The 72,089-nt window shown below is 43.2% G+C and overlaps 2 protein-coding genes across 2 annotated transcripts in view; both read left to right on the top strand.

Annotated features, from left to right (window-relative positions):
* LOC311132970 (uncharacterized protein) overlaps positions 1-25,504 on the top strand; it is a gene marked incomplete at its 5' end in the record, with an annotated part of 26,778 nt that extends 1,274 nt beyond the window's left edge. Inside the window, 6 exons of the mRNA XM_084166372.1 lie at positions 4,098-4,325; positions 4,623-5,262; positions 5,659-5,848; positions 22,269-22,342; positions 22,718-22,843; positions 22,985-25,504. Coding sequence (XP_084022498.1) covers positions 4,098-4,325; positions 4,623-5,262; positions 5,659-5,848; positions 22,269-22,342; positions 22,718-22,843; positions 22,985-23,103 — 1,377 coding nt within the window. The 3' untranslated portion in view covers positions 23,104-25,504. The remainder of the gene's footprint in view (positions 1-4,097; positions 4,326-4,622; positions 5,263-5,658; positions 5,849-22,268; positions 22,343-22,717; positions 22,844-22,984) is intronic.
* Positions 25,505-30,739: 5,235 nt separating this feature from the next.
* LOC311108115 (pyridine nucleotide-disulfide oxidoreductase domain-containing protein 2-like) lies at positions 30,740-71,828 on the top strand. Its single transcript, XM_084150752.1, has 16 exons — positions 30,740-30,923; positions 42,696-42,715; positions 42,840-42,933; positions 43,152-43,225; positions 44,849-45,004; positions 45,392-45,545; positions 45,704-45,765; positions 62,852-62,949; positions 63,146-63,287; positions 63,578-63,712; positions 64,041-64,113; positions 69,004-69,157; positions 69,288-69,442; positions 69,651-69,757; positions 70,762-70,882; positions 71,697-71,828. The coding sequence occupies exons 1-16, from the start codon at positions 30,806-30,808 to the stop codon at positions 71,765-71,767; spliced, it is 1,734 nt and encodes a 577-aa protein (XP_084006878.1). The 5' UTR covers positions 30,740-30,805; the 3' UTR covers positions 71,768-71,828.
* Positions 71,829-72,089: the final 261 nt, after the last annotated feature.

Below are 72,089 nucleotides of genomic sequence, written 5' to 3'. Positions count from 1 at the left end.
GCGCTACAGAGGGTAGTGCATACGGCCCAATACATCACTGGGGCCGGCCTACCTGTCATCCAGGACCTCTATACCAGGCAGTGTCAGAGGAAGGCCCTAAAAATGGTCAAAGACTCCAGCCACCCAATTCACAGTCTGTTCAATCAATCAATATAATCTATTTATAGAGTCCTTTTTAAAACAGCAGTTGTTCTCGCTGCTACTGCACGGCAAGCGGTACCGGAGTGCCAAGTCTGGGAACAAAAGGCTCCTGAACAGCTTCTACCCCAAAGTCATGAGCCTTAAAATAATATTTGTTGGTCCGTGGTGTGTAATGAGGAGCAAACAGACACTGCATTTGACACATTTATGAAATGGCTTATTCCAGTTACTAATAAGGATGCACCCATTACAAAAATGACTGTAAAAACTGTTAAATCCCTGTGGATTGATGAGGAATTGAAAAATTGTATGGTTGAGAGGGATGAGGCAAAAGGAATGGCAAATAAGTCTGGCTGCACAACCGATTGGCAAACGTATTGCAAATTGAGAAATCAAGTGACTAAGCTGAATAAAAAGAAGAAACTACACTATGAAACAAAGATAAATTACATAAAGAATGATAGTAAAAAGCTTTGGAGCACCTTAAATGAAATTTTGGGAAAAAAGCTCCATCATTCATTGAATCAGATGGCTCATTCATCACAAAAACAACTGATATTGCCAACTACTTTCATGGTTTTTTCATTGGCAAGATTAGCAAACTTAGGCATGACATACCAGCAACAATTGCTGACACTACACGTCCAAGTATATCTGACCAAATTATGAAAGACAAGCGTTATAATTTTGAATTCCGTAAAGTGAGTGTGGAAGAGGTGAAAAAAGTATTGTTGTCTATCAACAATGACAAGCCACCGGGGTCTGACAACTTGGATGGAAAATTACTGAGGAAAATAGCGGACGATATTGCCACTCCTATTTGCCATATTTTCAATTTAAGCCTACTAGAATGTGTGTGCCCCCAGGCTTGGAGGGAAGCAAAAGTCATTCCGCTACCTAAGAATAGTAAAGCCCCCTTTACTGGCTCAAATAGCCAACCAATTAGCCTGTTACCAACACTTAGTAAACTATTGGGGGAAAAATTGTTTGAGCAGATACAATGCTATTTTACAGTAAACAAATTGACAACAAACTTTCAGCATGCTTATAGAGAAGGACATTCAACAAGCACAGCACTTACACAAATGACTGATGATTGGCTGAGAGAAATTGATGATAAAAAGATTGTGGGGGCTGTTTTGTTAGACTTCAGTGGGGCTTTTGACATTATCAATCATAGTCTGCTGCTGGAAAAACGTACAGTGAGGGAAAAAAGTATTTGATCCCCTGCTGATTTTGTGCGTTTGCCCACTGACAAAGAAATTATCAGTCTATAATTTTAATGGTAGGTTTATTTGAACAGTGAGAGACAGAATAACAACAACAAAAATCCAGAAAAGCGCATGTCAAAAATGTTATAAATTGAGGGAAATAAGTATTTGACCCCCTCTCAATCAGAAAGATTTCTGGCTCCCAGGTGTCTTTTATACAGGTAACGAGCTGAGATTAGGAGCACACTCTTAAAGGGAGTGCTCCTAATCTCAGCTTGTTACCTGTTTAAAATACACCTGTCCACAGAAGCAATCAATCAATCAGATTCCAAACTCTCCACCATGGCCAAGACCAAAGAGCTCTCCAAGGATGTCAGGGACAAGATTGTAGACCTACACAAGGCTGGAATGGGCTACAAGACCATCGCCAAGCAGCTTGGTGAGAAGGTGACAACAGTTGGTGCGATCATTCACAAATGGAAGAAACACAAAAGAACTGTCAATCTCCCTCGGCCTGGGGCTCCATGTAAGATCTCACCTCGTGGAGTTGCAATGATCATGAGAACGGTGAGGAATCAGTCCAGAACTACACAGGACCATAGTCACCAAGAAAACAATTGGACTGAAATCCTGCAGCGCCCGCAAGGTCCCCCTGCTCAAGAAAGCACATATACAGGCCCGTCTGAAGTTTGCCAATTAACTTCTGAATGATTCAGAGGAGAACTGGGTGAAAGTGTTGTGGTCAGATGAGACCAAAGTCGAGCTCTTTGGCATCAACTCAACTCGCCGTGTTTGGAGGAGGAGGAATGCTTCCTATGACCCCAAGAACACCATCCCCACCGTCAAACATGGAGGTGGAAACATTATGCTTTGGGGGTGTTTTTCTGCTAAGGGGACAGGACAACTTCACCGCATCAAAGGGACGATGGACGGCGCCATGTACTGTCAAATCTTGGGTGAGAACCTCCCCTCAGCCAGGGCATTGAAAATGGGTCGTGGATGGGTATTCCAGCATGACAATGACCCAAAACACACGGCCAAGGCAACAAAGGAGTGGCTCAAGAAGAAGCACATTAAGGTCCTGGAGTGGCCTAGCCAGTCTCCAGACCTTAATCCCATAGAAAATCTGTGGAGGGAGCTGAAGGTTCGAGTTTCCAAACGTCAGCCTCGAAACCTTAATGACTTGGAGAAGATCTGCAAAGAGGAGTGGGACAAAATCCCTCCTGAGATGTGTGCAAACCTGGTGGCCAACTACAAGAAACGTCTGACCTCTGTGATTGCCAACAAGGGTTTTGACACCAAGTACTAGGTCATGTTTTGCAGAGGGGTCAAATATTTATTTCCCTCATTAAAATGCAAATCAATTCATAACATTTTTGACATGCATTTTTCTGGATTTTTGTTGTTGTTATTCTGTCTCTCACTGTTCAAATAAACCTATCATTAAAATTATAGACAGATCATGTCTTTGTCAGTGGGCAAATGTACAAAATCAGCAGGGGATCAAATACTTTTTTCCCTCACTGTATGTGTTATGGCTTTACTCCACCTGCTGTATTGTGGATACAGAGTTACCTGTCTAACAGAACACAGAGTGTGTTCTTTAATGGAAGCCTCTCCAACATAAGGTAGAATCAGGTAGAATCATGAATTCCCCAGGGCAGCTGTGTAGGCCCATTACTTTTTTCAATCTTTACTAATGACATGCCACTGGCTTTGAGTAAAGCCAGAGTGTCTATGTATGCGGATGACTCAACACTATACATGCCAGCTACTACAGCGACTGAAATAACTGCAACACTTAACAAAGAGTTGCAGTTAGTTTCAGAGTGGGTGGCAAGGAATAAGTTAGTCCTAAATATTTCTAAAACTAAAAGCATTGTATTTGGGACAAATCATTCAACTAAATCTTGTAATAAATAATGTGAAAATTTAGCAAGTTGAGGTGACTTAACTGCTTGGAGTAACCCTGGATTGTAAACTGTCATGGTCAAAGCATATTGATACAACAGTAGCTAAGATTGGGAGAAGTGTGTCCATAATAAAGCGCTGCTCTACCTTCTTAACAGCACTATCAATAAGGTAGGTCCTACAGGCCCTAGTTTTGTCACACCTGGACTACTGTTAAATAGTGTGGTCAGGTGCCACAAAAAAGGACTTAGGAAAATTGCAATTGGCTCAGAACAGGGCAGCACGGCTGGCCCTTGGATGGACACAGAGAGCTAAAATTAATAATATGCATGTCAATCTCTCCTGGCTCAAATTGGAGGAGAGATTGACTTCATCACTACTTGTATTTATGAGAGGTATTGACCTGTTGAATGCACGAGCTCTCTGTTTGAACTACTGGTGCACAGCTCGGACACCCATGCATACTCCACAAGACATGTTTGTCGAGATCGGTGTGGAAGAACTTGACTGGCCTGCACAGAGCCCTGACCTCAACCCTATCGAACACCTTTGGGATAAATTGGAACGCAGACCTGGAGCCAGGCCTAATCCCCCAACATCAGTGCCCGACCTCACTAATGCTCTTGTGGCTGAATGGAAGCAAGTCCCTGCAGCAATTTTCCAACATCTAGTGAAAAGCCTTCCCAGAAGGGTGGAGGCTGTTAGAGCAGCAAAGGGGGAACCAACTCCATATTAATGACCATGATTTTGGAATGAGATGTTCGACGAGCAGGTGTCTGCATACTTTTGGTCATGTAGTGTAGATAGTGTATGTGTTTTGTCTCTGTGCTGTAGTGTGTGGTAGTGATGTTGGGGCCCCCAGCCCTGTCCCTGTCCCTGTGTCGAGGCCAGCAGCGTGGATGTGAGCTACTCAGTGATCTCCTAGAGGATGCGACCACTGACGACACACACACCTCCGAGCGTCGCTGGGACGTCTCGGCCCTGGATGACATCACACGCTATACCAAAGGCAGCCCAGAGGGGGCGCCACCGAGCTGCGAGCGCTCTTCTGTCTCACCTGAGGTAGGGGTTACTCATAATCGCAGATTACCCAGATTAACATAATCACTGACCTTAACCATTAGATCCCAGTAAGTCACTCCTTAGGAACGCTGCATTTGGGGAATGTAAATCTAAATCACCCTGGTTTAAAGCTTGCACACATCACAACGAAAGTAAAGCGCGCTGTGTTTTAGGGACCACCCGGTGTAGGTGCGCGGTCTCTCGGTTCGCAAATAACGTTCAGAGATGCTAAGTACTCTGTTGTTGTGTCTGAGCCCTTAGAGCGAACTTCTACCTACTCTGTTTTACTCTCCACAGGGAAGCAGAGAAGAACCATGGTTATCCCAGAGACCAGGGGGCAGGCAGCTGGGGAACCCTACAGACCTTACAAACTGTGTGGGGTTAGGATCTGGACACCTCCCCCTGGCTGGGAGAGAGCCAAGGCCCTGGAGCCAAGAGGCTGGAGGGCGGGAGAGTGGAGCTAGGGAAGGGATGCATCAGGTGGGGCAGGAGGGGAGGGTATCACCTCCCGTAGCTCTGGAGGTCCACAGTGAAGAACATAACTACTCTCTACAGAGTGAGTTAGACACTGAGTCTAGTCAAGGAACAGACTGCGATATTGGAGAGGAAGAGGAGGAGAAGGAGGAAGAAGATGGGAAAGAGGAGGAGGGGAGAGAAGCCATGGAGGAAGAGGAAGTGAAGGAAGAGGAGGAGCTTCAGCCACATGTGAGACCAAAGAAACGCTGGTGTTACTGGGAATGTAGCCTCTACAGTGAGGCAGACCTGGGGAGAGATGGAGAGAGAGATAGCAGGAGAGCCAAAGGGCAAGATGGAGAGAGAGATAGCGGGAGGGCCAAAGGGAGAGATGAAAAGGATGAAGAGAAAGATGGAGGGATAATCTGGGGCCCTAGCACCCTACCCAGCACCATGTGCCTGATAGAGGGGACCTCCACCAATGGTGAGACCTCAACCCGAACATTTTACATTTGATATGTTCTTAATATCTCAATTTATGTCCACATGTTGGAGACCCAACACTCCGGCAGTGTTAATTTATCAACACTCATTCGGTGGGTCACATATACACACTAGGAAAGTGTTGATTTTATCACTGAAGGTGTTAAAATTCAGATGTAAAATGTACTGCTTCAACCTTGCCATCTCTCATTTATATTGTGAAACACAAATAATTTGTTTGTGGAGTCTAAAGCATAGCTGCATTAGCTGGACTGTCAGTTGCGTATTGAGTAAAGCGTACAATTACATTTAGTCATTTAGCAGATGCTCTTATCCAGAGTGACTTACAGACAGTGCAACTAAGTAAAAACATCCACAAACCCTGTGTGTTCCCTAGGTAAGCAAGGCCAGAGGAAGGCCCGTCGTACAGACGCCAGTGACCTGACCCCCAGCCCTGGGAAGCTACAGAGCCTGGGGGAGCAGCTCCACACACTCAGCTCCGCTCTGGAGGACATGACTCCTGTCAGTGACCTGCCTGTTACTGCCAGGGCCCCAACACGAAAGGAGAGGAACAAACTGGCCTCCAGGTACACATACATACTGGGACACATGCACACGCACACGCACCCACACACACACACATATACACACATACACACACACACACACACACACACACACACACACACACACACACACACACACTGACTTACCTGTCTAACTATAGAGACATCATTAGCTGGTGGCTTTCCCACACTGCACTTTCAGAAGTGCATTTGATTTGCACAACAGGGTGTGTTGTGTTAAATTGAACCTGTGTCTAGCTACAGTAGGTATTTGTATTTGTATTTCTTTTGGATCCCCATTAGCAGCAGCTACTCTTCCTGGGGTCCAGCAAAATTAAGGCAGTTATACATTTTAAAAACAATACATTCCTATAACACAAAATCCATGTGTACATGTGTGTATAGTGCGTATGTTATTGTGTGTTTGTATGCATGTGTTTATGTTTGTGTTGCTTCACAGTCCCCACTGTTCTATAAGGTGTATCTGTTTTTAAATCAAATTTTACTGCTGGCATGAGTTACTTGATGTGGAATAAAGTTCCATGTAGTCATGGCTCTATGTAGTACTGTGCACCTCCCATAGTCTGTTCTTGACTTGGGGACTGTGAAGAGACCGCTAGTGGCATGTCTTGTGGGGTATGCATGGGTGTCCGAGCTGTGTGCCAAACAGACAGCTCGGTGCATTCAACATGCCAATACCTCACACAAATACAAGTAGTGATGAAGTCAATCTCTCCTCCACTTTGAGCCAGGGGAGATTGACATGCATATTATTAATGTATATAACTCAGCAAAAAAAGAAATGTCCCTTTTTCAGGACCCTGTCTTTCAAAGATAATTTGTGAAAATCCAAATAACTTCACAGATCTTCAAAGGGTTTAAACACTGTTTCCCATGCTTGTTCAATGAACCATAAACAATTAATGAACATGCACCTGTGGAACGGTCGTTAAGACACTAACAGCTGACAGACGGTAGGCAATTAAGGTCACAGTTATTAAAGCTTAGGACACTAAAGAGGCCTTTCTACTGACTCTGAAAAACACCAAAAGAAAGATGCCCAGGGTCTCTGCTCATCTGCTTGAACGTGCCTTAGGCATGCTGCAAGGAGGCATGAGGACTACAGATGTGGCCAGGAGATGTGGCCAGGGCAATAAATTGCAATGTCCGTACTGTGAGACGCCTAAGACAGCGCTACAGGGAGAAAGGACAGACAGCTGATCGTCCTCGCAGTGGCAGACCATGTGTAACAACACCTGCACAGGATCGGTACATCTGAACATCACACCTGCGGGACAGGTACAGGATGGCAACAACAACTGCCCGAGTTACACCAGGAATGCACAATCCCTCCATAATTGCTCAGACTGTCCACAATAGGCTGAGAGAGGCTGGACTGAGGGCTTGTAGGCTTGTTGTAAGGCAGGTCCTCACCAGACATCACCGGCAACAACGTCCCCTATGGGCACAAACCCACCGTCACTGGACCAGTCAGGACTGGCAAAATGTGCTCTTCACAGACGAGTCTCGGTTTTGTCTCACCAGGGGTGATGGTCGGATTTGCGTTTATCGTCGAAGGAATGAGCGTTACACCGAGGCCTGTACTCTGGAGCGGGACCGATTTGAATCGTACTACACCGGCTCTGACGCTCGTCGGATGTGTCAGGGCTTGAAAACTATTACAGACTACAAAGGGAAGCACAGCCGCGAGCTTCCCAGTGACACAAGCCAACCAGACGAGCTAAACCACTTCTATGCTCGCTTCGAGGCAAGCAACACTGAAGCATGCATGAGAGCACCAGCTGTTCCGGATGACTATGTGATCACGCTCTCCGTAGCCGATGTGAGTAAGACTTTTAAGCAGGTCAACATTCACAAGGCCGCAGGGCCAGACGGATTACTAGGACGTGTACTCCGATCATGTGCTGACCAACTGGCAAGTGTCTTCACCGACATTTTCAACATGTCCCTGACTGAGTCTGTAATACCAACATGTTTCAAGCAGACCACCATAGTCCCCATGCCCAAGGACACTAAGATAACCTGTCTAAATGACTACCGACCCGTTGCACTGACGTCTGTAGCCATGAAGTGCTTTGAAAGGCTGGTCATGGCTCACATCAACACCATTATTCCAGAAACCCTAGACCCACTCCAATTTGCATATCGCCCCAACAGATCCACAGATGATGCAATCTCTATTGTACTGTGATTGCCAACAAGGGTTTTGCCACCAAGTACTAAGTCATGTTTTGCAGAGGGGTCAAATACTGCCCTTTCCCACCTGGACAAGAAGAACACCTACGTGAGAATGCTATTCATTGACTATAGCTCAGCGTTCAACACCATAGTGCCCTCAAAGCTCATCACTAAGCTAAGGATCCTGGGACTAAACACCTCCCTCTGCAACTGGATCCTGGACTTCCTGACGGGCCGCCCCCAGGTGGTAAGGGTAGGTAACAACACATCTGCCACGCTGATCCTCAACACGGAGGCCCCTCAGGGGTGCGTGCTCAGTCCGCTCCTGTTCTCCCTGTTCACCCATGACTGCATGGCCAGGCACGACTCCAACACCATCATTAAGTTTGCCAACGACACAACAGTGGTAGGCCTGATCACCGACAACGATGAGACAGCCTATAGGGAGGAGGTCAGAGACCTGGCCGTGTGGTGCCAGGATAACAACCTCTCCCTCAACGTGACCAAGACAAAGGAGATGATTGTGGACTACAGGAAAAAAAAGAGGACTGAGCACGCCCCCATTCTCATCGACGGGGCTGTAGTGGAACAGGTTGAGAGCTTCAAGTTCCTCGGTGTCCACATCACCAACAAACTATCATGGTCCAAACACACCAAGACAGTCGTGAAGAGGGCACGACAAAGCCTATTCCCCCTCAGGAGACTGAAAAGATTTGGCATGGGTCCTCAGATCCTCAAAATGTTCTACAGCTGCACCATCAAGAGTATCCTGACTTGCATCACCGCCTGGTATGGCAACTGCTCGGCCTCTGACCGCAAGGCACTACAGAGGGTAGTGCGTACGGCCCAGTACAACACTGGGGCCAAGCTTCCTGCCATCCAGGACCTCTATACCAGGCGGTGTCAGAGGAAGGCCATCAAAATTGTCGAATACTCCAGCCACCCTAGTCATAGACTGTTCTCTCTGCTACCGCACGGCAAGCGGTACCGGAGCGCCAAGTCTAGGTCCAAAAGGCTTCTCAACAGCTTCTACCCCCAAGCCATAAGACTCCTGAACAGCTAATCATGGCTACCCGGACTATTTGCACCCCCACCCCATATTTTTACGCTGCTGCTACGCTGTAAATTATTTATGCATAGTCACTTTAACTCTACCCACATGTACATATTACTTCAACTACCTCAACTAGCCGGTGCCCCCGCACATTGACTCTGCACCGGTACCCCCCTGTATATATAGCCTCCCTACTGTTATTTTATTTTACTTCTGATCTTTTTTTCTCAATACTTTTTTGTTGTTGTTGTTTTATTTTACTTTTTTATTAAGAAATAAATGCATTGTTGGGTAAGGGCTGTAAGTAAGCATTTCACTGTAATGTCTGCACCTGTTGTATTCGGCGCATGTGGCCAATAAAATTTGATTTGATTTGACTTAGGTTGGAGTCATTAAAACTATAGTTTTGGCAATCTACTTTGTGCATGACACAAATAATTTTTCCAACAATTGTTTACACTTTATTTAACTTACAATTCACTGTATCACAATTCCAGTGGGTCAGAAGTTTACATACACTAAGTTGACTGTGCCTTTAAACAGCTTGGAAAATTCCAGAAAATAATGTCATGGCTTTAGAAGCTTCTGATAGGCTAATTGACATCATTTGAGTCAATTGGAGGTGTACCTGTGGATGTATTTCAAGGCCTACCTTCAAACTCAGTGCCTCTTTGCTTGACATCATGGGAAAATCAAAATAAATCTTCCAAGACCTCAGAAAAAAAATTATAGACCTCCACAAGTCTGGTTCATCCTTCCAAACGCCTGAAGGTACCACGTTCATCTGTACAAACAATAGGATGCAAGTATAAACACCATGCGACCATGCAGCCGTCATACCGCTCAGGAAGGAGATGCATTCTGTCTCCTAGAGATTAACGTACTTTGGTGCGAAAAGTGCATATCAATCCCAGAACAACAGCAAAGGACCTTGTGAAGATGCTGGAGGAAACAGGTACAAAAGTATCTATATCCACAGTAAAATGAGTCCTATATCGACATAACCTGAAAGGCCACTCAGCAAGGAAGAAGCCACTGCTCTAAAACCGCCATAAAAAGCCAGACTACGGTTTGCAACTGCACATGGGGACAAAGATCGTACTTTTTGGAGAAATGTCCTCTGGTCTGATGAAACAAAAATAGAACTGTTTGGCCATAATTACCTTAATTATGTTTGGAGGAAAAAGGGGGATGCTTGCAAGCCAAAGAACACCATCCCAACCGTGAAGCACGGGGGTGGCAGCATCATGCTGTGGGGGTGCTTTGCTGCAGGAGGTACTGGTGCACTTCACAAAATAGATGGCATCATGAGGAAGGAAAATTATGTGGATATATTGAAGCAACATCTCAAGACATCAGTCAGGAAGTTAAAGCTTGGTCGCAAATGGTTCTTCCAAATGGACAATGACCCCAAGCATACTTCCAAAGTTGTGGCAAAATGGCTTAAGGACAACAAAGTCAAGGTATTGGAGTGGCCAGCACAAAGCCCTGACCTCAATCCTATAGAAAATGTGTGGGCAGAACTGAAAAAGCATGTGCGAGCAAGGAGGTCTACAAACCTGACTCATTTACAACAGCTCTGTCAGGAGGAATGGGCCAAAATTCACCCAAAGTATTGTTGGAAGCTTGTGGAAGGCTACCCGAAATGTTTGACCCAAGTTAAACAATTTAAAGGCAATGCTACCAAATACTAATTGAGTGTATGTAGACTTCTGACCCACTGGGAATGTGATGAAAGAAGTAAAAGCTAAAATAAATCATTCTCTCTACTATTATTCTGACATTTCACATTCTTAAAATAAAGTGGTGATCCTAACTGATCTAAGACAGGGAATTCTTACTAGGATTAAATGTCAGGAATTGTGAAAAACTGAGTTTAAATGTATTTGGCTAAGGTGTATGTAAACTTCCGACTTCAACTGTACATATATACATATCCTTTTTAAAAATATATTTCCCTTCATTACTTTCCAACCCCACCACCCCTCTCCTAATTGGAGTAAACTAGTGAACAACAACGCTTAGGCCTCTACTTCCTATATACATTTTATGGACACAGTCAATTTTACAATAATTATATTTAGGTTGTTTTTACTCCTGAACTTCCTCTACCCTCAACCTCTCCGATCATTTTCATGATGTCCATCCGGTTTGCTTCTATATACCATATCTTTCTAACTCTGCTCTTTCACAAAAGCTCTCAACCTATAACCTATATACTTATTATGGACACAGTATGTGTAAGGCTCTGTATTTATTTTCTTAGTCAACCTTGTGTGCTTGAACGTAGCCCTGTTTCTTTGTGTTCTTGAACGTAGCCCTGTCTTTCATCTTTGTTCATTGATTTCACCTGTGTTAGTTACTCACCTGGTCTCATTAGCTCCTTATTTAGTTCAGTTCATTCTGTTTGTGCCTTGTGAGGTATTGTTCGTTTTGACTATACTAAGCCTTTTCCTAGCTCGTTTGTGAGAACCAGTTATAGCCTTCAGTCCTAGTTTTGATTCATCTGCCTGTTTGCCTACCTGTGTATGACCATTGCCTGCCTGTGACCACGATTCCTGCCTTCTACGAAGGCGAAAAAAACAGTGCGTGAATCTACACCTTTTTCTCCCTGAGTATTCATTACAAGCTCCAAGCTATTTGATAAAATATACGCTTACACAAGCCATGCAGGTAGGCGTGTCCTTATTGCTAAATATCTCCCAGAAGCAATTCCCCATCCCAGTATTCATAACCATGAAGGGGGTTACTAAGTACGTAGAGGGCTTGATAGATTCGGGAGCAGCAGGTCATTGTATCTATCACCAGCTAGTACAAGAGCTTGACATTGATCTAACACCTGTCACCCCTCCCTTAAGGATTAACACCCTGGACGGGTAGCCATTGTGCTCGGGCTTCATTACGCACCTGACACAGAGCGACACCTTCCAGATTGGAGTCTTCCACACCGAAACCATTCAACTCATGGAACTCTCATTCCCCAAACAGCCACTCATCCTCAGACACCCTTGGCTTTGTCGTCACGACCCTGCCATCTCGTGGCGACAATGTGAACTACTGTCCTGGTCTTCTACCTGCTTCACCAGTTGTCTCAGCCTACCCTGCAGAGCCACCACCATTGAGGACTCTGCCTCTGCAGTGCCACCCACCATACCATCTGAATACGCCCAGTACAGCAATGTCTTCAGCAAAATCAAGGCCTCCACTCTGCCACCACATCGCCCAGGGGACTGTGCTATTGACTTACTCCCTGGAGTGTCCCCACCGAAGGGCCGTGTTTACCCCCTATCTATCTCGGAAAATGAGGCAATGGAGAACTACATTGATGAAGCACTCAAACGGTTTCATTCGTCCTTCTTCCCCGGCTGCGTCCAGCTTCTTCTTCGTTGGAAAAAAGGACGGTGGTCTCCGTCCATGTATTGATTACCGTTCCCTGAATGACGTCACGGTCAAGAACCGTTTCCCTCTTCCTCTGATCCCAGCGACCCTTGATCAAGTGGGCCGCGCCAACATCTATACAAAACTCGACCTGCGGAGTGCTTATAACCTTGTCCGTATACGTGAAGGTGACGAATGGAAGACGGCCTTTATCACAGCACGAGGACACTATGAATACCTGGTCATGCCCTACGGCCTTACTAACGCCCCCACCGTCTTCCAATCCTTTATGAACAAGGTTTTCCAGGATATGATTAATCGCTTTCTCATCGTCTACATTGATGACATCCTGATTTACTCCCACTCCCTGAAGGAACACATACAGCATGTACAAAAGGTTCTTCAACGGCTCCTTGACCATAACCTTTATGTGAAGACTGAAAAGAGCACCTTCCATGTAACCTCGGTAAACTTCCTCGGTTTCCGCATCCCCTGCAAAAAGTTCTGTCCTCGCCTCATTGGTCCCTTCAAGATAACCCATCGCATCAACCCTGTCACATACCGCCTCCAGTTACCCCGTCCGTATAAAATCTCCTCGTCCTTCCATGTGTCTCTGTTAAAACCGGTCACCTACAGTCCTCTTCATCCTCCAGTCTCAACCCGCAGTGCGCCCCCACCGTTGGACGTCGGAGGGGAACCTGCCTACGCCATTCAGGCCATCCTTGATTCCAAACGCCTGAGAGGTTGCATCCACTATCTAGTGGACTGGGAAGGTTATGTCGCCTGAAGACCGGTCCTGGGTCCCCGACCAGGATATCCTCGACCCAGAGATGATTCAGGCATTCCACCGCAACCGTCCGGATCGTCCCGCAAAAGTTTCACAAAAGTTCTGAACCCTTCGATTCTCATTGTTTCTACAGATTGAAAATAAACATTTTTGCTAAAGGTATTATGTTATTGATCGATTAACTATGACTTTTCAGATCACCCAGTAGTGCTATCTGCAGGGTTAGCTCCAGGTATATATTGCAATCCTTCAGCCATTCCTGGACCTGTGACCAAAAACAAGCTACAAATGGACAGTACCAAAACAAATCATCTAATGATTCTGTCTCTTCGCATACAAAATCTGCAGAGCTGGGAAGATTGTATCCCCCATATAAATAACATTATATTGGTAGCAATAATTTTGTATAATTTAAATTGAAAAATTCAACGTTTTTCCCCGTTTTGATTCCGGCGTCGTTTTGTATATCAGTTTATAAACAATTTGCCATGGGATCGGTACGTCAAATCTCTTCCCAACTATTTTGCAATCTATATGGGATGGCTGTCAATCCTTTGGAAATGAAACTGGTATACTTTTTTTATTTATCACAATTTTCTTTAACCAATTATGGTCTTTAATGCAGGGCCGACAGACAAGTTCCTTACTTTTTCCCCCTTCCACTTTCCTCTTCCATTTTTGTGGCAATGCTGCAATTATTTGGTTGTAATTTTGGGTAGAGCAGACATTTCCATATGTTTTTGTTAGCTGCATGTGCGACATAACTCCACCAGTCCTACCTATGATATCATTTACGAAGATTATATATATATATATTTTTATATTTATATTTGAGTTTAACCACAATATTTGTTGCATTATTTGTTCTGTCGTTTCTGGAGGATTAAATTGCAACCAACTTTCTATGGCTTGTTTTAGAAATAGTGATATTTGGGAGATGATTTCCTTTTCAAATAACTGGAAACTGAAAGGTTGTAATCTGAATAAAGGGAAAAAGGCCATTCTTGAACATTGGGTGAGACAATCTTACTAATTTGCTAGAGAACCAGTTTGGATTTAAGGATAACTTGTGTATGACTGAGGCTTTTAGTGTTAGGTCTAATGCTTTCATATTTAATCATTTCTGTCCTCCGAATTCATATTCATTATATAAATAGGACCGTTTAATTTTGTCTGGCTTGCCATTCCAAATAAAATGAAATATTTTTTTCTCATATAATTTAAAAAACTGTTCGCTAGGCGTAGGCAAGACCATAAGCAAATAGGTAAACTGGGATAATACTAAAGAATTAAGGTGATTTTTCCACAAATAGACAGGTATTTACCTTTTCCATGGTAGCAAGATCTATTTTTGCAAACTTTCTATTAACATTTATTGGAGTGAGAATTTATTTCATTTGGGATATGTATTCCGAGTATATCCACATCACCATCAGACAATTTTATTGGTAAACTACATGGTAATGTAAAAATTGTATTTTTTAGTGATCCAATACGTAATATAGTACATTTATCATAATTTGGTTGTAATCCAGAGAGGTTAGAAAATGTATCTAGATCCTCTATGAGGCTGTGGAGGGATTCAAGTTGTGGATTTAAAAGAAAACATGAATCATCAGCGTACAATGACACCTTTGTTTTTAAGCCCTGGATTTCTAATCCCTTTATTATTGTTGGATCTGAATTTAATAGCTAACATTTCGATGGCCATAATAAATAGATATGCCAATAGTGGACAACCTTGTTTTACTCCTCTTGACAGTTTAAAACTTTCGGAGAAATAGCCATTATTTGCTATTTTACACCTAGGGTTACTATACATGATTTTTACCCATTTTTATAAGAGATTCTCCAAAATTGAAATGCTCCAGTTATTAATATGTAAACTCCAGTTGTACTTTATCAAATGCCTTTTCAAAGTCAGCTATGAATAGCAGGCCTGATTTCCCAGATTTGTCATAGTGTTCTATTGTTTCCAGTACTTGCCTTATATTATCTCCAATGTATCGTCCATGTAAATAAACCTGTCTGATTAGAATGAATAATGTCCGACAATACCTTTTTAATTCTATGCGCTAAACATTTTGCTAGAATTTTTGCATCACAACACTGAAGTGTAAGGGGCCTCCAATTCTTTTAATGGACTGGATCTTTATATTTCCCACTTGTATCCTGTTTCAGTAATAATGAAATCAGACCTTCTTCATGAGTGTCTGATAATCTTCCATTTACATACGAGTGGTTAAAACATGCTAATGATGGTCCTCTGAGTATATCAAAAAAGGTTTGGTATACCTCGACTGGTATGCCATCCAACCCTGGAGTTTTCCCGGACTTAGTCTTTAATTGCATCCAGAAGTTCCTCCTCTGTAATTTCACCTTCACATGAGTCTTTCTGTATGGCTGTTAATTTTACATTATCATTAGAAGAAAAAAATCCCTACGATTAGCTTCAGGTAGAGGAGATGGAGGCGACTGAAATGAAAACATATGCTTAAAGTACTTTGCTTCCTCCTTCAAAATATAATTTGGTGAATCATGGGTGACTCCGTCATTTGTAACCAGTTTCAGTAAATGATTTTTGGTAGGGTTTCTATGTTGAAGATTTAAAAAGAGCATGTTTCCCCATGTTCCATCCAGTTTTCTTTATTTTTATAATATATTACATTTGATCTTTCTTGAATAAGTTTCTCCATTTCTTTTTGTTTTTCCTGTAATTTATTCTGAGCCTCTATTTTACAGATTTTTTTTCTATCTATCTGTTCTGTTAGCCCTTCTATTTCCTTTGTTAGTATGGACTCTTTTAACCTAAATTGCTTTTGTTTTCGAGATTAGCACTGAATTGCATGGCCTCTAAAGGCACATTTAAAAGTGTCCCATACAATAAGGGGATTTGCTGTACCTATGTTATGTCGGAAAAATTCAGTCATAAATTCCTCTGTCCTAGTTAAAAATAAGTTATCATCCAATAGGCTTTGATTACATTTCCAATATCCTTGCCCATGTGGAAATTCAGTAAGAGTAATGTATATGCCAATTATGTGACGGTCCGACCGCATTCTGTCCCCTTTCAACACTGTTTAAACTTTTGGTGTCAACGAGAATGACATAAGAAAGAAATCAAGACGACTAGCTTGATTGAGTCTCCGCCATGTACAGTGCCTTGCAAAAGTATTAATCCCCCTTGGCGTTTTTCCTATTTTGTTGCATTACAACCTGTAATTTAAATTGATTTTTTATTTGGATTTCATTTAATGGACATAGTCCAAATTGGTGAAGTGAAATGGAAAAAATAACTTATTTCAGAAATTTAAAAAAATAAATAATGGAAAAGTGGTGTGTGCATATGTATTCACCCCCTTTGCTATGAAGCCCCTAAATAAGATCTGGTGCAACCAATTACCTTCAGAAGTCACATAATTCGTTAAATAAAGTGCACCTGTGTGCAATCTAAGTGTCACATGATCTCAGTATATATACACCTGTTCTGAAAGAGTTTGCAACACCACTAATCAAGGGCCACCACCAAGCAAGTGGCACCATGAAGACCAAGGAGCTCTCCAAGCAGGTCAGGGACAAAGTTGTGGAGAAGTACAGATCAGGGTTGGGTTATAAAAAAATATCAGAAACTTTGAACATCCCACGGAGCACCATTAAATCCATTATTAACAAACGGAAAGAATATGGCACCACAACAAACCTGTCAAGAGATGGCCGCCCACCAAAACTCATGGACCAGGCAAAAAGGGCATTAATCAGAGAGGCAACAAAGAGACCAAAGATAACCCTGAAGGAGCTGCAAAGCTCCACAGCGGAGATTGGAGTATCCATAGGACCACTTTAAGCCGTACACTCCACAGAGCTGAGCTGTACGGAAGAGTGGCCAGAAAAAAGCCATTGCTTCAAGATAAAAATAAGCAACCAGTTTGGTGTTCGCCAAAAGGCATGTGGGAGACTCCCCAAACATATGGAAGAAGGTACTCTGGTCAGATGAGACTAAAATTGAGCTTTTTGGCCATCAAGGAAAACGCTATGTCTGGCGCAAACCCAACACCTCTCATCACCCCGAGAACACCATCCCCACAGTGAAGCATAGTGGTGGCAGCATCATGCTGTGGGGATGTTTTTCATCCGCAGGGACTGGGAAACTGGTCAGAATTGAAGGAAGGATGGATGGCGCTAAATACAGAGAAATTCTTGAGGGAAACCTGTTTCAGTCTTCCAGAGATTTGAGACTCGGATGGAGGTTCACCTTCCCAGCAGGAAAATAACACTAAGCATACTGCTAAAGCAACACTCAAGTGGTTTAAGGCGAAACATTTAAATGTCTTGGAATGGCCTAGTCAAAGCCCAGACCTCAATCCAATTGAGAATCTGTGGTATGACTTAAAGATTGCTGTACACCAGCGGAACCCATCCAACTTGAAGAAGCTGGAGCGGTTTTGCCTTGAAGAATGGGGAGAAATCCCAGTGGGTAGATGTGCCAAGCTTATAGAGACATACCCCAAGAGACTTGCAGCTGTAATTACTGCAAAAGGTGGCTCTACAAAGTATTGACTTTGGGGGGGTGAATAGTTATGCACGCTCAAGTTTTCTGTTTTTTTTGTCTTATTTCTTGTTTGTTTCACAATAAAACATATTTTGCATCTTCAAAGTGGTAGGCATGTTGTGTAGATCAAATGATACAAACAAATTTAATTCCAGGTTGTAAGTCAACAAAATAGGAAAAATGCCAAGGGGGGTGAGTACTTTTTCAAGCCACTAGTTCAGGATATTTAAGCCTCTATATATCCACTAGTTCTAATGTATCCATGACATTCATGTTTCCTTAAAAGCATGAGGGTGTTTAGTTTGTAGTGTGATTTCCTTTACGGTCCATTGAGCTATTTAAAACAGTATTATAATCTCCCACCATAATAATAGAGTATTGTATTGCTTGCAGGGTTGATTATGTATTATATATATTGTCAAAAGAAGTGTGGATCATCATTATTTGGTCTGTAAAGGTTAATGAGCCATATCTGTTTATGGTCCAATAACATATTTAATTTAATTAATTTAATATTTAAAATCATCCATCTACCTTGCAGATCTGTTTGGACAATTTGCACATTCGGATCAAAATTACTGTTAATTAATATCATCACCCCTTTTGAGTTTCTTTGCCCATGGGAGAAGCATATTTGCCCCACCCCAGTCCTTTTTCCACCCAACTTCATCTAGAATTGTTGAATGAGTTTCCTGTAAACAATAGATATTATATTCCTTCTCTTGGAGCCATGTAAATATTGTTCTTCTTTTGTTATCTGCTAAGCCATTACAGTTATAACTGGCTATACTTATTTCACCACTTACCATAATGAGATACAAGTTTCAAATCTATTTATCATAATATATGTTTGTAAATTTACCATAGTGATTGAGTGTCCATATAGCTGTACCATGATATTTACGTTGCTACTAAGTAACCCTCCAATTGTTATCCACTATTCCCCCCGCTAAAGCCCCTCCCCATCCCAAGTTGGGTTGTCTTCCCAGTGATCGGCATACCACCCCCATCCCCCTGGATCCCTAGGCCCCCCGAGAGGCCAGGACTGATTCTTCAAAAACAGCACACAGTGCCACCCACAAAACAGAAGCAGGTCAACCGCCAAAAGCATTTCCAATGCTCTCACCTCAATTTGCTTTATTTATATATATATATATATATATATATATATATATATATATATATATATATATATATATATATATATATATAGCTATTAAATATATATATATATATTCAAATATCTTGCATATCTTAATTTCCATCATTATCAATTAATATGCATAATAATGTCGGCAGTTTATGCGAAGAATTGTTACCTATAACCCGGATTGCCATTGCATTACATTACATTTTTATCAAGCAATTATTATTTTTGCAAACAATTATTGTGGTTCATCCTATATTCTCCCTAACATCCTTACCCCCTTGCAACAGATGTGGGATACATACACACAAACACACACACACACACATACTGTTACACACTCAACCCCTTTCCTCCACAATCAACCATAATGTCAGATGCTCAACGGTTGTTACATCCCAGAGCCCAACTCAAGAATGGACCTGATTTACGAATGCATATACAGTTACAGCTGTTTGAGAAAGCATGCAAGATTGAGCAAAAATTGACAAAAATGTGAGATTTGATTAACCTATGTCAAGTCCTAGGTGATGGAGATCAGATCCACCCTCTTCCCCTGAAACACAAACACTCTGGTACCCCGTTGTAACCATTTTCCCAAGCATCTCCGTGCAGTCAGACCTTTGATTATTTTGTGCCACCAGGGCCACAATAATATACCCCCTCTTTGATTGTCCGAGTGTGACCCACTCTCCATGGGTTACTGCAGCCAGTGTTGCCAGCACTGCCACTACCTGGGTGGGGGTACCCCACCGGCATCCCCACTGGCTAGGTACAAGGTCGTCAAGGTTCTCATTAGCAGCTTTGAGAATTTCCTTGTCTATTATGCTTTCCCATCAGGGGGCTCTGGCTTTGTAGGACCAACCCGCCAGGCAGGCTCAGAATCTTGAGGGGGCGGTGCTGCTCTAGTAGGTCTCTGACCGCATTTATCTTTCTGTTTTAGCTGCATATAGGCAACTTACAGCAGGGCCATAAAACAGATGGGGACTTCTCTTTGGTGTATGGGTCACTGAGGTGGGTGTCTAGGATATAGGGTTGGGACCGTTCCATCATGATAGGACAATAAAAAATTAATTAGATGTATACTATATTTTAAAATGTATATCCTTCATCTGCACAAAATGGAAAGCTCTCTCTCACAACCCCTGCTCACAGACACACATTGGTTCTGGGATATGCAACCATTTCCTTTCTCACTCACTTAATGCCACACTTTTCCAAACACAAAAACGCACACCACACCTTCCATCACAATACATCCACACATACCCACATACTGTGCCTTCTATGTCTTCTGTTTGCTATGTTTTTATCTCCACTATGTTGATTGAGTACCTTTGTGTTGTAATTAGTTATATTTGAAGATGTATTATTTCGCTAGTTATCCTTTCTTGTAATGCCGTCTTATCCCTTTATAAAATACTATAAATGTGTTTTATTATTACAATCCCTACCATGGCTAGTATTGGGTGTTCCATTATTCGACTCCTCTATTAGAACTTTCAGAATAGCCATGGAGTAGTCTTTGTGTCGCGGAACATTTTGTTGTCAATATACAGTTTATCGACAACAAGAGCAACACGCTTCCCTTTTAATCTATTTTACTTGAAGCTTGGGTACAGAACTTTGCGCCGTTCTGCAATCTCCCTCGGGAACTGATCATTCATGCCTATTTTCATGCCAGCAAGTCTTTTACCTAGGCTTTTAACCATTACTTTATCCTTAAAGAAAGCAAATTTGGCAACGATTGGACGCTCATATCTCTGTCCTCTTTGTCCGAAACGGTGTACACGTTCGAGTTGGATTTTATCGACAGCATCGAGTGGGATTTGAAGCGCCGTAAGAAAGAAGTCCACAATTTTTTCGGTAACCTCTCCTTCTTTTTCTTGGATACCCGTAAGTACTAGATTTTGTCTCATCGATCTAGTCTGTATGTCTAGTAAGGCTTCTCTCAGAAAGTTGTTCTCCTTTTTAAGTTCATTAACGTCAGTTTCTATCTTAGTGACTTTCCCCATTATCACAGCCTTTTCGTCACTCATTTCAAGGCTTGCCTTCAACTCCTTTACATCCTTACTGCCTAATTCTAGTATGCCCAGTTTGTCATTTATCGACTTCAACAGGTCGCTTTCCACACTTACCAGTCCCAGTGAAAAGCATAAATCATCTGTATCTGTCGAGGAGTCGCGTTTTCTCTTGGAGATTGATTCTCCTAGTTTTTCCTCTGTCATGTTTGAGTGTTGCTTGTTGTTGTAATATTTGTCGATTAAATTCTCTAGCCTTATGATTTGTTTTGTGTTATTATCCAGATTGAATGTTATTACCCACGAGTATATGAAGTGCTAATATTTAGTCTGACTTACTGATATTGAATATTACGTTTTTACCTTGAGGTGATTCGCACCGCTGTGTGTTCAATACGTCATCTTATTAATGTTAGCTCTTTGTGTACATCCAAGGGCCAGCCGTGCTGCCCTGTTTTGAGCCAATTGCAATTTTCCTGAGTCCCTCTTTGTGGCACCTGACCACACGACTGAGCAGTAGTCCAGGTGCGACAAAACTAGGGCCTGTAGGACCTGCCGTGTTGATAGTGCTGTTAAGAATGCAGAGCAGCGCTTTATTATAGACAGACTTCTCCCTATCCTAGCTACTGTTGTATCAATATGTTTTGACCATGACAGTTTACAATCCAGGGTTACTCCAAGCTATTTAGTCTCCTCAACTTGCTCAATTTCCACATTATTCATTACACGATTTAGTTGAGGTTTATGGTTTAGTAAATGATTTGTCCAAAATATAATGCTTTTAATTTTTGAAATATTTACGACTAATTTATTCCATGCCACCCATTCTGAAACTAACTGCAGCTCTTTATTAATTGTTGCTGTCATTTCAGTCGCTGTGGTAGTTAACATGTATATTGTTGTGTCATCAGCATAGTCAAAGCCAGTGGCATGTCGTTAGTAAAGATTTTAAAAAGCAAGGGGCCTAGACAGCTGCCCTGGGGAATTCCTGATTCTACCTGGATTTTGTTGGAGAGGCTTCCATTAAAGAACACCCTCTGTGTTCTGTTAGACAGGTAACGCTTCATCCACAATATAGCAGGGTGTGTAAAGCCATAACACATATGTTTTTCCAGCAATGATCGGTATGATCGATAATGTCAAAAGCCGCACTGAAGTCTAACAAGTGCTAGTGAGGGTGAGTGTAGTGGAGCATAAGTCCTGGCTATAGGTTGGAAAACTGTGTCCTCTCTCTCTCTCTCTCTCTCTCTCTCTCTCTCTCTGTTACTTTCTCTCTCTATGTCTCTCTCTCTCTCTCTCTCCACAGAGCTTGTCGGCTGAAAAAGAAAGCCCAGCATGAGGCCAACAAAATCAAACTGTGGGGGCTGAACCAGGAGTATGGTGAGTCATTTCTGCCTATCATAATCTGTGACCCACCTAAAGCTGTTGTTATGGGGTCTATTAGCCCGGACCCTGTCTCAAGTTAACTAACATGCTAAGTAGCTGCAAAGTAGCTAAAAAGTAGTAAGTAGTTGAGAAGTTGCTAATTAGCTCAAATGCTAAAGTTGTCCGTGATGAGATTTGAACTCACAACTTTTGGATTGCTAGACGTTTGCGTTAAGTAATGTGTATGTAACCATACCAAACGTAACATATCATACTAATTTGAGTGGCCAGGATTTACGTTTACTATGTTACGTCTAGTCTATGAGACCAGGCTGCCATTTTAGCTCCTTCAGTCAATCCTTTGTGTCTCTGATGGTGTAATTCCTTCAGATTGCCTGTTGGGGGCAGTGCTGCAGATAAAGGAGCTGATCCGCCAGAGAGTGGAGAGCAGAGAGGAAGACACAGAGAGAGGCGCTCTGAGAGAGAAACTGGAGGATATTCTGAAGGAATCAACTGGTGAGTAGTGAGTATGTAGATTGTTTGGACTTTCATGGGACCCTGTTAGTGTGAGTGTATTTTAATCTAAGTATGTCAATTATGTGGATGTGGTTGTTTGTGTGCGTCCGTGTCTGTGCGTGCGTGCATGTGTGTGTGCAGGGCCACGTGTAGCAGGTCGAGGCAAAGTGTTTGTGGAGAGGATCTTGAAGAACCATGCCGTGGAAAAAAGCACCAGAGAGACTCAGAGAGAAGGAGGGTCATCAGACCCTAGCCACTGACCTCTTTTCCCCACCAGAGTCACTATCCTGTCCGCTTCTCGCTTCACTTTGCACTTTCTGACATGGAGAGAAGGTAGGACAGATAGATAGACACGCACGCACGCACACACACACACACACACACACACACACACACACACACACACACACACACACACACACACTCTTAGGTAGAGAGGATCTGGGCAAACTATCTAGTTAAGCTTGCACTGTGTCTTGGTCTCTAGCTGCTACAGTATAGTTGATGAGTGTCTCAGAACGGTAACGTATGGTATGTATGTATGTGTGTGTGTTTGTGTTTGTGTATAAGGGAGTGTGCATGATTCCAGTGTATCTATTGCATTATGTACTGTAGTATACCCCATTGTGCCTAAAGGAAGACACTGTGTGCTGCTAGCTAGTCGTAGTTATACTCTATGTATTCTCTGAGAACAGGGAGAGGAGTGACAGTGAATATGGTGCTTGTAACAGTGGACATGATGAGTAAGCTGTTTAGCTTGACGTCCATTTTGAATTGTACTGTAAACCAAAAGTGCATGGATAAACAGACAGACGAGGAAAGACTTTGGCATCATGTGAATGTTGCACAATGGTTCTCAAAGATGCTGAAAGCTGCTTGCATGGTCGTTTTATATGTCTCTGCTATCCTTTAAGGTAAATGCTATTTTGTCTATCTCTACAGATCCTCTTTAAAACTGATATCATAATGTACTGTACTGCTCTACAGATGAACCTGTGTAGGGAGGATAATAATAACCTTAAACCAGGGATGGGCAACTCCGGTCCTCAGGAAGGAAATGTGTTTGCTGGTTTTAGTTTTTTCCTGCAAATCAGTGACTGACTTCTACCTGGGAAACCTGGGCCCATGTTCACAAAGAGTCTCAGAGTAGGAGTGCTGATATAGGCTCAATTTTTCATTTGAGATCATAATGAATATGATTACATGGACAGGGGGGATCCTAGACCAGCACTCCTACTCTAAGACTATTTTTGAACATGGGCCCGGGCGTGTGTTCTCTCAGCAATGAGTGATAATTATTGATAAATTAAGTGCCACAGGAAGATAAGACAACCAGCGGACACTGCTGCACCCCTGAGTACCAGAGTTGTCCATCCCTGTCCTAAACCCACATTACTGTAACTGTTAGAGAGATCCAAATCTATGAATCTATCTAGGTCTATGGTACTTTGTGTAGCCTGTGCCTTTGAATGCTCTTTGAGAGCAAATACTAACACGCACACCACCACATCTCTCTTTGCCTCTCTTTGTGCTACTAATATTTCTATATAATATAATATAGAAAACACAACATCATCAGTGGTAAAAAAAAAAAAAAAAGTATGAATAACCTCCCCTACAAACCTGAACGTTTACTATTCTTTACTATTCTCTCTTTTGCTAAATGGAAATGAGTACATCTGTCCTGCAGTGATTTCTGAGAGGAAAAGTATAGTGTACCCATTTGGAGTGTAGTCTTTATAACCCCAGGGCCCGTGTTCATAAAGCGTCTCAGAGTGCTGATCTAGGATCAGTTTTTCCTTTTAGATCATAATGAATAAGATTACAAGGACAGGGAGGACCTGATACTAGACCAGCACTCCTACTCTGAGACACTTTATGGATATGGACCTAGATCTTTCCTGCACTCCTAGTCCTGTCATTGCACTTAATGTACTTTAACGTAGGAGCACAGTAGTCTATTTACTTGAAAGAAGGAGCACAGCGAGAAAGACAAGGTCCTGCTATTTCTTTACTAAGACTGCAGTTGTCATGAACTGCCCTGCCACAGATCTTGGCAATAATCTTGAATTGGATGGACGCTTGATTATATCCTCAATTAATCCCAAACAATAATTCCAAATAATTTATGGAACATTTTATAACTGCCCACAAGAGTATTATGTCTTAACATGCATGCACAAACACACATGAAAAGAAGTGACATGTTTGTTAACATGTCACAGCACAGGAACCATATAAAGGATCATAACAAAACATTTAGAATTTTGCACATTTATTGAAGTTATTGATGTTCAAAGAAGTACTGTATATCGTGATCAAGGGGAAATATTGATCAGGAATGGATTTGTCTGGGAAATGAACATGTATGGAGTTACAGGCCTTAACAGACCAGAGGCAGTCGTTTCAGAAAGCTGTGTATTGTCCAGTTATCTGCTAGGATAGTTAATCCCAGTCTTTTTCAAGCTTTAGCCTATTCATCTGAGCTTGCAGTAGTTCTTATGTAACAAGCCATTTTGTTATGTGTTATAACCCCTTTATGGACCATTTATTAGCTCTGTGACTGTGCATGAAAAAGATAAACAAACTAAAAAGAAAGTGTTGTAGAAATAGAACACATTATTGTTTTGTTCAGTCTGTGTAAATGTATATTTTACTATGTTGAAGCTGCTGCTACGGTATGTCAATAAAAATCTATATTCTTAAAATGCCAAGTGTTGTTTTATGAGTTGATTATATGATGTTTGCGCATTTCATGCTATTTACACTGAATTGGAAGAAACAATGGGCTATGACCATATTCAACCGGGACAACAATGTAAAATATATCTGGAGTCTGTCTGTATGCTGTATCGTGTGAACTGTAAATGAGATATGATTCTGCACGCTCAGCAAAACCATACACACACACACACACATGCACATAGAGGTACAACTGGTTCTCGCAGACATCGACCAGGTCATCAATGAAGATGGAGAAGACAAGTGGATGGAGAATTGATCCTAGTGGTACAGAGGCATTAATGGGAGAAAGTTCTGAGGCCTGGACGGACAATACAACTCTGCTAGATCTGTTGGAGAGGTAACTGCAGCCATGTCAGAAGCTGTCCAGATACCCCCTTGGAGCGGAGTTTGGTACATAGAAGGCCTAACCTCTGCACTGTGGTGTTGAGTACATAGAGTGGTGGTATATGCAGTTTGAGCCAGTTCAAGGTTGAATTGTAGTGGTCTTGAGACTTCTGCTAGACTTTATTTCTGAGTCCACATGATATTTGGTACACGGGGTGATGGAAAGCAGATACTGGAAAAAAAATTGTTTAGGTTAGCAAATTCAGTTAGGTTAGTAACTTCAGTAAGGTTGGCAAATTCAGATAGGTTGGCAAATAAATTCCAGTGCAGGGGGTGATACTGTGTAAGAAAATGTGTTCCAGTTCATCTCTGATTTATCCCGACCTGTCTGCGGTGACATCTTTAAGGATCCTGTCCTCCTGTCGTGTAGCCACAGCGTCTGTAAAGTCTCTCTGCAGCAATAGTAATGGCATCTTTTTGTAGGCACTAACAGTGGCTAACTCCGCCATGGCTTGTTGGGCAAGCCTATGGTGAATCTTTTTGTGGGGGGGTGGTTTGGATTAAAGCTGAAAATAAAGTCTGTGGTAAACACAGGTTTATGAGATCTTATACGTTTTGTTCTATGAGATAATCTTCATCAGCTAACATCACTTTTTGTGCATTTTTTGCCGTACATCCCAAAACTCCATTATTTTCCCAACTCATTTCCCGCATGGGAAAGCCCAATGAACCAGAGGTAGAAAATACTAATGCATTTCCGTTTTTCAGGACTACAAGCTGGAAAGCTCTATTGAGCTTGCTTCTTAGTCCAGGACTAGGCTTAATCAGTGTCTGGGAAACCGCACCTTGAAGTAATTTTGTTGTCTGAATGAGTCTGGTAGGTTTAAAATCAATTTTGGCTACGTTCATTTCCATCACTTGCAATTTTTGGGCAGCGCAAGGTTTTATTTAAATAAATAGGAGTCTCACGCTCTTCAAAGGTTACATGTTTAGTGTAGCCAGCCAGTGAGTGTACACCTGGGTGTTACTGACACTGAGATTTGCGGAAAGGAGTTCAAACAATTCTCTCCTGTAAAGTCCAGAGATTGTCTCCTCAGTGACATTCTGTCTCATTTCAGGAGGAACTCCAGACTGCCCTGGAGCTCTTACAGGAGAAGCTGAAGGTCTTCAATGAAGTTAAACAAACCTGTGATCAAACAGAAGAGCATATTAAGGTAAGTATTGCATAGGTCATCAAGGTGTTGTGTTCAGTAATGTGATATTCCCTGTCCAGTATTAGATACTGTTGCTTTAACAAAGGTGTGATACATCAAGTGTCTGTGCATAACACAAGGTTGGAACAGTACATCATATTCACTAGCAGTTTATTAACTAACAGTTTTACTGATAGTTAATAATAATAACCCTATGTTAATGAGATATTTAATATATTCCTCTCTCTGTCTCCAGAGCCAGGCCCAGCACACAGAGAAGCAGATTAAGGAGGAGTTTGAGAAGCTTAACCAGTTTCTATGAGAGGAAGAGGAGGTCAAGAGAGCTGCACTGAAGGAGGAAGAGGCACAGAAGAGTCAGATGATGAAGGAGAAGATTCAAAGGATGAGACATACAGTACCAGCCAAAAGTTTGGACACATCTACTCAATCAAGGATTTTTGTTTATTTTTACATTGTAGACTCATTGCACACTCTTGGCATTGTCTCAACCAGCTTCATGAGGAATGCTTTTCCAACAGTCTTGAAGGAGTTCCCACATATGCTGAGCACTTGTTGGCTGCTTTTCCTTCACTCTGCGGTCCAACTCATCCCAAACCATCTCAATTGGGTTGAGGTCGGGTGATTGTGGAGGCCAGGTCATCTGATGCAGCACTCCATCACTCTCCTTGGTCAAATAGCCCTTACACAGCCTGGAGGTGTGTTTTGGGTCATTGTCCTGTTGAAAAACAAACGATAGTCCCACTAAGCGCAAACCAGATGGGATGGCGTATCGCTGCAGAATGCTGTGGTAGCCATGCTGGTTAAGTGTGCCTTGAGTTCACTAATTTACTCCAAGTAGGGAAAGGATGGTGGGGTTGAAAAGTAATAAAGGCGAGTATATATATATATATATATAAAAATAAATAAAAAACATGGGGGATTGGAAGTGATGCAGACAATTACATTGATAGAAGATACAATCTATCTGCAATATTAAGCTGATCCATTCCCCCCGAAAAAAATAAAAATAAAAAAATATTTAAAAAATAAAAAATATTTATAAAAAAATAAAAAAATATTTATAAAAAAATAAAAATATATTTATAAAAAAAATAAAAAAATAAAATAAAGTGTGCCTTGAATTCTAAATAAATCACAGACAGTGTCACCAGCAAAGCACCCCCACACCATCACACCTCCTCCTCCATGCTTCACGGTGGGAACCACACATGCGGAGATCATCCATTCACACAAAGACATGGCGGTTGGAACCAAAAATCTTACATTTGGACTCATCAGACCAAAGGATAGATTTTCACCGGTCTAAAGTTCATTGCTCGTGTTTCTTGGCCCAACAAGTCTCTTCTTCTTATTGGTGGCCTTTAGTAGTGGTTTCTTTGCAGCAATTCGACCATGAAGGCCTGATTCACGCAGTCTCCTCTGAACAGTTGATGTTGAGATGTGTCTGTTACTTGAACTCTGTGAAGCATTCATTTGGGTTACCTTCTGACGTGCAATTAACTCTAATGAACTTTTCCTCTGCAGCAGAGGTAACTCTGGGTCTTGAGAGCAAGTTTCATCATAGCACTTGATGGTTTTTGCAACTGCACTTGAACAAACTTTCAAAGTTCTTGAAATGTTCCGTATTGACTGACCTTCATGTCTTAAAGTAATGATGGACTGTCGTTTCTCTTTGCTTATTTGAGCTGTTCTTGCCATAATATGGACTTGGTCTTTTACCAAATAGGGCTATCTTCTGTATACCACCCCTACCTTGTCACAACACAACTGATTGGTTCAAACGCATTAAGAAGGAAAGAAATTCCACAAATGAACTTTTAACAAGGCACACCTGTTAATTGAAATGCATTCCAGTTTACTACCTCATGAAGCTGGTTGAGAGAATGCCAAGAGTGTCCCATCAAGGCAAAGGGTGGCTACTTTGAAGAACCTCAAATATAAAATATATTTTGATTTGTTTAACACTTTTTTGGTTACTACATGATTACATATGTGTTATTTCATAGTTTTGATGTCATCAACATTATTCTACAATGTAGAAAATAGTAAAAATTAAGAAAAATCCTGGAATGAGTAGGTGTGTCCAAACTTTTGACTGGTACTGTATATCTCACTAGGTCAGGGTGTTTTAGTCTCCAAATATCCACTATATCTAATGTGTGCATATTTGTGATTTCCTTAAGGGCACGGTGATGATAGTTTGTAGAGTGATTTCCTTTACGGTGCATTGAGGTACTTAACACTGTGTTATAGTCTCCCACCATAATGGTTTGATTGTTTGCTCAATAAATTGGTATAAATATTTTTGAAGAAGTATGGATCATCCTGATTTGGACCATATAGATTAATGACCCAAATCTGTTTTTCATCCACTTTCATATTCAAAAAGATCCACATTCCTTGCGAATCATTCCTGACTATTTGCACATTCAGATCGACATTATTATTTTTGTTAATTTATATCATCACACCTTTTGAGTTCCTTTGTCCATGACCGAAAATTATTTCACCACCCCATTCCTTTTTCCACACAACTTCATCTAAGGATGTAGAGTGAGTTTCTTGTAACCAGTATATGTTATAGTCCTTTTCTTTTAGCCACGTAAAGACTGATCTTCTTTTTTTATAATCTGCTAAACCATTACAATTATAACAGGTTATACTTATTTCACCCCTTACCATAACTAGATACTATTCTCAGTCTAAATTGACCATAATTAGCTACAAGGGACTTGTACATGCTGTGCCTACCACACGCTACGACCACTGCCATTGAAGCTGCTAGCGCGGTCTGGCCCACACTCCAGCACAGTAGGTGGCAGTAATGCACCAATGTTGGATGTCAACCACCGAAAAACCCCATAGAAGAAGAATAAGGCTGCTGGCGTTGGAATTAGTATAGAAATTCAAAATGAAAATGGTACACAGAAAATGGCAAATGCAATGTGAAATTGTCCGTTTAAATTTCCAACTGCCCAATTTAGCATTTTCTCTTTTCATTTTTAAAGTGCATGCAAATTGCTTCCTGGAGGCTTGAACCAGGAGGGCAACACATCACCACCATGCAGTGGTACATCCTAGCCATGTCACGCTCTCTGTGCATTGATTTTACACTAGTGTATCCGACTACTGGGTTCGAACCTGGTTTCCTGTACCCCCAATTAACCATTTTGTATTTTCATTTTAACTTTGCAATTTAATTGTGTCATGAATCATGCACGCTGATTTGAAAATAAAAATGCATTTATCATTTTTACATTCCTATTTTGCGTTTAAGCATTGTATTTTCGAACGGGCACTGATCACCCGCAATATGATTTCACTGATGTAACAGTGGATAAAGGATTGGTCACACACTATTGTAGGTGAATGTATAAATACAATCTGGTTTAAATACAGTATAGTAATAGAAAATCAAAATTAGATTAGTAGAACTATATGAAAATCAGTTCAGTCAGTTCAACAAAACGACGTTTCCCCTAGACGCTGATCAGTTTATAAGCTTTTTCACAAACGGTTGGGATCTGGATTGGGCAATGATAAACTGATCCTGGATCTGTGCCTACGGGCAACTATGCTCAAGTAGGTGGAGTTTATACGAGTTCAGTTCGGGCTACAGAGTTGCGTGGAGCAACGAAGAAAAACAAGTAATACAGGAAAAGTTACGTCCAAGTTTGTCATGGCTGCGACGGTGTGGACAGGCCGAACTCGGCAGGCAGTGACAGCCCTGGGGACCGTGACAAGAGCCAGTCACTCCGCTGTCAAGTCCCACTACGACGCGGTGATCATCGGAGGAGGTAGGGGGAGAAGGGGGACTGGCAAAAGCCAGCATAGTGCATGAAGTGGGCTTTCCGATTCTACTTTGTTTCACGCCGCTAGTGCAACTTTATTGACACAAATTTGCAAGAGCGCTATAATTGTTCCAATGTTGCTGACAATTTGCATGTTTTGTTTAACGGCTTCCTTAACGGTACCCAAACGTTATTTTATGAAAATTGAAGATAGGTAGGCTACAGTGACACAATAACACTTATAGGTTACTTTGAACTCGTTGGCCTCCCTCTACACGCTTTTATTTTTTTTTTTTTATGCTTGGTTAAAAACAACCCAATTTTGGTTATTTGGTAACCCAGCGCTGGGTAAATATTGGACAGAACACATGCTGGGTTATTTTGACATAGCCAGTTGAGTTGCGTGAATAACCCCAAATGTTCACTGTAAAAAAAAAACATCTAGTTGTTTCAACTAATTATTATTAAGTAACTGCTTCAGAAGGCTTTTTTTGTTTACTCAACTTTTCAGTCCAAGTGTTACCTGAACTAAAAAAATTGTTGGCCCAAACTTAGCTCCAACTTAAGAAAACATAGGCAAAAATTCAGTCAACCTTTTTTTCTTTCAACACACACACACAGTGCTTTTAACATACAGTGCCTTCAAAAAGTATTTATACCCCTTGACTTATTCCACATTTTGATGTGTTACAGCCTGCATTCAAAATGGATGAAATCTTTTTTTTCTTCACACCCATCTACACACAATACCCCATAATGACAAAGTGAAAACATGTTTTTACACATTTTTGCAAACTTATTGAAAATGAAATACAGAAATATCTTATTTACATAAGTGTTCACACCCCTGAGTCAATACTTTGTAGAAGCACATTTTGCAGTGATTACAGCTGTAAGTCTTTCTGGGTAAGTCTCTAAGAGCTTTCCACACCTGGCTTGTGCAACTTTTCCCCAGTATCTTTTTCAAAATTCTTCAAGCTCTGTCAAATTGGTTGTTGATAATTTCTAAACACAAATTTTCAGGTCTTGCCATAGATTTTAAAGTAGATTTAAGTCAAAACTAACTTCACTGTCTTACATTTACATTTACGTCATTTAGCAGACGCTCTTATCCAGAGCGACTTACAAATTGGGTCTTCTTGGAAAGCAACTCCAGTGTAGATTTGGCCTTGTGTTTTAGTTTATTGTCCTGCTGAAAGGTAAATTAATCTCCCAGTGTCTGGTGGACAGCAGACTGAACTAGGTTTTCGTCTAGGATTTTGCCTGTGCTTAGCTCCATTCCATTTCTTTTTTATCCTGAAAAACTCCCCAGTCCTTAACGATTACAAGCATACCCATAACATGATGCAGCCACCACTAATGCTTTGTATTCAGGGCAAAAAGTTCATTGCTTTGCCAACTTTTGTTTTTGCAATATTACTTTAGTGCCTTGTTGCAAACAGGATGCATGTTTTGGAATATTTTTTATTCTGTACAGGCTTTCTTCTTTTCACTCTGTCAATTACGTTAGTATTGTGGAGTAACTACAATAATGTTGATCCATCCTCAGTTTTCTCCTATCACAGCCATTAAACTCTGTAACTGTTTTAAAGTCACCCGTGGCATCATGGTGAAATCCCTGAGCATTTTCCATCCTCTCTGGCAACTAAGTTAGGAAGGGCGCCTGTAACTTTGTAGTGACTGGGTGTATTGATACACCATCCAAAGTGTATTTAAGAACTTTACAATACTCAAAGGGATATTCAATGTCTGCTTTTTAAAATATTTATCCATCTACCAATAGGTGCTCTTTGCGAGGCATTGGAAACCCTCCCTGTTCTTTGTGGTTGAATCTGTGTTTGAAATTCACTGCTCAACTGAGAGACCTTACAGATAATTGTATGTGTGGGGTACAGAGATGAGGTACTCATAAAAAAATAATGTTAAACACTATTATTGCACACAGAGTGAGTCCATGCAACTTATTATGTGGCTTGTTAAGCACATTTAGGCTTGCCATAACAAAGGGGTTGAATACTTATTGACTCAAGACATTTCAGCTTTTAATTTTTTATTAATTTGTAAAAATGTCAATAAACATAATTCCATTTGATATTATTGTGTGTAGGCCAGTGACAGAAAAATCTCAATTTAATCAATTCAAAATTCTGGCTGTAACACAACAAAATATGGAGGAAGTAAAGCGGTGTGAATACTTAAGGCACTGTACAATGTTTTCAACTTACATATTTGACATACATGATTACATTGCACATGTTCATTTTTACAGTAATTAATTATTATTCAACATGTCCTCACCTGGGATTTGAACTCACAACCTCTTGGTTCATGGCATTCCAATCTTCCTACTACACCACCATGTCCTGAATACACAGCGTGTTTGGGGCAAATCCAACACAACACATGACTGAGTACCACTCTTCATATTTTAAAGCATGGTGGTGGCAGCATCATGTTTTGGGAGGGAGTTTTTTTAAATAAAAAGAAACAGAATACAGAGTTCAATGGCTGTGATGGGAGAAAACTGAGGATGGATCAACAACATTGTAGTGAGTCCACAATAATGACCTAAATAACAGAGTGAAAATAATAAAAAATATACAGAATAAAAATATTCCAAAACATATATCCTGTATGCAACAAGGCACTAAAGTCATACGGCAAAAAAACATGGCAAAGGATTACACTTTTTGGCCTAAATGCAAAGCCTTATGTTTGGGGCAAATCCAATACAACACATCACCGATTAACTGCCTTCTTATTTTCAAGCATTGTGGTGGTTGCATCATGGTATAGGTATGCTTGACATAGGCAAAGACTGTAGAGTTTTTCAGGATAAAAAGAAACGGGATGGAGCTAAGCACAGGCAAAATCCTAGAGGAAAATGTGCTTCAGTCTGCTTTCCAACAGACACTGGGAGACAAATGTACCTTTCAGCAGGACAATAATCTAAAATATAAGGCCAAATATACACTGGAGTTGCTTACCAAGATGGCAATGAATGTTCCTTAGTAGCCTAGTTACAGTTTTGACTTAAATCGTCTTGAGAATTGTCAGCAACCAACTTGACAGAGCATCAGTGGCGACCTGTCATTCAGGGCAGTTGAGGCAGACAATCTAAAGCATTTTTTATTTAATTAATAAAGCCGCATACAAACATGGTCTCTTTCTTGAGTATGGCAGCTCCAAAATGCAGGTGTTTCAGCCTAGCTCAGTGCTTTGGTAATCTTCTCTAGTTGCGCTGTGATTGGCTCAGTGTTCTGTCACTCATGGGGATATTACGTCACCGCAGAATCTACGGGGAGAGCTTGGCAGTTCAAGCCCCCTTGGGAGCTGCCATAGATTTACATTAGAAGTGCCCATCCAAGAAGGCTCAAGGTCATTGGCCACAAATAAAATGACGTCAAATCAAGTTATATCTATCATCGTTTTGATTGGACTGATCATGTTACTTTCAAAATCTTATCTAGACAAGCAGTCATCATCATCATCATGAATCACATCGACAATCTACTGGCAAATCCTTTTCAATCCTTGTCATATGAAGATAAATTATAGATGAAAGGTATCTGTGCTCATTGGCTATAAACATTACACAATAAGTCGGAAATCGCAAATTCAACAGTCAGTGGTTTGGAGGGAATCAGTGGCTAACTGCAAGCGTTACAAAGCAATCGCTATTTTGCTTCCCCTGCCTGCTATTTGGTGGGGAGGGTGTGTGGTCCAAGTCTGGGTTTAAGATTTTAAAACATCTGTCTGAAATAGTCTATTTTCCAAGCTTAAAAGGCTAAACATTCACTCCCAACACCATGGGCCAGAAAATATATAATAAATTGGCCATGCTGTCAATCCAGCATGACTTCTGCTGCGTTCAAAACAACTGGAAACTCGGAACTGGGAAATCTCAGACTTCAGTAAGTTCATGACAACTGGGAACTCTGGAAAAAACTAGCTCAGACTGGGAAAATAAATGTTGAACAGTCATCCAACTCGGAATTCCAAGCCGGGAACTCGGGCCTCTTGAAAGCACCCAGTGTTGCCAACTTAGCGACTTTGGCGCTATATTTAGCGAGTTTTCAGACCCCTCTAGCGACACATTTTTTAAAAAGCTACTAGTGACAAATCGAGCGACTTTTTCTGGTGTTATTGGAGACTTTTGGAGACTCTGACGTGAAAGCACGTATCGTTCTTACTCTTCTCAACGAGCAGCGGGTGCTGCCGTGGGCCCCACCCCTCGTCCCAAAGCACTCACAGGCGGCCCAGTTCTCGCGCAGCAGTCCCTCCCAGCTGCAGTCAGAGCAGGAGATGTTCACCCCTCCGTGTCCAGACTGCAAATGAATCGCGCATGCGGGAAGCCGCTGCTGGCTGATCGGATGTAAATGTAGGGTGTTTTTTACTCACTTTTTGTCTCTCCCACGACGTTATTCCTCTCTCCTACAGCATCCATCACAATTACATGCACATAGCAATTATGCAAATTAGGTGATGACGTCATTTAGCGACTTTTAGGACAGCCAATAGCTACTTTCCTTACACCATGATGCCAAAATGTGCCCACAAGAATGACCGCCGCGCCACCTTCCTGTTCAAGTGAGCACAGCACAACAATGGTGAGTCCAAAAATCTATTGTATGCTGCTGTATAAATAAGCTAATGTGCTTTTCTTCGCGAGATGGGGATGTTATATAATGTTGGGTCTGTAACCATGTTTGCCAGTGACAGTCTCTTCCCATTCAAATATTTGTTTTCAATAAAAAGTTCAGTAATAGACCCATGTAATTCCAGTTCATATTGCAAGGGTTGTTTTGTTTGCGCAATGCGCTGTCTGTGAGTCGGTATATTGTCTATAAAAGTGGATCCTCGTGATTGTATTTTCCTTCCCTTTTAGACCATATAGGCATAATAAAAAAACTTCAAATGGTAGGTTAACCGCATCTCTCTGTGTGTGTGTGGTGACTTAAAGAATAGTAAAGTTAAGGCCTCAACATTTTACTGAATTTATCTGAACTAACATCTATGTGAATTTCTGTCGGTGTCCATTTTGAAAGTGCTGAACGAATAGGCCTACCTCGTCGCAGCTCGTTTGCTTGCACTTGCTTATACTTAGAGCTAAGTGTTAATGATATAAGGACAAACATTATGAATTTACTGAACATAAATGTAATAATGTTTGTGTATGGTTCAAAAGTCAAAACACATGTTGGCGTTCGTTATTATTGAAGGACAATGCGGTTCTTATCGACTTACACAAATCCACCAGTCAGTAGAAACCACATTTGTTTAGTCAGCCATATCAGCTATGGTTTTAAAAAGTCAGTAAATTAGGTTGAATGAACTGTTTTGCTGCCAGACGAGGCTCCGCTGATAGCCGGGTGTAGCAGTGGTAAAGATTCACTCCATGGTGCTGAAAGGAACGCCCGCTGTCGGACAGCTTTATGTAGGCCCTAACAGTTTGTGGGCACCGTTTGTCACCATTGTAGTGCAATTCATGTATTGTTTAGTGTTGTGTTGTGGCTTTGCTGGCATGCATCTAAAAAAAATTGTTGAGTTTGCCCCACCAAGATTTACAGAGCATGAATAAAATAAATAAAAAAGTGCAAATATTGTACAATCCAGGTGTGCAAAGCTCTTAGAGATTTACCCAGAAAGACTCACAGCTGTAATCGCTGGCAAAGGTGATTCTATCATTAACATGTATTGACTCAGGTGTGTGATATTTCTGTATTACATTTTCAATAAATTAGCAAAAATGTCTAATAACATGTTTTCACTTTGTCATTATGGGGTATTGTGTGTAGAGTGAGAGAAAAACATATATTTAATCTATTTTGAATTCAGGCTGTAACACAATAAAATGTGGAATATGTCAAGGGGTATGAATACTTCCCGAAAGCTCTGTATGTCTGTAAAGTAGAAACGTAACATGTATGATATACTGTATAGTCGAATGTACTACTATGATGATGACTATTATGATTGTACATCTGTTAGGTTCTAAATTCTGGTTCAATAATCCAGACGGAGACCAAAGAGAGCTCAGGCTAGATTTATTCACTTCACTGGGTTATGCAGCTGCGAGAACACATACAAAGTTACAACCTCCGACTAGGCCCCCCTTCCCAACTAGACCCCCTTCTGTGTCTAGAATGAACAATCAATCTTTATTGCTGGGCAGGTGGTCTTATCATCCCATCTCGAGTATGGAACCGTCTTACTCCTCCACACCTTACACAGGTTTTCTTATCAGTCAGGAGAGGCCTTGAGTTAGGGAGGACACATTATTGCAGTCTACCACAGTCCACTAGATAATTACTCTTCTAAAACACAAAGAGTTTAAACCTAACTCTACTTTCAGTCCCTAAGATTATATAAAAACTGTATATTCATATTAAGAGTATATAACGGTATAAAACAGTAAAGATATACGACAGTGTAATAGAACAGTAGCTACGATCTATCAGCTCTAATTCCAGACACATGGCTCATATTCAACCCTTATGGAATCATTCTTGCCCTCAGAGACAGGCCTACTTTCCCTCTCCTCGAATACAATGCACATAGAATGATCTATCTAACCCATAACACAATAATTACTACTGCTAGGCTAATTATACAATTATATTAAAACGGGCTCAAGTCCATATCCAACACTTCACAGGAAGTTTTTTTGTTTTTATCTGATATTGACAAGATCAGAGATGTACTGTATGTAACAGATCAAATCAATGTTTATTGGTTGTGTACACAAATTAGCAGATGTTACAGCAGGTGCAGCGAAATGCTTGTGTTTCTAGTAATAAACTCAGCAAAAAAAGAAACGTCCTCTCATTGTCAACTGCGTTTATTTTCAGCAAACTTAACATGTGTAGATATTTGTATGAACAAGATTCAACAACGGAGACATAAACTGAACAAGTTCCACAGACATGTGACTAACAGAAACTGAATACTGTGTCCCTGAACAAAGGGGGGGGGGTCAAAATCAAAAGTAACAGTCAGTATCTGGTGTGGCCACCAGCTGCATTAAGTACTGCAGTGCATCTCCTCCTCATGGATTGCACCAGATTTGCCAGTTCTTGCTGTGAGATGTTACCCCACACTTCCACCAAGGCACCTGCAAGTTCCCGGACATTTCTGGGGGGAATGGCCCTAGCCCTCACCCTCCGATCCAACAGGTCCCAGACGTGGTCAATGGGATTGAGATCCGGGCTCTTCGCTGGCCATGGCAGAACACTGACATTCCTGTCTTGCAGGAAATCACGCACAGAACAAGCAGTATGGCTGGTGGCATTGTCATGCTGGAGGGTCATGTCAGGATGAGCCTGCAGGAAGGGTACCACATGAGGAAGGAGGATGTCTTCCCTGTAACGCACAGCGTTGAGATTGCCTGCAATGACAACAAGCTCAGTCCGATGATGCTGTGACACACCGCCCCAGACCATGACGGACCATCCACCTCCAAATCGATCCCGCTCCAGAGTACATGCCTCGGTGTAACGCTCATTCCTTCGACGATAAACGCGAATCCGACCATCACCCCTGGTGAGACAAAACAGCGACACGTCAGTGAAGAGCACTTTTTGCCAGTCCTGTTTGGTCCAGCGACGGTGGGTTTGTGCCCATAGGCAACGTTGTTGCCGTGATGTCTGGTGAGGACCTGCCTTACAACAGGCCTACAAGCCCTCAGTCCAGCCTCTCTCAGCCTATTGTGGACAGTCTGAGCGCTGATGGAGGGATTGTGCGTTCCTGGTGTAACTCGGGCAGTTGTTGTTGCCATCCTGTACCTGTCCCGCAGGTGTGATGTTCGGATGTACCGATCCTGTGCAGGTGTTGTTATACATGGTCTGCCACTGCGAGGACGATCAGCTGTCCGTCCTGTCTCCCTGTAGCGCTGTCTTGGGCGTCTCACAGTACGGACATTGCAATTTAATGCCCTGGCCTCATCTGCAGTCCTCATGCCTCCTTGCATTATGCCTAAGGCACGTTCACGCAGATGAGCAGGGACCCTGGGCATCTTTCTTTTGGTGTTTTTCAGAGTCAGTAGAAAGGGCTCTTTACTGTGACCTTAATTGCCTACCGTCTGTAAGCTGTTTGTGTCTGAACGACCGTTCCACAGGTGCATGTTCATTAATTGTTTATGGTTCATTGAACAAGCATGGGAAACAGTGTTTAAACCCTTTACAATGAAGATCTGTGAAGTTATTTTGATTTTTCCGAATTATCTTTGAAAACAGGGTCCTGAAAAGGGACATTTCTTTTTTTGCTGAGTTTACAATGTCAATAGAGAGCAATTGGACAAAGCCTATGGGAAAATTAATGGAGATTTCGTAGGGTTTTTGGATAAACACCGAAAATAAGGTCTGTGGTAAACACAGGCTTAGGAGATCTTATATGTTTGTTCTATGAGATAATCTTCATCATGTAACGTCACTTTTTGTGAATTTTGAAGCATTTATGTAATTTAAAAAAACAACGCACATAAAGCCTTCATAATTCATAAAGGTCATGTTAACTGACTGATATTATCTCATAGAACAAAACGTATATGATCTCATAAGACTGTGTTAACCTCAGACCTTATTTTCAGCATTTATTCCAAAACCCTAGTCTTTCCCCATTCATTTTGCCTAAAGGAATGGCTGAACAAACCCGAGGTAAATCATTTCTGGTTTTAAGGACTACAAGCTGGCAAGCTCTATACTATACAATGCAATTAACAAAAGAGAAGAGAATCATATCAAAAGTAATGTGAGCATTGCATTGTGAAAGGCTGTTACTTTATATGAACGTGTATTACAATGTGAAACATGTATTTCTAGATGAAACAATGATTACGTTTGGTGAAAAAGTGACTGATTTTATGTGTTGTACTTAGTCAATTGAAAATGTGCTTAAGAGTTTTGAAACAACTGCCTTTTTGACAATCTGTTTTGAGTTTCGTAGTACGAGTTGTGTAAATTGCACCAAAGCGATAAAAACTAATAGTAGATGTTGAATATCACTTTCCATATAGTATTTGACTATAACCTGACATGCACATTTATTTATTTTTTTATCCAATGGCAGGTTGTGAGCATGTTGAGATATTTCAGTGTTACAGTTTCATTATCCTTGTACAGTACATACGTAGGACATTTAATCAGAAATAAAGGTATTGTAAAGCAGTAGGCTGTTGTAAAAACGTAGCACGGTGTTGTATGCCATTTCTGCCCCATGCAACATTGTACAAGATCTCATTTTTTACATGACTTGTCAACTGATACTGTATCGCCTGTCTCTCTGTGATAAGAGACCGGCGATAATGCCAGAGAAGCCGATGTTTGGAGGATATATTGGCACAGGTGTTGTTAGGCCCGAGACGAAGTCCACTCATTATCTGAATTTCATTGATACACCAGCTTCTCCAAACACTGGCTTCTTTGAATTTATTCATACTATTTCATCCTTCCACAAGACATAGCCCTGACACAAATCCAGGGTTGCTACCCAAGCTGGCTGGTTGTTCATTCTATCGGTTATAGGTTGCCAGAGACACAACTCAGTCGTGAAGTCTTTTTGATCTATAGCCTATCTATGGACGCGACCCAGTCGTTCGTTCTAAATGTTCCGTTGCCAAGCTGGCTGGCAATGTTCTTATCCTTTGCTTGCTAGCGAGCCAACTTTGGCTAACAGAGTCACGCAAGCTAACAGCAAAGTAGCTGCATTTGTGTTTGTTTAAGCTGGGAGTTTTTTAAACGTTGATACAGCCATAACAATGAGCTAATGATGCGCGATTGTGTTAACACTGCTAACACAATCACTTCAAACTGAAGCTAGAAAGACAGCAAACTAGCTGCATTTCATTTTGTTTTTACCTGTTTTACTATTGACATTTCATTGAATATATCCATAAAAATGATGCTGATTCATGATTTTGACTGGCTGAGAAAAGTTGCCTGCCTGCCTGTCTGTCTTGTCCCGACTCCCGACACATTCATTACTATGAGACAGCTGGAGATCGAATTTCAATATTGAAACAATGTTGCAGATGTCAGAGAGACAGACAGCAAAGTTTCTACAAATCTTCTCTGTTGAAAACCAAATGCCAGTCTAAAAGAAATGGGAGATAATGTCTAGATGCTTTTTACAGTGGAGATCAAGTTAATAAATTGGCTGGCTGGGCTGATGAGACAGTGGATTGCGCAGTGACATGGAACAGTGGATAGGCATTTCAACGTCATAGCCCAGGCGGTGGTAACTTGTGGAAAACCTAACGTAGCAGGCGTAAAATAAACGCCTGAAACTAGATCCCCTACATACTGGTCTTTACGAGAAGAAGAAGAAAAAAACTGTTGGGAGAGGTTCTGGGAGAGGTGCTGGAACATCCGGTTGTTGGGGACTCGGCAGAGGCTACTTGTAGAATAGACACCGGCTGGAATGTGGTTTTAACCAATCAGCATCCAGAATTAGACTATAATTCCAAATGGTAGCTAATAGTGTGACACTTTCCACTTTGTCCTATTGAAGCGCACCGGCTGATAGAGAATTATGACGTAGTATTTACAGCCACATCCATATATTATTTGGTTTTGGCTTCCAACATAAATTGATGTGAAATTGATACATTTATGAGATAAACATATAGAAATGTACAGTGTTCAGCAGTTATCAACATACATTAACTAGGCACCACATAATTTTGGTTCAGTAGTTATCAGTTTGAGCAGTTTTATTAAGTGATAGTTAATTGTATTATTAATAAATGACAAGAAAATCATATCAAAAGTAAAGTTAATATTGCATTTTCAAAAGCATATACTTAGATTGAATATGTATCCAAATTGAAAGAGGGATTTAGTGCAGTGAACAAGTGACTTTGTGGATTTGTTAGTTGTACTCAGTCAATTGAAAATGTGCTTAGAGTTTTAACACGAGCCATTTTGATAATCTGTTTAGATGTTTGTGCTTAGAGTTGCAAAAATGTACCAGATACTTGTGAAAATTGCACCAAAGTGATTGAAAAAAAAACTGTAATGTAATCCATAGGTTATTTTCAGGGGGTGTAGCCTATTATGGGCATGGTAGTTAAGTACAATTACCGTAATCCATTGTGAATCTACTTGTCCGGTCTGTGTTTCTTTTACACCTGCTACGGAAGAGAGAAGAATGCGCAATGGTGAGGTGATTTAGAGAGCAGCTGTTGCTTCACGAGGTATCTCTACCTGAAAAGACATCATCTAAGTGATTGATAGTTGGTATTCAGCAGTTATAAAAGTATGCTTTATTTACGTTGAAGTGATTTTGTCAGACAGCATAAGCAGCAGCTCTATAGAGATGAGATGACTTGGAATTAAATAATAAAGTAATAAAATAAAACAAATGTAATATGCACAACAACTGAAATATTTTATTAAAGGAATGTGAATAAATTATGGTTAATAAGTGATAAGCAGTAATGGGCAGTCACTACCATCATGAGACTTTTATTGTTTTATTCTGTGTTGTTACAGCCTTCAACTCAAATAATGCAGAGTGCCTTTAATGTTTACAAAAATAACTGAAACTGAAATCGAAAAACCATTATTATTTTTTAATAATCTAACCGAAACTGAACCAACCTAAAAAGCACTAATCGCTCAGCACTAGTAAATGAGAAACAATGGACGGAAGCCAAATTAGATGAATGCATTTTGCAAATGTGGATATTGTCAATATATTGTTGCTGGATTTACTGTAGCAATCAGAGCACTAGTATCTTTATAAACGGATGTTTGACACTCATGTCATTTTTCGTTGTAGGTCACAATGGACTGGTAGCGGTAAGTAGATATTTGCTTATCCAAATATATCTCCATGAATGTGTGACATATCAAACTTAATTTACATGTGTGTGTGTCCACATGCATTATGTTAATAGTTGTGTGTGTGTGTGTGTATTCACAGGCAGCCTATCTGCAGAAGGGTGGGCTGAAGACAGCAGTTCTGGAACGCAGACATGTTCTGGGAGGGGCGGCAGTGTCGGAGGAAATCATCCCAGGTGAGGTTCACACTCTGGTGACAGACTCCTGCTACAGAGGGGGTCACTCTGGAGGTCATGGTAGTGCAGGAGGGTGTTCAGTAGAGTCAACACACACAAAGAAACAGTAGAAAACCTGCTCTCACACGAAACAAAAATGTGTGTACTTATTGTAGAAGCTCAAGTAGTAACTATGTAGTTAATGTGTTCCTTTCTCATGTCTGTATGTCTGTCTGCAGGTTTCCATTTCTCCAGGTGTTCCTATCTCCTCAGCCTGCTCAGACCACACATCTTCAGAGAGCTGGAGCTCAAGGTGAACGACCAGCCATCATACTGTATATGTCAGTGATCTTCTATGTAAGATCTATGGTGACCCACAGGGTGTGCAGGCTTTTGTTCCAGTCCAACACTAACACATCTGGTTGAAAGAATGAACTGATCATCATGTCTTGGAATATTTGAATCAATCAGGTGTGTTACAGTGCCTATCAGAAGTATTCACCCCCCCTTGGATTTCTTCACATTTTATTGTGTTACAAAGTGGGATTAAATTAATTTAATAGTAATTTTGTGTCAACGAGCTACACAAAATACTCTGGAATGTCAAAGTGGAAGATTAATGAAAAATAAAACACTAATATATCTTGATTAGGTAAGTATTCACCCCCCTGAGTCAATACATGTTAGAAACACGTTTGGCAGTGATTACAGCTGTGAGTCTTATTAGATAAGTCTCTTAAGAGCTTTGCACACCTGTATTGTGCAATATTTGCCCATTATTATTGTAAAAATTATTCAAGTTCTGTCAAGGTGTTTAGGATCATAGCTAGACAGCAATTTTCAAGTCTTGTCATAGATTTTCAAGCTGATTTAAGTCAAAACAGTAACTAGGCCACTCAGGAACATTCCCTGTCTTATTGGTAAGCAACTCCAGTGGTAATTGTCCTGCTGAAAGGTCTGAGGTAAAGCAGACTGAAGCACATTTTTCTCAAGGATTTTGCCTGTGCTTAGCTCCATCCCATTTCTCTTTATCCTGAAAAACTCCCCAGTCTTTGCTGATGTCAAGCATACCCATACCATGATGCAGCCACCACCATGCTATTCTGTGTATTTTTATTATTTTCACTCTGTCATTTAGGTGATTATTGTGGAGTCACTACAATGTTGTTGAACCATCCCCAGTTTTCTCCCACCACAGCCATTGAACCCTGTAGCTGTTTTTAAATCACCATCATCCCTGAGCAGTTTCCTTCCTGTCCTGCAGCTCAGTTCAGAAGGCCAACTGTATCTTTGATGTGTCTGGGTGGTTTAATACATCATCCAGCTTAAAGAGATATTCAAAGTCTGCTTCTTTTGATTGTTACCCATCTACCAATCACTGCCCTTCTTTATGAGGCTTTCGAAAAGCTCCCTGGCTATGTAGTTGAATCTGTGCTTGAAATTCAGTACTTGACTGAGGGACCTTACAGATGTTGTATGTATGGGGGACAGAGGAAGGGGTACTAATTCAAAAATCATGTCAACCCCTATTATGTCATACAGAGTGAGTCCATGTAACTTTATTATGCGATTTGTTAAGCCAGATTTTACTCCTGAACTAATTTAGGCTTGCCTAAACAAAGGGGGTAAATACTTATGCAAAAACTGTATTTTAGTTATTTAATTTGTATTATTTGTAAAAATGTGTAAAATGTTATTTTCACTTTGACATTATGGAGTATTTTGTGTTGATCAATAACAAAAATAATCACAATTAAATTTACATTTACATTTTAGTCATTTAGCAGACGCTCTTATCCAGAGTGACTTACAGTTAGTGAATGCATACGTTTTTTTTTTTTTTTTTATGTAGTTCAATCTGTACCGCAACAAAATGTGAAACAAATCCAAGGGGGGTGAATAATTTCATACCCACTGTATGTGCGTGTGTGTTCAGAAACATGGACTGAAGGTGTACATGCGGGACCCCCATGCCTTCACCCCCATGTTAGAGGAGGGGGTAGGGGGTCTCCCCCCTCGGTCTCTACTGCTGGGCTCAGACCTGGCCATGAACCAGAGGGAGATCGGCAAGTTCTCTGAGACAGACGCCAAGGTCGGTACCAATATAAGACACAGACAGTTTACTGTACAGATGCTGTTTATTGTAGATGTTAGCTCCGTTAGCTCCATTAGTTCCGTTAGCTCCGTTAGCTCCGTTAGCTCCGTTAGCTCCGTTAGCTCCGTTAGCTCTGTTAGCTCTGTTAGTTCTGTTAGCTCTGTTAGCTCTGTTAGCTATATTAGCTCTGTTAGCTCTGTTAGCTCTATTAGCTAGTACTCAATAGGCCTACAGTGAAAATAAAAGGAGGAAAAGAAGGAGAGTAGTGATTGTTTCTCCCTCTCCTTGTTATGTAATTAACAGTAACTCTTTCCTTTTCTCGGCCTTGCCCTCTCCCACTCTCCCTCTTCGCTGCCCCCTCTTCCCCTCCTCCCCCCACCCCAGGCGTACCCAGAGTTTATAACCCACCTGGATAAGTTAGCGGTGGCCATCCACCCCCTCCTGGACTCGCCCCCAGTAGACATCGCAGGGTTAACCGGGGGGCCCCTGAGGAAGAGGATGGCAGCACTGAGGAGTGCCTTGCCCCTCGTCCAATGTGGTACTAAGTTGTTTTCCTACACGTTTTTATGATGAATAAACACAGCTGAATTGTTAAATAATGACTGTATTATTTATATTACAATACCTCTGTTTTTTATTTTGCAATATATTAAATAATAATACTCACCTGTGCTGTTGTTTGTTGTGTGTTGACAGGTCTGAAACTTGGCAAGAACATTCCAGACTTCTATGAGATCATAACTGCACCAATAATGAAGGTTGGTAGACCACCTATATCACTTTGTTTCTTTCACTCATCATCACTTCAATTTAGACGGTGATTAGTAGAATGGTGTGAGTTGGCCTACTCACACTCTCCAGGACCACCCTTCTGCTTAGCAGGCATGGGGTCCATTCAGACTGAATTTCTGCTGTGTAACTCCTGTGTTCCCTTTCAGTTGGTCACTCGGTATATTCTATGGGGTGTCAACAACCAATCATATTCACCTGAAGAAAACTGAAATCACGCCTAACAGGCCAATGGATGCAGAGCCTGTCCTCAGAAGCCCTCCCTTCCTGGCTATAATACCGGGGGTCGCATTCATTTCATAAATTCTTCGCTCTTTAGCTCACCTGAAGGTAGAACGTGTCACGCTATTGACAAACTTTTCAAGAACACGAAGACTATGAGATTCGGCTGCTACATAGGTGTCTGTTAGTGGGGAGAGAGTACTTGTCCCCCTAGATGTTGCAAGTTTTGGGTCTTGGTATCGGTTTTTGTGTATGCAAGGCTCATTCCGGTTTCTCTGATCAGAGTCCGGATTCCGGGGATTATATACTATCCCTGGTTGGCTCTGGAGGATTTTCAGAGTGTGAATCGGATGACATCAGTGGCTTTGGATTCGGTGGGGGAGAGTGAACCATTGGTGGTTCATGCGCCTTTGAAGGAGCTGTGTCGTAGGGCGGTAGATCACCTGGGGGTGGATTGGACATCTTCTCCCCTGCAGAGGAGTTCCTCCAGGTTTGGGGGAAGGTATTTACCTCCAGTCCCTGCAGCGGTGAAGCGCCTCTTACCCCTGTTTAAAGATTTCGTAGATGAGCTAAAGGCAACCTGGGATTCCCTGTCATGCGTCAGTGTGTAGCGGTAGGACGGAGTCAGGCGCAGGACACAGAACTTAGTAAACAACGTACTTTACTTAACAAAAGTAACAAATCATATCTTCCACGCAGGGAAGAAAGCAAAACAATGAGCAGAACAATCACGCACAACACCATGAGGAAACCAGAGGGTAAAATAGGGAAACAAATTAACGTGATGGGAATCAGGTGTGTGCAATCAAGACAAAACAAGTGGAACACAGAAATATAGATCGGTGGCAGCTAGTACTCCGGTGACGACGAACGCCGAAGCTTGCCCGAGCAAGGAGGAGGGGCAGCCTTGGCTGAATTCATGACAGTACCCCTCACTTGACGCGCGGCTCCAGCCATGCGCAGACACCGGCCTCGGGGACGGCCAGGAGGATGCGGAGCAGGGCGAGTCGGATGACGACAGTGGAAATCCCTCAACAGGGAGGGATCGAGGATGTCCCTCCTAGGAACCCAGCACCGTTCCTCCGGACCGTACCCCTCCCACTCCACGAGATACTGCAGGCCCCCCACCCAACGCCTCGAATCCAGGATGGCACGGACCAAGTACGCCGGTGCCCCCTCGATGTCCAGTGGGGGCGGAGGAACCTCCCGCACCTGAGACTCCTGGAGCGGAACAGCTACCACCGGCCTGAGGAGAGACACATGGAACGAGGGGTTAATACGGTAATCAGGAGGGAGCTGTAACCTATAACATACCTCGTTCAATCTCCTCAGGACTTTAAATGGCCCCACAAACCGCTGACACAGCTTCCGGCAGGGCAGGCGACGGGGCAGGTTTCGGGTCGAGAGCCAGACCCGGTCCCCCGGTGCATACAGCGGGGCCTCACTGCGGTGGCGGTCGGCGCTCGCCTTCTGTCGCCTGATAGCCTGTTGCAGGTGTACATGGGAAGCGTTCCAGGTCTCCTTTGAGCACCGAAACCATTAATCCACCGCAGGTGCCTCGATCTGGCTGTGATGCCATTTTGCCAGGACCGGCTGATAACCTAGTACACACTGAAATGGAGACAGGTCAGAAGAGGAGTGGCGGAGAGAGTTTTGGGCCATCTCTGCCCAGGGGATGTACACCGACCAATCCCCCGGCCAGTCCTGGCAATATGACCTCAGAAACCTACCCACATCCTGGTTTACTCTCTCCACCTGCCCATTACTCTCGGGGTGAAACCCTGAGGTCAGGCTGATCGAGACCCCCAGATGGTCCATGAACGCCCTCCCTTGATGTGAACTGGGGACCCCGATCAGACACTATATCCTCAGGTACCCCGTAGTGCCGGAAGACGTGTGTAAACAGGGCCTCAGCAGTCTGTAGGGCCGTAGGGAGACCGGGCAAAGGAATGAGACGGCAGGACTTAGAAAACCGATGCACAGCGACTAAGATCGTGGTATTCCCCTGTGACGTGGGGAGGTCCATAACAAAATCCACCGATAGGTGTGACTACGGCTGTTGTGGAACGGGTAGAGGTTGTAATTTCCCTCTGGGCAGGTGTCTAGGTGCCTTGCACAGAGCGTCTGCCTTAGCATTCTGGGAACCTGGTCTGTACGAGAGGGTGAAAACAAAACGTGTGAAAAACATGGCCCACCTTGCCTAGTGAGGGTTCAGTCTCCTCGCCGCCCGGATGTACTCCAGATTGCAGTGGTCAGTCCAAATGAGAAAATAGTGTTTTGCCCCCTCAAGCCAATGTCTCCACTCCTTCAGAGCCTTAACAACAGCTAACAGCTCCCGGTCCCCCACATCATAGTTTCGCTCCGCCGGGCTGAGCTTCTTCGAAAAAAAAGCACAGGACCGGAGCTTTGGTGGCGTACCCGAGCGCTGAGACAGTACAGCTCCTATCCCAGCCTCGGACGCGTCCACCTCGACTATGAATGCCAAGGAAGGATCCGGTTGAGCCAGCACGGGAGCCGAGGTGAACAGAGCCTTCAGGTGACCAAAAGCCCTGTCCGCCTCAGCTGACCACTGCAGGAGCACCGGTCCCCCCCTTCAGCAAGGAGGTAATGGGAGCCGCTACCTGACCAAAGCCCCGGATAAACCTCTGGTAGTAGTTGGCAAACCCTAAAAATCGCTGCACTTCCTTTACCGTGGTTGGAGTCGGCCAATTACACAAGGCTGAAATGCGGTCATTTTCCATCTCCACCCCTGACGCGGACAGGCGGTATCCTAAGAAGGAGACGGACTGTTGAAAGAACAGACATTTCTCAGCCTTGACGTACAGGTCATGTTCCAACAGTCGACCAAGCACCCTGCGCACCAGGGACACATGCTCGGCCCGTGTAGCGGAGTAGATGAGAATATAATCTATACACACCACTACACCCTGTCCGTACAGGTCCCTGAAAATCTCAGCGACAAAGGATTGGAAGACTGAGGGAGCATTCATCAACCCGTACGGCATGATGAGGTACTCATAGTGCCCAGAGGTGGTAGTAAATGCCGTCTTCCACTCATCCACCTCCCGGATACGCACCAGGATGTATGCGCTCCTGAGATCCAATTTGGTGAAGAAGCGCACCCTGTGCAATGACTCCATCATACTCGCAATGAGCGGTAGTGGATAACTGTACCTAACAGTTATCTGATTGAGACCTCGATAGTCAATGCACGGGCGCAACCCTCCATCCTTCTTCACAAAAAAGAAACTTGAGGAAGCAGGGGAAGTGGAAGGCCGACTGTATCCCTGTCCCAGAGATTCGGAGACATATGATTTCATAGCCGCCGTTTCCTCCTGTGACCGAGGATACACGTGACTCCGAGGAACTGCAGCGCCCTCCCGGAGATTTATCGCACAATCCCCCTGTCGATGGGGTGGTAATTGAGTTGCCTTCCTTTTACAGAAGGCGAGAGCCAAATCGGCATATTCGGGGGGAATGTGCATAGTGGAGACCTGGTTTGGACTCTCCACCGTCATTGCACCTACGGAAACACCTATACACCTCCCCGAGCACTGCCGTGACCATCCCTTGAGAGCCCTCTGTTGCCACGAAATATTGGGGTCATGAGAGGCTAACCAGGGAAGCCCCAACACCACGGGAAATGCAGGACAATCGATCAGGAAGAGACTGATTCTCTCCTCATGACCCTCCTGCGTTTTCATCCAGAGTGTGACCTCCCTAATCAGGCCTGACCCTAAAGGACGACAATCTAAGGCATGTATAGGGAAGGGCACATCAACAGGACAAATAGGAATCCCTAATTTATGTGCAAATAGACGGTCTATAGAATTCCCAGCTGCGCCTGAATCTACGAGCGCCTTATGCTGGGAATGCGGGGAAAACTCAGGAAATTTGACGTGAACACACATGTGAGCAACAGGGAGCTCTGGGTGAGTCGGGTGCCTGCTCATCTGGGATGGTCCTCCAGTGCCCTGCCTGCTGCCTCGATTCCCTGAGGACCCTTTCCAGCACCGACCAGCAGTGTGTCCTCTGCGGCCACAGTTGGTGCAGGAAACAGCCCCCCTTCCAATAACCCTTAAATCAGCACCTCCGAGCTCCATCGGTGTTGGGTCGGATGTGCTGGGAGATGGACTGGACGGACCCTGATCTGGACGTCCGCGGGTGACAAACAGGTTATCCAGCCGTATAGATAAGTCCACCAGCTGGTCCAGGTTGAGGGTGGTGTCCCTGCAGGCCAGCTCTCAACGAATGTCCTCCCATAGGCTGCATCTGTAATGGTCGATAAGGGCCCTCTCATTCCATCCTGCGCTGGCTGCCAAGGACCTGAAGTCCAGTGCGAAGTCCTGTGCACTCCTCCTCCCCTGTTTAGGTGGAACAACCATTCCCCCGCCGCTCTCCCCTCCGGTGGATGATCAAATACTGCCTGGAAGCGGCGGGTGAAATCCTCATAGCGCACCGATGCTGCGTCCATACCTCCCCACTCAGCGTTGGCCCACTCGAGCGCTTTCCCCGACAGACAGGAGATGAGGGCGGACGCGCTCTCGTATCCCGAGGGAGCCGGGTGGATGGTTGCTAGGTAAAGCTTCACCTGGAGCAGAAACCCCTGGCACCCGGCAGCTGTTCCATCATATGCCCTCGGGAGCGAGAGCCGAATCCCACTGGATCCAGGTGGTGAAGGAGTAGACAGCGATGTGGGGGGATTTGTAGTGGTAGGAGGTGTAGGCAAACCCCCTCTCTCCCATCGCTCCATCGACTGTAGTACTCGATCCATGGCTGTGCCGAGAGTCTGTAGCATGGTTGAGTGCTGCTGGATGCATTCCTCCACTGATCCTGGAGGAATGGATGTGCCTGCTGACTCCATTATGGGTGCGTGATTCTGTCATGCGTCAGTGTGTAGCGGCAGGACGGAGTCAGGCGCAGGACACAGAACTTAGTAAACAACATACTTTACTTAACAAAAGTAACAGAGCATATCTTCCACGCAGGGAAGAAAATACCACCTCACAAGAAAGACAGCAAAACAACGAACAATCACGCACAACACCATGAGGAAACCAGAGGGTAAAATAGGGAAACAAATTTACGTGATGGGAATCAGGTGTGTGCAATCAAGACAAAACAAGTGGAACACAGAAACATAGATCGGTGGCAGCTAGTACTCCGGTGACGACGAACGGCGAAGCCTGCCCGAGCAAGGAGGAGGGGCAGCCTTGGCTGACACACGGTTGTCAGACACACGGTTGTCAAGAGTGGTGGATATGAAAACAAACATGACAAAAAATAAACAAATTATCCCAGTCCTCATGGTGGCGCTGTGCCCCTTCAGGAGATACTTTAAAGATAATTTAGCAAATATTTGTCTTACTTTTAACTCTGCATTGTTGGGAATGGGATCGTAAGTAAGCATTTCACGGCAAAGTCTACACCTATTGTATTTGGCGGATGTGACCAATAACATTTTATTTGATTTTGATTATATTTAATGTATGGGAGACTGGCAGCGTGCTCCGTCCAGTGGCAGGCATGCGCAGTTTCACTATGGGTGATGAGGGCAGTGCCGAGGGGGTACGGTTTGCAGTTCGCTGTGTGTCCTCCTCCTTTTCGTGGCATCATTACGTCAATGGTCCTCGAGGTCCTAGCACCTGTCTTGAGAGGAGATTTCCTCTCTCCTTCAAAAGCAGGCAATTCGGGTGGTCCCCATGTTAGAAGTACGGAGTGGTTGATACTGCCGGTCCTTCTTAGTTCCCAAGTCCCATCCTGGACTTGCGTGTTTTAAATAAGCACGTCACAGGTTTGCAATTTCAAAATGCTCAGAATTTGCCGGCTATTGCAGTCGGTGCGTCCCAGCGATTGGTTCACGTCCATAGATCTGAAGGATGCGTAATTTCATGTGGCTGTACATCCTCCCCAAGTTTCTGAGGAGAGTGTGGCCTACAAGTTTCTGGTGCTGCCTTTTGGGCTCTCCCTATCACCCGCACCTTTTCTATGGTGCCAGGGGATCAGAGTATTGGCCTATCTGGACGATTGGCTGGTCGTAGCGGAGTCGAGGGAACAGTTGGAGCTCCACACTGCCACGCTGGTTTCCCATATTCAGTCTCTGGTGTTCATAGTGATTACAAGAAAAGTTGTTTGACTCCGGCTCAGTGCATTCAGTTTCTGGGCCTCGTTCTGGACTCGGTTCTGAATCCTGTGTTTTTTCCCCAAAAGAGAAGGGTTGCATTCTGTCTCTGTCTGGCACGGTTTCAGCTGGGGCACTTGGTGCCTTTTCGCTTGTGCCTGCGTTTATTGGGTCTGATGGCTTCTATGATAGCTGTGGTGCCTCGGGGACTTCTGTTGATGTGTCTCTTTCAGCGCTGGGTGATTGCTACGCATCTGGACGCATCTCGCCACTGCCATCGGTTGCTCAAGGTATCCCCGCCGTGCCTAAGGGCGTTGACTCCCTGGATGGACCCGCGACTGCTGTTGCAGGGGGTTCTCATGGGCTGGGTAGTGTCCCGCAGGGTGATCACGACAGACACATCCTTACTGGGATGGGGAGCGCTGTGGGTGGGCTACTCGGAAAGAGGGATTTGGTCAACAGTGCAAAGGGTGCTCCATATCTATCACCTAGAGCACATATGTCAGAGTCAAGGCCCGCGGGCCACATCCGGCCCGCGAGAAGGTTTTTTACGGCCCCTGGGATGATCTTGATTTATTATTAGAACCGGCCCGCAGACCGCAGCAAGCCGGCAGCCCGCAGATCTTTTACACGCACCAATACTACATTTCCCACAATGCAACGGTGACGCACCGAGCAGTAGGCTGCTTCATTTCAATATTTATTGGCACAGCAGTCGTCAGCATCACAGTAAAATTAACTTTCAGATACCCATCAAAAATGGCAAAACGGAAGGTGGACACTGAGAACCGGGGGTTTCAAACAAGGTGGGAGTCGGAGTATATGTTCACGGAGGTAGCTGGAAAACCTGTGTGTCTTCTGTGTGGAGAAAGTGTGGCGGTACTGAAAGAGTATAATCTGAGACGACATTATGAAACGAAACACGCGGACAAAAACAAGAATATGGACATGGAACAAAGGCTACAAAAGGCAGAGGAATTAAAACGAGGCCTCAAATCTCGACAGGCTCTGTTCAAAAAAGCCAAATCACAAGGCCAGGCTGCTGTCAAGGCCAGTTTTATTTTGGCAGAAGAGATCGCTAAATCAGCCCGGCCATTTACGGAGGGGGATTTCATCAAAAACTGCATGATTAAAGTTTGTGACGAAGTTTGCCCAGAAAAAAGGCAACTCTTTTTAAATGTGAGTCTGAGCAGAAACACCATTGCCGAGAGAGTAGACCAGTTGTCCATCAATCTAAAAGAGCAGCTTGTGAAAAAGGGAAAAGATTTCATTGCATATTCCTTGGCTGTGGATGAGAGCACCGACATTTCTGACATTGCCCAGTTGTCAATTTTCATCCGCGGAGTGGACTCCAGCCTAAGCGTGACAGAGGAGTTTTTGGCTTTACGTCCTATGCATGGCACAACTACGGGGCATGATTTGTATGAAGAGGTGTCAAGATGTGTAAATGAGATGGAGCTGCCTTGGGAAAAACTCGTGGGTTTGACAACCGACGGAGCACCTGCGATGTGTGGACACAGGAGCGGACTGGTGGCGAAGATACGGGAAAAGATGCAAGAGGAAAACGCGACAGGTGAGCTGACAGCTTATCATTGTATCATACACCAGGAAGCGTTGTGCGGTAAAGCCTTGAAAATGGAGCATGTAATGAGCATCATCACGCGCACAGTTAACTTTATCAGAGCCAAAGGTTTGAATCACCGCATGTTACTTCTCCTTAAACAAAGTGTTGTTTTTGATTAATAGATTTTTGCACTTTATTTTATTGTATTTCAATCCAATTATATTTTAAAAATATTTCAGTTGAGTGGATGATAGAAAATTGCTATTATTGTTTTTTTCTTTGAAGTAAATTTAGCCCACTTTTGCTAAAATAGAAAATATAGGCTACTGATGGTGCCTTGAATACCGGTTTCTTTCATTTAATGTTCATGTTATGGGGATTTTTATATAAAGGAAATTTGTCTTTTGTGTCTGTTGAAAATTAAAGATTACTGACAGAGCCATAAGAAAATATTGCTTTATTTATCTGATCATATTGGAATATATTTGTTAGGTTTTCAGTAGGTTCAATTAGGTTCACTAGACTATATGCGTCATTTAAAAATTTTTCAATGAACATTCGAACAGTCCGGCCCTCGGCTTGTAGCTAAATGTTTTATTTGGCCCTCCGTCCATTTGACTTTGACACCCCTGACCTAGAGCTACTGACTTTTTTGCTAGCGCTGAAGCATTTCCTTCAGATGTTGGAGGGACAGCATGTGTTGATAAGGCCTGACAACAGGATGGTGGTGGCGTACTGAAAACAGGCAAGGGGGGTACGCAGTCTCTCTCTCTCTCCTATACCTGGCCAGTTATCTGCTCATATGGAGCAGTGCGCATTTCCTGTCACTCAGAGTGACGCATCTTCCCGGATTTATCAACGTGGGTGCGGATCTACTTTCCAGGTGGTGGGGTCTTATCACCCCTCGGTGGTTTCCCAGATATGGGACTAGGGCTGTTATGTAACCGTATTACCGCCATACCTGCAGTCACGAGTCATGACCGCAGTCAAATTCCATGTGACCGTTTAGTCACAGTAATTAGGCTTTTCCAAAACTGCCCTCTGATGCTGCTGATGGTCATTAGTAGCCTGCCAAACTTGATAACTGCCAGTCGCTAATGGCCTGGTACTCAGCACTCTATTGTCCCTCTAATCACTCTGACATCAATGCAAATGTTATCGAAAATCAAATCAAACACTTCATGAGAGCCCATGAGCTCATATTGCGTGACATTTCTATAGTCTATGCAATTGCGTGAGAAAAGTTTTGATGGCCTCTATTAAAAAGAGGAGGATCCGTTCTCAACTTTCCTAATATTAAGCACATTGCTTCCCTTTACAACAGGAGTATAGCCTACCTGACTGGCATGAAAATGAACCACAGGAGAAGCGTCCTCCATTTGCTATTTAAGTGCATAGATTACATGTGTTTGTCCCCTGCCCTTGTTCCAACAGGTGCATGATAAACTAATTTCACACATATATGATTTAGTATATGTAAAGACAAGATTAAATTAAGAATAGTCTGATGGGTGACAATGGTATTGTTAAGTTTGAAGGATAGAAACGACCACTGTACTTGTTTAATCCTAACGTCAGCTGAACAATATAGAACGTGGGGCTTAACATAACCCCATGGTCAACCACTGTAACAATAACATTTCGCGTGACTGTCCTACTGTACCCCCCCCCCCCCCCAATTCAGAGGAACCTAGGTGTGGAACTCTATCACAAAGTCACGGAAACGCCCAGGCCTGGTATGAGTGCGGACTGGCTGGGGCTCAGGCGCATTTACAGCTACTTCAGGCGTCCAGCCAGACGGCAGGGTTGGGTGTGTTAACCCCTGGGCCGGGAGGTGCTTGTACTTTGCGAAGATGGCTAGCATGGCAGCGTGAACCATCTGAAAGCTGGAATTTGGCTGGTCCAAGCGGCCGTCTGACCTGAACAGGGTTTGACCAGAAGGACTGGAGCTTGTTGTCGCGGTTGGGCCGTCTGATCCTGACCCAGTCGGAGGCGGCTATGACAGGTGGTCTAACCCGCTGTAACTTGTCAAAATTGTCTTTCATCCACTGCTGGTGGGCCTTGTATGTTGCTCGAGCATTGTGAGTACTACTTAAGTAGTTTTTGGGGGTATCTGTACTTTACTTTACTATTTTTTGACTACTTTTACTTTTACTTCACTATATTCCTAAAGAAAATAATGTACTTTTTACTCCATACATCCCTGACACACAAAAGTACTCGTTACATTTTTAATGCTTAGCAGGACAGGAAAATTGTCTATTTCACACACCTATCAAGAGAACATCCCTGGTCATCCCTACTGCCTCTGATCTGGCGGACTCACTAAACACATGCTTTGTTTGTAAATGGTGTTGGAGTGTGTCCCTGGCTATCCGTAAAGTAAAAAAAGGGTGCTGTCTGTTATGCTTAATATAAGGAATTTGAAATGATTTATACTTTTACTTTTGATACTTAAGTATATTTTAGCAATTACATTTACTTTTGATCCTTAAGTATATTTAAAACCAAGTACTTTTAGACTTTTAATCAAGTAGTATTTTACTGGATGACTTTCACCTGAGTCGTTTTCTATTAAGTTATCTTTACGTTTACTCAAGTATGAGAATTGGGTACTTTTTCCACCACTGATTGTGAGTGGGTGGTTGAGTCAGAGGAGGGTGAGGATGAGGCCGGAGTCTGTCCAGGGACAGCTACAGCTCACTTCCCAGCATGAGGGACGCTGGGGAGACTCCTGTGGTGGACTGCTGCGTGGCACGATAGTGCAGCAGTGTTTGGAGCAGGATGGTGGCGAACGTGCACCCTAGTGCGAGGTGGGCCCTGAAGCCATTCTTGAGCGTCTGGCTGAAACACTCAACCCCCCCGTTCCCCTGGGGGTGGTAGTACGCTGTGCGCATGTGGCAAATCCCCTTCCCTTCCAGGTAGGAAGATAACTCGTTGGACACTAGCTGGGGGCCATTGTCAGTGGTGATGGCCTTAGTTAGTGTGACGAAGTGTGACTCAAGAATGTCTATAATCACCAAGGTTGTGACCGAGCCAACCGGCATCACCTCGGGCCACTTGGAGTGGAGGACGTAGGTCACCACTAGAAACCTCTGGTGATGCGGGACTCCATGGAGTTCCCCACGAATGTCGAGCTGCAGATGTTACCAAGGGCGGCACGTCGATTCAAGTGGCTGCAGGGGGGATGGGATGGGATGGGGGCCTTGTTTTCCCGCTAACAAGGCAGGCGGGGCAGTCCCTGACCAGAGCCTCGATATTCCTGTCGATGCCTGGCCTACACACCAGGTCGCGACATCTTTGCTTGAGCCTGACTATGCTCAAGTGGCCCTCGTGCGCCATAGCAAGCACACGCGCACGAAGAGCACTTGGGACCACAGCGCAGAGCCCTCGCGAGATACAGGTGTCGTTCCAGCAGGACAGCTCCTCTCAGACCTTGAAGTACGGCGACAGCTCCTCTGGCGCTTTGTTGGGCCAGCCCTGTGTGATGAAGGTCACCAGCTTGGGGTTGTCTGCTGATGCCTGCTGGAGCTCCTATAGTGTTCGAGTGGAGTGGGCAAATCCCCTCAGCAGAGAGGCGAAATCACACAAAGTCAATGGCAGGGGTGGAGAAGAAACAGGTGGTGTTTTGCAGGTGCAGTGAACACGCTGTGTAGGCGCTCATCATGGATCCTGATGGTGGGCCCGTGAACAACGATGCCATCGAGGTAGATGGGCACCCCTGGGATCCCCGCGAAGAAAGACATCATGATCTTTTGGAAGCAGCTGGGGGCAGAGCTTAATCCAAATGCCATGCGCTTGTAGCGAAAGACCCCTAAGTGGATGATGAACGCTGTGAGGTTGCGGCTGCTGGGGTGTAGCAGCACCTGTAGGTATCCCTGACGGAGGTCCCACTTGGTGAACACAGTGGAGCCGTAGAACAGGGCAGTGAACTCTTCTGAAGTGGGCAGGGGGTATTTGTCTGGGATGATGGCCTTATTTGCTGCTGCAAGGTCCACACAGGTACGCAGGCCCCTGATTTATTTTTTACAACCACCAGGTTTGTGATGCAGGGGGATGCATCGATAGGCTTTATGATGTCTTCCTCTAGCTGGCGCCGGAGCTCATAAAATCGATGTCTGCATGCAGGGCCAGTGGGACGCAGTGTAGAGGTTGTATGACGGGGGTCTCCACTTGAGGGTGGGGCATCTGCATGTATAGTGTCAGAGCGGTCCGTGTCAGTGAGAGCGAGTGGCTGGAGAGAGGAGGCTAGCTTTGCAGCACATTCTGCCGCAGACTCCACTTGAAAAGCCAGCTGGAGTGCCTTTGCCAGTGACAAATCATCAGGTTCGGGTAATAGTCTTTCACGTACTTTCTCGTTGTTTGTATGCTCGATTACTTGGTCATGGACCATTTCGTCCTGCAGTGCCCCAAATCTAAACGAGCTAGGTAAGCCCCGTAGATTTGCCACATACTGGTGTACAGACTCACCAGGCAGCTGATGGCGCCGTCGGAACAGAAACTGACGGAGAATGGCACTTTGTGGTGTAGAGAAGTGTGTCTCCAAGAGAGCCACAGCATCACCATATTTTTCAGCATAACCGAGTGTCCCGAACACACGCTGTCCCTCTGCCCCTAGGCAGTGTAGCAGCAGTGCTTTTAGCCTAGCATCACTCACGTCTAGTAAGCCCAGCGCAGTAATGTTTGTTTGAAAAAATTGAATCCAGCGAGGGAGAGGGTGGTTGGAGGGAAAATGCAGTCATCCTAGTCGCCAAATGTTAAGTTTGAAGGTTAGAAACAACCACAGGTGTCAGAGATAACTGTACTCGTTTAATCATACCGTCAACTGAACAATACAGAACGTAACATAACCCTAGGGTCAACCACTGTAACAATAACGTCTCGGGTGACTGTCCTACTGTACAGACATAACAATTATCACTTGTGAATGATGTATTATCACTTGTGTGCAGTAAGGCAAGAAACAGCGCATGCCTTTTTTTGGCTACTTTTTCAAATCATAGTCGCCTAGCCCATAGGCCTATAAGGTTTGTATCACAACTAAAGTGGCCAAATAACTCCAAACGTAGCCTATAAGCCTAGGACCCCCTGGAACATAGTTAGAGAGCACATAGCCTACAGAGCCTAGTGAAACATGTGTTCTTATAAACTCAGTCATTGTGCAATCGCGTGTGAAAACAGAGTTTTTACTGGCCACTATTTAAAAGAGGATCCTACCTTTCTCATACTGTGGTATTTATTTCATTTTCATCATTTAGCAGACGCTCTTATCCAGAGCAACTGGGGTTAAGTGCCTTGCTCAAGGGCAAATCAACAGATATTTCACCTAGTCGGCTTGGGGATTTGAACCAGCAACCTTTCAGTTGGCCCAGTGTCATCCGTGTTAGGGGAGGGTTTGGCCGGGGGGGCTTTACTTGGCTCATCGCACTCTAGCAACTCCTTGTTGCGGGCCGGGCGCCTGCAGGCTGACCTCGGTCAGTTGAACGGTGTTTCCTCCGACACATTGGTGCGGCTGGTTAAGCGGGTGGGGTTTGGTGGGTCATGTTTCGGAGGACGCATGACTCAACCTTCGACTCCCGAGCCTGTTGGGGAGTTGCAGCGATGAGACAAGATTGAAATTGTGGAGAAAAAGAGGCAAAAAAATGTACAATTATAATGCACCTTTATAATAAAGCATTACATGCATAATCGCATTTGCAGACTTATGTAAGATAGCCTATTATTCCTGATGTGATGAGTAGATTGGATAGTCATAATTTAGGCTAATAATATAACTCAATCACTGTTTGCAAAAAAAAAAAAAACTTCAATGCATGGCTGAGCGCATATAGCTCAATTAAGTTGACAATTTTGTCAATAACAAAAGTTTCTCAATACTTTGTTATATACCCTTTGTTGGCAATGACACAGGTCAAACGTTTTCTGTAAGTCTTCACAAGGTTTTCACACACTGTTGCTGGTATTTTGGCCCATTCCTCCATGCAGATCTCCTCTAGAGCAGTGATGTTTTGGGGCTGTCGCTGGGCAAAACGGACTTTCAACTCCCTCCAAAGATTTTCTATGGGGTTCAGATCTGGAGACTGGCTAGGCCACTCCAGGACCTTGAAATGCTTCTTACGAAGCCACTCCTTCGTTGCCCGGGCGGTGTGTTTGGGATCATTGTCATGCTGAAAGACCCAGCCACGTTTCATCTTCAATGCCCTTGCTGATGGAAGGAGGTTTTCACTCAAAATCTCACAATACATAGCCCCATTCATTCTTTCCTTTACACGGATGAGTCGTCCTGGTCCCTTTGCAGAAAAACAGCCCCAAAGCATGATGTTTCCACCCCCATGCTTCACAGTAGGTATGGTGTTCTTTGGATGCAACTCAGCATTCTTTGTCCTCCAAACACGACGAGTTGAGTTTTTACCAAAAAGTTATATTTTGGTTTCATCTGACCATATGACATTCTCCCAATCCTCTTCTGGATCATCCAAATGCACTCTAGCAAACTTCAGACGGGCCTGGACATGTACTGGCTTAAGCAGGGGGACACGTCTGGCACTGCAGGATTTGAGTCCCTGGCGGCGTACTGTGTTACTGATGGTAGGCTTTGTTACTTTGGTCCCAGCTCTCTGCAGGTCATTCACTAGGTCCCCCCGTGTGGTTCTGGGATTTTTGCTCACCGTTCTTGTGATCATTTTGACCCCACGGGGTGAGATCTTGCATGGAGCCCCAGATCGAGGGAGATTATCAGTGGTCTTGTATGTCTTCCATTTCCTAATAATTGCTCCCACAGTTGATTTCTTCAAACCAAGCTGCTTACCTATTGCAGATTCAGTCTTCCCAGCCTGGTGCAGGTCTACAATTTTGTTTCTGGTGTCCTTTGACAGCTCTTTGGTCTTGGCCATAGTGGAGTTTGGAGTGTGACTGTTTGAGGTTGTGGACAGGTGTCTTTTATACTGATAACAAGTTCAAACAGGTGCCATTAATACAGGTAACGAGTGGAGGACAGAGGAGCCTCTTAAAGAAGAAGTTACAGGTCTGTGAGAGCCAGAAATCTTGCTTGTTTGTAGGTGACCAAATACTTATTTTCCACCATAATTTGCAAATAAATTCATTAAAAATCTTACAATGTGACTTTCTGGAATTTTTTTCTCAATTTGTCTGTCATAGTTGACGTGTACCTATGATGAAAATTACAGGCCTCTCTCATCTTTTTAAGTGGGAGAACTTGCACAATTGGTGGCTGACTAAATACCTTTTTCCCCCACTGTATATTAGGAAGCTATATGTAAAGATCGGATTAAATTCATAATAGTCTGATAGAACATTATCAAGCACTTGTCAAATTGTGAATGAGAGACTGATGAAGTGTGTGCAGCCTGCGCAAGAAACAGAGCAGAGCTCATGCCTTTCATGCAACTTTTTTCAAGTCATCATTTGAGTCGCATCATGCAGCCTTCGAATGTATAAAACATAAAAATATATAGCCTAACGTTTGTATCACAACTAAAGTTGCATAAATAACTATAAATTAAGCATATAGGAGGACCTGTTTCTTTGTTAACAGCTTTAAACAGAATAGCCGCATGTGCTCACTCCCTAAGAAATCGTTTGGAGAAAATATAGTTTATATTTTATTCAGCTATGTTCATTTGTATTCTTCATACTTTAAAATTATATAAAATAATGCCAAAGAATTCTAAGCAAATCTTGTCTGCTAAATGAACTAGTGTAGCCCACAGCCAAATGGCATAGCCAGATCAGGGCCTAACATAAGGACAACTCAGAATATGCTATTCTGTTCTTCTGAAATAGGCTACATTTTCTTCATATCATGTTTCTATAGACCTGTCTAAAATAAATTATGGATTTATTGTGATGGTGTAGGCTATATTAAATTGATTTATTAGACTTTTTAAAATATAGATGTTCCAAAGGTCTGCATCAGTGGCTTGTGGGCTATGCGTGGAAGCCAGGAGATGTGTTTATGCTAATTAACAGTCAATTACCGTGAGACCGGCAGTTATTTGCATGACAAAATTTCATGACCACTATAGCCCTATATGGGACCGGTTCGTCAGGGCCGATGTAGATCTTTACTCAAGAAAACCTGCATTGTCGTCTGTTCATCTGAATGAGGGATCTGGGCGCTCCGTTGGGAATAGATGCTTTGGTGTATCAGTGGCCTCAGACCCTGCTCTATCCGATGGACCTAATTCAGTTGGCCCAGACAACCCTGGTTCCCGGAGATCATCCACGTGTTGGGCTGGGACCCGTGGAGGGTTCCGTGTCGTCAGGATCTATTGTCCCAGGCACCCACGACCGCAGATATGGCATCTGTGGTTGTATACATATGTTGTTTTGGACTTGGGCTCGCAATGTAAGTATTGTTCTTGGAACCATGGGTTCTATGGACTTGGGCTGCAGTGGCAGCGTGTCTGCACATAGCCAAATTGCAGCAGGTTCTGGTTCCCTATATGGGGCTCTGCCAGTTCAGGCTTCTCAGGGAAGTATTAGGGGAAAAGGTGGTTTCTGTAACCCATTTTTGGAGCTGGTGGAACTTGTGTGTGCTTGGGCTGCTGTGGGCCTCCTAGTTTGTACTCTGTGAGCCGGATTGGGCCGTGCTTGTATATCCCCATAGTATGTTATACCGAGTGACTGACTGAAAGGGAATGTACAGTTCTGAATATAACTACTGTTCCCTAAAGGAGGGAACGAGGTATAACATATTTTGGGCCTGTGCCGTCAGGTGATTTGAGCTCGCTGAAGAGCGGTACTGAATTGAGGAAATGAATGCGAGCCCTGGTATTTTAGCCAGGAAGGCGGGGCTTCCGAGGGCGCGCTCGGTATCCGTTGGGCGTGATTTCAGGTTTCTTCAGGTGAATACGATTGGTCGTTGACTCCCCCATAGTATGTTATACCTTGTTCCCTTCTACAGGGAACAGTAGTTATATTAATAACTATATGTTCTACTCTGTTTCTCAGATCCTGAACCGATGGTTTGAGTCAGAGCTGTCTATATAGCTACAATATTGAATAAGAATATTGACATTGCTGTCTAACCCTTCCTCATCTGATTCTAGTTGTGTCCATGTTGCAAAGCTTTACAGCGTCTTCTGTGCCTTGCTGAATATCTATGCTATTTATTTCTAATTCTCAGATCCTGAACCGTTGGTTTGAGTCTGAGCCTCTTAAAGCCACACTGGCTACAGATGCTGTGATAGGAGCTATGACCAGCCCTAACAGCCCGGGCAGTGGGTGAGACACAGACACAGACAGACAGACACAGACAGACAGACAGACAGACAGACAGACAGACAGACAGACAGACAGACAGACAGACAGACAGACAGACAGACACAGACACACACATCCCTCAGAATTAAATAGAACATTATATTGTATATATGGTGTGGACAATAAAGTTTCCAACTTTGTACCCACCCCCCTGCAGGTATGTCCTCCTTCATCATGTGATGGGGGAGCTGGAGAAGGAGAAGGGAGCGTGGGGTTATGTGGAGGGGGGCATGGGAGGGGTGTCCAAGGCCATCGCTAGCTCCGCCCGCTCCCACGGAGCAGACATCTTTACTGAACAGGTCAGCTGGCTGGATAAGCACTGCTCTCACATTTGTTCTATTCCATAGTGTTGTTCAGTTTATGATAAACTGTAATGGTCCAGCTGATTATAATATAATATATAATCATATTATAATACATAAACATACATACAACCATATAGGACAGATTTCATTTTCCCAGGAGTGGTTAACTAGTGGTTCCCTAGTTGGTAACTCAACCTTTTGAATATAATAGCTAATGGGTCATATAACGTGTTCTTGTGTGATATGTGTGTGTGGGGGTGTGCATGCATATGTGTGGGTTACAGGATGTGCATCAGGTCCTGGTAGGGTCAGATGGCAGTGCCAAGGGGGTGGTCCTGAAGGATGGCACAGAGATCCACAGCAGAGTGGTACTGTCCAACGCTACACCCTACGTCACATTTAAAACACTCACCCCTCAGGTAATGCATTTTACAGGTAACACACTTTCACATCTTAACACACCTCAAAACTGGTGATTAACTTTGATCTCCAGTCAGATTGAATGTGAGACTACAGAGTCTGGCAATGCGATACTGTCCTGTTGGAGAACAAGCTAAAAATTCCATAGCTCATATACATACATTACATAGATCAAACTTCATTCAAGATTCAGAAAAGACAATAGCCTATATACATTACATTCAGGAAGACAACAAAAATAGTACAACAAATATTGTGCTCAGAAGTGTAATATTGTGTTTGTGTCCTCTTACCTTAACCCTAACCCCTCTGTTTTTCTCCTCACAGAGTGCTCTTTCTCCAGCATTCATCAAAGCTGTAGATCAGATAGACTACACCTCCCCTGTCACTAAGATTAATGGTACGACCATTCTCATCTACCTCATACTTTTCTTTTGTGTTGTTGAACTACAGTACCAGTGAAAAGTTTGGACACGGCTACTCATTCAAGGGTTTTTCTTTATTTTTACTATTTTCTACTTTGTAGAATAATAGTGAAGAAATCTAAACTATGAAATAACACATATGGAATAATGTAGTAACCAAAAAAGTGTTAAACAAATCAAAATATATTTTAGATTTTAGATTCTTCAAATAGCCACCCTTTGCCTTCATGACAGCGTTACACACTCTTGGCATTCTCTCAACCAGCTTCACCTGGAATGCTTTTCCAACAGTCTTGAATGAGTTCCCACATATGCTTAGCACTTGTTGGCTGCTTTTCCTTCACTCTGCCGTCCGACTGAGTTGAGGTCGGGGAATTGTGGAGGCCAGGTCATCTGATGCAGCACTCCATCACTCTCCTTCTTGGTCAAATAGCCCTTACACAGCCTGGAGGTGTGTTGGGTCATTGTCCTGTTGAAAAACAAATGATAGTCCCACTAAGCCCAAACCAGATGGGATGGTGTATCGCTGCAGTATGCTCTGGTAGCCATGCTGGTTAAGTGTGCCTTGAATTCTAAATAAATCACAGACAGTGTCACCAGCAAAGCACCCCCACACCAAAACACCTCCTCCTCCATGCTTTACGGTGGGAACTACACATGCGGAGATCATCCGTTCACCCACACCGCGTCTCACAAAGACACGGCGGTTGGAACCAAAAATCCCCAATTCGGACTCCAGACCAAAGGACAAATTTCCACCAGTCTAATGTCCATTGCTCGTGTTTCTTGGCCCAAGCAGGTCTCTTCTTATTGGTGTCCTTTAGTAGTGGTTTTTTTGCAGCAATTCGACCTTGAAGTCTGATTCACACAGACACATCTCACCATCAACTGTTCAGATGGGACTGTGACTTGAGCTCTGTGAAGCATTTATTTGGGCTGCAATTTCTGAGGCTGGTAACTCTAATGAACTTATCCTCTGCAGCAGAGGTAACTCTGGGTCTTCCATTCCTGTGGTGGGCCTCATGAGAGCCAGTTTCATCATAGTGCTCAATGGTTTTTGCAACTGCACTTGAAGAAACTTTCAAAGTTCTTGAAATGTTCTGTATTGACTGACTTTCTTGTCTTAAAGTAATGATGGACTGTTGTTTCTCTTTGCTTATTTGAGCTGTTCTTGCATTAATATGGACTTGGTCTTTTACCAAATAGTGCTATCTTCTGTATACCGCCTCTACCTTGTCACAACACAACTGATTGGCTCAAACGCATTAAGAAATAAAGAAATTCCACAAATTAACTTTTAAGAAGGCAGACCTGTTAATTGAAATGCATTCCAGGTGACTACCACATGAAGCTGGTTGAGAGAATGCTAAGAGTGTGCAAAGCTGTCATCAAGGCAAAGGGTGGCTATTTGAATAATCTCAAATATAAAATATATTTTGATTTGTTTAACACTTTATTGGTTACTACATGATTCCATATGTGTTATTTCATAGTTTTGATCTCTTCACTGTTATTCTACAATGTAGAAAATAGTAAAAATAAAGAAAACCCTTGAATGAGTAGGTGTGTCCAAACTTCTCACTGGTAGTGTATATGGAGATAGTTTAGTGCCTAAAATAATGGGATAAATATACTGAACAAAAATATAAATGCAACAATTTCAACGATTTTACTGAATTACAGTTCATATAAGGAAATCAGTCAATTGAAATAAATGGGCCATAATCTATGGATTTTCACGACTGAGCAGGGGCGCAGCCATGGGTGGGCCTGTGAGGGCATATGCCCACCCCCTTGGGAGCCAGGCCCACCTACAGGGGAGCCAGGCCCAGCCAATCAGAATGAGCTTTTCCCCACAAAAGGGCTTTATTACAGACAGAAATACTCCTCAGTTTCATCAGCTGTCCGGGTGGCTGGTCTCAGAAGATCCCGCAGGTGAAGAAGCCAGATGTGGAGGTCCTGGGCTGGCGTGGTTACACATGGTCTGCGGTTGTGAGGCCAGTTGGACGTACTGCAAAATTATCTAAAACGACATTGGAGGCGGCTTATGGTAGAGAAATGAACATTCAATTGTCTGGCAACAGCTCTGGTGGACATTCCTTCAGTCAGCATGTCAATTGCACGCTCCCTCAAAACTTAAGACATTTGTGGTATTGTGTTGTGTGGCCTTTTATTGTCCCCAGCACAAGGTGCACCTGTGTAATGATCATGCTGTTTAATCAGTTTCTTGATATTCCACACCTGTCAGGTGGATGGATTATCTTGGTAAAGGAGAAATGCTCACTAATAGGGATGTAGATAAATGTGTTGTTCCATGTAGTGAACCTGTTATTCAACACGTTTCTATTGGCTAATAGCAATAATGTCAAATTCAATGTTTCATCAAATTTTTGTATACCTTTAGTGGTCTTAAAATTCAAAATCAAATAGCTAAGTTATCCTTGGTATGACCATCTTAAAAAAATTCCTTATGTTCGCTTAGAACCCCCCCTCCACTAGATTAGACAGGGCTTAGAATCTAGAGGGTTAAGAAATGTAGTTTACTGCGAGTTGTGTATGTGTGGACCAGTGGCGATTTTAGCATGTAAATGTTGGTGGTGCAAACAAAAAAAATGTTTTTAAGATGCATGCCAGCAAAGCCAATACACAACACAACACTAAACAATACATTAATTGCTCTATAATGGTGACAAATGGTGCCCACAAACTGTTAGGGCCTACATTGTGGTCCTTTGTAGCTCAACTGGTAGAGCACGGCGCTTGTAACGCCAAGGTAGTGGGTTCGATCCCCGGGACCACCCATACACAAAAATGTATGCACGCATGACTGTAAGTCGCTTTGGATAAAAGCGTCTGCTAAATGGCATATTATATTATATTATATATACATAAAGCTGTCCCAACAGCAGAGTCCCAACAGCAGTCCCAACACCTTACCACTGCTACACCTGGCTATCAGCGGAGCCTTGTCTGGCAGCGAAACAGTTCATTCAGACTCATTTACTGCCTTTTTTTAAAACATAGCTGATATGGCTGACATGCTTAAACAAATGTGGTTTCTACTGACAATTGAGATGTACAAACTATGGCATTAGAGAACGACGAGCGGATAAGAGGCAATCCGTAATTTCGATTAAGATATTAATGAGCGAGCTAGGACGGACGTAGTCAATATAACTATTTGTTCAGCACTTTTGAAATGTACAGCGACAGAATTCAGAACATGGGCCATTCTTACAGTATTCTCTCTGTACACCAAGTCAAAACCGTAGGATAAATAAAGGGGTCATATAAGCAGACAATGAAAGCTCTTACAATATTCAATGATTACATTTCTCTAAAACAGGCTATAGGCTACATGTGCACCACCAAGTCAGAACAGTAGGCTAAGTTAAGAGGGGGAAAGGGACCAAATTATTAGCGTGAGGCACATGGGCTACTAACAGCTTACTACACAACATACACTTAGTATTACTTTCTTAGCTACAGTATACATATCTCCCTGGCATATTACATCATAATGCAACAGCATACAATACATTTTTGGACTCACCTTGTTGTTCTGTGATCACTTGAACAGGAAGGTGGTGCGGCGGTCCCTGTTGTGGGCAAATTTTGTCATCAAACTTTGTCATCAATGTCTGGCATTCTCTGGATTTATGGTGCTTTCAAGACAACTGGGAACTCTGAAAAAAACAAGGTTGAATCATGACGTCAGTGATCTTCTTGTCGGAGATCTAGAAAGAGGCCCGAGTTCCCGACTTGGAATTCCGAGTTTGATGACCGTTCAAAACGTATTTTCCCAGTCGGAGCTCGTTTTTTTCAAAGTTCCCAGTTGTCTTGCACTCACTGAAGTCTGAGATTTCCCAATTATGAGTTTCCAGTTGTTTTGAACGCGGCAGAAGTCATGCTGGATTGACAGCATGGCCAATGTATCCAACCTTTTCTGGCCCATGATGTTGTCTGTGAATGTTTATCCTTTTAAGTTTGGAAAAGAGACCCTAGACCGATGAGCACTGATACGTTTTATCTATAATTTCACTTCTTATGACAAGGATTGAAAAGGATTTGCCAGTAGATTGTTGACTTGATTCATGATGATGACTGCTTGTCTAGCTTGCTAGCTAAGATTTTGAAAGTATGATGTTGACATGATCAGTCCAATCAAAGCTACGGTAGATATAACGTGATTTGACATCATCTTATCGGTGACCAATGACTTTGAGCCTTCTTGGATGGGGATTTCTAATGTAAATCTATGGCAGCACCCAAGGGACTTGAAGTTTTGAGCTCTTCCTGTAGATTTTGCGGTGCTGTGGTGTCCCCATGAGTGACAGAATACTGAGCCAATCACAGCGCAACTAGAGAACATTACCAACCCCTACGCTCCGTATTTTACTGAGCTAGGCTGAAACACCTGCATTTTGGAGCTGCCTTACTCAAGAAAGCTAAAAAGAGACCATGTTTGTACGCAGCTTTATTATCTCAATTATTATTTATTTTTTACATTTTTTGCGAACTGATATGTGACAGGTATTAATTAAAAACTCCACTTTGTCCATGACAGCCAACAGAGGCTCATCAGAACACACCCCTTCTTACATGTTTCTCTTGGGGTCAGTCTTCTCCAGGTGAACCAGGGCTTGAGCTGCTCTGCCCCAGCTGCCCTGAATGGCGGGTCGCCACTGGTGTGGACTCTATTTATATCTCTCTTTCTTCACTCTTTTTCCCTATTTCTCTGTCTTTGTCACCTCCTTCTCTCTTCTCTCATCACTTTTCTCTCTTCCTTATCTCTTCTCTGTTCTCTCTCTCTCTTTTTCTCTCGCTCTCTCTCTCACTCTCTTGCTCTCTTTTCTCTGTAACAGTGGCAGTGGATAAGCTTCCTGACTTCCTAGCGGCCCCCACACCAGACGGCAAGCCTGGACCACACCACCAGTGTTCCATCCACCTTAACTGTGAGAGTGTGGAGGTGTTACAGACAGCCTACAAAGACTGCAAGGAGGGACGGCCCTCGTCCAGGTACACACGCACACAGGCACGCACGTACGGACACACTCACATCCAGGGACACACACATGTCCATACAGGTTCACATACTGCACGCACGCTCGCACACACACACACATTCTTCCTTTTCTCTCCCCTACAGGCCCATGATCGAGATGACCATTCCATCGGTGTTGGACCCAACACTGGCGCCCCCTGGAAGTCATGTGGTGTCGCTGTTCACCCAGTTTACTCCATATCGTCTGGAGGGAGGGAGAGCGTGGACAGAACAGGACAGAGAGGCCTTCGCAGACTCAGGTTAGAACGCACACACACACACACGGACACACACACGCACACACGTGGAGACACTCTTAGAGCAGTTGCCACTGATGCTAGTAACAAAAACATTGTCACCCACCCAGAAAGTGTTCATCCTCAGTAGATTTTGTATAACATTTTACTGCTCATCACAGGCATTATTGAACCTATATGAAACTGACTATGTCTCTGTGTATCTGTGTAGCATTTAGCTGGATTGAGCAGTATGCCCCTGGGTTCAAATCCTCCATCGTTGGCAAAGACGTCCTGACTCCCCCTGACCTGGAGAGGATATTTGGCCTAACTGGAGGGGTATGTATGTGTGCTTGTGTGTGTGAAAATGTCTGTGTGTGTGACGGTTCACATCCAGAATGTACGTGCATATCTATATTTCAAGTCGATTTGCGAATAGCTAGTAGTAGAGTAGATAGTGTTCCACTGGGAGGTAGCATGGATTTATACAAGAAACTGATATGCATACCACCAAAACACAGGCTCTGAACCAGGAAGTGATTTACATAGGAGTGCTCTCTTCCTCCTGCTTTTTTTCGTCAGAGAGAGAGAGAGTGTGTATGTGTGCTAACTAACGGCATTGAACGGTTTATGGTTACCAACAGTTACCATGATACTGTCCGTCAGAATCAAAGTTCATATCTGCTATTCAAAGTAGTTCAAGCACTTGTTTCTCGTTCATGGCTCATTTTGCATGCTTAAACTACTGTGCGCTTTTACACTGCTGCTTTCACAAAGCCGATGAATGGACTCTGAAAGTGCAGTTTAAAGATTTAAGTCTAAGACTAGTGCAGTTAGTAAGTCCCAAGTTTATTACCAGCTTGACTATGTTCACTTTTTCAATCTCATCTACTCATTCACGGACTCAATTCCATTACTCATTTTTTCACTCAGTCCTGTTCTTTCCATTCTCTCAGTTCCCCATCAGGGGACGACCATAGAGACGTGGATGAGTGAGTCAAAGCCCCTGTCTTCTTAGTCATGCCTAAATGAGAAGTAGGGTTAGCAAAGTTATGCCCTAAACCCTTACTGTTCCCTCTGTTCCCTGATTTCAATCATCTATTCCCCCCCCCCTTCTCATGGATCTAGGCCTAGAGCAAATCCATATTATCAGAAACTCCCTAATCTACTTTGATGGCTAAGAGGTTCAATGGAATGGAATATGGTTGAAACTCTTCCTAGCCCATGCTCACACCAATCCAATGCTTTTAGATCATTGTGGGGAATTGAACAAGAGTGCACTTTAGGGAGAAGAGGGCAAATTGGACTTGGGTTTATGTAGAATGGTATTTTATCCTCCACAGAATATCTTCCACGGAGCAATGTCATTGGATCAGCTCTACCTCGCTCGACCTCTGCCCTCCCTTTCAGACTACCGTTCACCAATCAAAGGGCTTTATCTTTGTGGCAGCGGCTCCCATCCAGGTTTGTGATTGGGTGTAAATGGTTTATTGGAGTTCTATCTGATGCCAGCTCCTAGTCATTCTAATGTATGTGTGTGTGTGTGTACTGATGTAGGATCTTCATTCGAGCCAGTTTGCTACAGCAGGAAAATAATCCTGCAGCAACAGGAACTGTGAATTATTATGTCGAATATAATTAATGGACATTTTTGTAGGGTATATAATCAAGTCTGAAATGTCAAAATGGAAATGACAAACTTTGGAAGCCTTTATAAAACTCAAATACACTACAAAAGTTTGCAAATTCTCAGCAACCAAAGAGTGATCAAATTAAGACCCTACATCTGTGTGTGTGTGTGTGTCTGTGTGAGTATCTGCACGAGTGTGTTACACTTAGCACCAGATTTTTGGAGGTGTACAGTGATGTGACTTTTGGACCTTTGTACTGTGTTAGATACAACTTCTCTAAGATAAGATAACTTGGTCAATGGGGATATGTTACTGCTGTTACTGCAGCTGTTCTCATATGCAACACAAAGAAATAGAATTACTAAAATGGACACAGTTTTGTGTACTCTGTGACAGGAGAAAATGTTTGAGTGAGTGTGTGTTCTCAGTTGTGTGTGTGTGTGTTCCATTCTTAAGTAAGTGAATTAATGTACAGTATGTAGTCGTATATAGTGCTCAGGTGTATGTGTTAATTCTGTTCTCAGCTGAGTGTGTGGACCAGTACGAAGAAAAATAAAATGTATGCACTCTACTGTAAGTCGCTCTGGATAAGAGCGTCTGCTAAATGACTAAAATGTAAATGTAATAGTGTGTGTGTTTCTCCTAAGGTGGTGGAGTGATGGGGTCTCCAGGGTGGAATGCTGCTCTGGCTGCCATGGCTGACCTGAAATGTGGCTGAAACCTTAACCCGCTCTGGTGGGATGATGGGCGGGAGAGATAGATGGAGGGAGGGAGGGAGAGATGGATGGAGGGAGGGAGGGAGGGAGGGAGGGAGGGAGATATGGAGGGAGGGAGATATGGACATCCATGCCTATGTCTCAACACTGCCCTCCCAGCTATAGGTGCTTCATAGCCCGGTGCACCGTTTGGGCAGAGTTTTAACTTTAGGAATAATGAAATGATTTCAAATGTGCAAACTCTGCCCACCTGGTGCACTTGGTGAGCTAAAACGAACACTCTGTTTCTAGAGGAACGATCTCGCATCCACAGACCTCAACACC

Source organism: Coregonus lavaretus (genome assembly GCF_964263955.1).
Source record: "Coregonus lavaretus genome assembly, chromosome: 1".
Classification (NCBI taxonomy): Eukaryota; Metazoa; Chordata; class Actinopteri; order Salmoniformes; family Salmonidae; genus Coregonus; species Coregonus lavaretus.
Note: the sequence above shows the minus strand (reverse complement) of the source record. Positions and strands in the feature narration are given on the sequence as shown.

Bases quoted from the DNA above. Each gene is read 5' to 3' on its own strand.
- LOC311108115 (XM_084150752.1), top strand. From the start codon at position 30,806: ATGGCTGCGACGGTGTGGACAGGCCGAACTCGGCAGGCAGTGACAGCC. The intron at 43,226-44,848 runs GTGAACGACCAG...GTGTGTGTTCAG, and splicing joins TCAGAGAGCTGGAGCTCAAG to AAACATGGACTGAAGGTGTA. The intron at 45,005-45,391 runs GTCGGTACCAAT...CCCCCACCCCAG, and splicing joins TCTCTGAGACAGACGCCAAG to GCGTACCCAGAGTTTATAAC.